The sequence below is a fragment of the Pleurodeles waltl genome, chromosome 5 (assembly GCF_031143425.1).
Source record: "Pleurodeles waltl isolate 20211129_DDA chromosome 5, aPleWal1.hap1.20221129, whole genome shotgun sequence".
Classification (NCBI taxonomy): Eukaryota; Metazoa; Chordata; class Amphibia; order Caudata; family Salamandridae; genus Pleurodeles; species Pleurodeles waltl.
The window spans coordinates 1,602,474,371-1,602,546,459 of record NC_090444.1 but is presented as its reverse complement, the minus strand read 5'-3'; positions in this window follow the sequence as shown (position 1 = coordinate 1,602,546,459).

Genomic DNA, 72,089 nt, shown 5'->3' with positions numbered 1-72,089 from the left:
GGTGGGCCTCACCACAGGGTGGCCCAACATTGCCCACAACAGCCACCACCACCACATCCACCAGTTCTCCCCAAGTGGCCCCAGCAACGGCGGGGACAGTTGACCCTGCCTCTGCAGCACGACCTGGACCCAGCAATTTCAGAGCTGCAGGACAGTCCAGTGGGCTAACAACAACTCCCACACCGAGCACCTCTGCCAGCACACAGACAGCAGCAGCCCCTCCTATTGACCCTGCGGCATTCCTGGCTTTAGACAGGAAAATGGACAAGTTTATTCGTAAGGTGGACAAGCTAAGCCAGGATGTGGCCTACATTAAGAAAAGGGTTCGGTCCATCAGGCGGACCCTACGGAGGGCTGACCTCTAGGACTTTATTGATTGTTCTAAATTTATCCCTCCCCTCTCTCCTCTTTCCTATTTGTCATGATAGTTGGGTTTTGGGGATTAGTGTTAGGTTAGCGTAGGTTGTTAGCTTAGTTAGTGTTAGGGAGGAGGGTGGGGGGTCCTTATTCTTTCTATTTTTCATTTTTGTGTGGGTGGGTGGGGGTTAATGTTGGGATTCCTGTCTGTTTAGAAAAATAAAATAAAAATATTCAAAAAATTTATTTAAAAAAAAAAAAAAAAAAATGTATGATTGTTTAGGATAGTATAGTATGTGTGTAGGTTAGTATGTGTTGTCCTGCATGTGTCCTGCCTCATAATGGTGGGTGGGGAGTTGATGTTTAGATCGATTTGTTATATATGTAGAGTAAGTTTAGCTTAGGTTAGTTAGGGACAGTTGTGGGTTAGGAGTAGTCAGGTTAGATTAGTGTAGGTATGACTTTTCCCTTAGTTGCCTCTGGTGTGAATACATAGGAATAAACATATAGTTAACCCTTTGCATTATGCGTTAACTGCTACTTGATCATGGCCTTGACATCAGTGTAGGTGATTGTTTTTCTATGACATTTGTGTCCTATGCTACACACCACAGAAAATGGAGGTTTAACATGGCAGCTACCCCTGTGCTAACTTGGTAAGTATCCACCATTTGGTAGACCCACCATTAGTAGTTTACATGGATCACCAAGGATTTGTGTTGATGAGTAGGTATTCTACATCACAAAGTGTGCTTCCAGACTTGGTATTGTGGGTAATTTATTAGGTCGGACTGCATTGTGATGTTCAGGGACATCTTTGTAGATGAGGTGTTGTTAACACTCTTGTCTTGTTGTCTTCATTGCTGACATAGATCATGTGTGTAAGAATTCAGCATGACTTCCCTTCATGGAAGTATACTCAGAAAGGGTGATTGATGCAGTGTTTAGTTGTGTTTGCTTAGATTATGCTGCATCATTTCATTTTTTAGTATTGCATGGTGCCTACATTTATCAGCCACCATTAGTTGACTTGGATTGCTATAGATGGAGCATTATTCTGTCCAACACAGAATAATTGTGTGTGGTTTGTCCCTTCATCAGTTATTCTCCTCAGGATGGTCAGGCTATGATGCAATCCTGGCCACTGCACAGATGTATCAGACTACATGATGTCAGGACACTTGTATTGACAAGCTACATGGTTGTCACACAGGCACTTTAGAGTTATCTACTGCACAGTTGATGTGTCAAATAACACAGAGACATATTACGTGTGCAAGTGCTATTTATTGATAGGTGCTGTAGTGCAAAATGTACATTGTCCATGTTTGCTGAGTCCGTTCTGGTGCATTCTTACATGGTGATCCTACAGTAGGGGTGTGGATGATGCTCCTGACATGCTGGGGTGATGTAACAGACAGTGCAGAGGGACAGGATTTGCCGAATAGTAGGAGAGAGACATTCACTGGCAATGCTGACAAGTCATACAGTGGTTAGCAGAACAGTCATTGAGTATAATTGTAGTGAGACTGGCATTTGACAAAACGTAGGACCTTGGTCAAAGTAGGCCATGGTGCAGGGACTAGTGCTTCCGGGTACTCTTTCATGAGAATGTGATCTGTTCCATGTCTTCTTCTTCTGATGTGTGTGTTGCCTGGTTTGTCCTTGTTGTTGTTGGTTGTGAAGGGGCAACCCACACCTCAGTGTTAGAAGACGTGGAGTCAGACATCCCGGGGGCTGCTCCCTGTGAAGTTCTTAAGGGCAGTACTGCAGCATGGAGGGCCTGCTGTTTTTTGAGAATAGCAGCCACATCACGATGGTAGGCAGCCAGGTCGGCCCTGAGGGAGTCATGATTGCATTTGTGCATGCAGTGGAAAGTTTGGTGTGCGAGGTGTTGTGGCAACTCTCTTACTGCAGTGGTGAATTCCTTTATAGTTTCTTGTAGTCCTTGCAGTATGGATGTTAGGGCTTGCATAGCTGCTGCCTGATCTGCAGATGACAACATGCACGAGCGCACCCCCTCAAGGCTGGCTGCCATATTTTGCATTCCCACCCGCACCTCCTTGGCCAGCTCCCGCTGTACACCAACTACAGTTCTTTCAAAGCTGGTGCCAGTGTCGTCAGAGTCCTCAGCTGTGTAGGAGCTGGCAGGTCTTGCAATTGGGGTGGTGTGCGGTTCTTCTGTGATGGCTGCTTGTTCTGTGCTCCTCCTTGTGACTGAAGGTGGGGTCTGGAGAGTTTCAAGGACCTTTTGGATGGTCTCCTGGGGAATGTTTATGGGCTCGTCATCCATGTCATCAGGGAAATCAGGGACAGGCATATCGGCAGGAGATCCATGTTCCTCTGCAATGAAACAGGGTACAATTAGTGTGTCTGTGTTGTGACAATTTTGACGTAACATGCAAGCCTTTGGATGACTTTACTTTGTGATCTTGTTTGGTATTGGTATCTGCTGTCCTTCATATGGGCATTGTTATAGGCCTATGGCCCACCTGTGTGTCACATGTATGATATAGAGTTATCAGACTTGTCTGCCTAATCGCCTCTAGGTGTTGCTTTGTACCAATTAGGGAATAGCCATATTTTTATCCTACTTGACCCTCCGTGTGTATCTATTCGTATGGTGAGACCTTTCACTGGCTGTGGGTGTTGTGATTGCCCTGGCAGCACACTTGCCTCTCAGGACCTGCCCCAAAATCTGATTGTTCACATTGACCTAATTGTAATTGACATGTGGCATATCCTATGCATGGCAATGTTACGTTGTGATATGGATGTAGACATTGTTAATGTTTCCAGCTGATGTTGGGTAATGTGTGTTTAATTGGATTGCCCTGTTTATAGTATCAATGTCCTATTTGGTCCTCTGACTGTGCAGGTGTATTTCAGTGACCAGTTGCATGTGTCCCCTCCTCAATGTTGTTGTCTGAGCAGTATGACATTTGTGATGTTGCCTTGTTAGCCAGGCACGTGAGGAACCCTGACGTATGCAGCATGTGTGTGTCCTTAGTGCTGTGTGGCTCTTATTGCTGTTTACTTTGGCTGATGTATGTGACAACTATGGGCATTGACATTTGAGTGTACTGGTGCCTTTGTCTTATTTCTGGAGATTGTTGCAGATGTCATCCTCACCCCCTAATTTAGGTATGTATGTTCCATGGGGAGGTTACTGCCATTGGCTACTATAGCTGCACAGAGATCAGAGGTGTTAGTGTCAACTCTTGTCGCAGTTACATTGCAGTTGTTGTTTTGGCTACTGGATTACTGATAGGACCTAGTTGATGTAGGATATATTTTGACTGACGAGTGCCAGGATGTAAGTTTGACATAGTGGCCTTCCCACCTGTCGAGGCTTTCCCTTAGCTCCATTGTTGTCATGACAGGATGCCCCCATGGGACTGTTGTTGGTGTTGTGTTATGTCGTGCCCCAGCTTCTGTCTGTGCAGGGCATGCCCCCCTGCCATGCCCCTTTACCCATGCCACTCCATATATATGCTGACTTACATGCATTGTGTAGTAGAGATTCTCCACCCTGGTTGCAGTAACATTATTGCATTATAATTCCCCATGCGACTTACCCTGTATGTGCATTGTCTCGTGATAGTCTGCGCTGTCCTGTCCTTGAATCCCTGTGACGATCTCCTCAGGGATGACGGCTGCGACCATCTCCTCCATGTGGTCCAGGGCCTCCTGGTGTGCTGGACTCCCACCTCCAGTCTGCAGTGCTGCCTTCCTGTTCCTGGCCATTTTTTCCTTTGTCCTACGTTTGCAGTCATGCCAGCGTTTCTTACACTCGGTGACTGTCCTGCGTACTTCAGCCACACTGTTGATCTTGTCAACAATTTATTGCCATATGGCCTCTCTCCTGCTGATTGGCAACTTAAGGGTGATGAACAGTTGGTGCTGGTGTTCCGTCACCTCTTTAACCAGGATTTCCAGCTCCTCTGCACTGAAGCGACACTTTCATTTTTTTCTATATATGTCCTGGTTCCTGTATGGATCCTCCTGGCTGGTTCCTGGTCTGCTGTCATCTTCCTGGGGTCTGTAGTGGCATCTGGGATCCATTTTGGCTCTCCTCTGCTGAAAGGGCAGTGTTCGCGGGTATTTTTGACGCTATTGCGTAAAAAAAACCGGCGCTTTCCGGGTTGCGCTGTCGTAAATCGACCCACAGTCATTTACGTCACGTTAACGTTGTTTTCCTTTACGACTTGACGCCGCGGTGTGCGTAAAAAAAAATTACTCCCACCTGTTGGTTGCGACGCCGTGCATCAAAGTATAAATTTGACGCCCGAACGGCGCATCGAAATAGCGTTAGCTGGCGGTAAATTTTTTGATGCAAAACTGTGCCGGCGCAGCTTTGAGTCAAAAAGTATAAATATGGCCCATAGTAGGCTACCGCCAGTGATGTCAAAGCAGCGGAACCTTGACTTTAGGATCCCAAAGGTGCGCTCGACAATGCTGCGTGTCCTCTTATGGGCGTCGTTGTATGCCCGCTTTGCAGCAGTACTCGGGTTCCCAAATGGTGTCATTAGCCATGGCTGGATGCCATACCCCTGATCAGCTGAAAGAAAAACACAGAATGGGATCATGTAGATGTAGCTGGCACTATTGAAAAGACCTTTAATGGCAGTAGTTGTCTTGTGTTGTCTGTGACTCTTTTGTGTACTGATGTGACATACTATACTTGTAGGCTATACCATCTGCATTGTGTTGTTTCCTTGGCTGAGCAAGTGTTTGTCTGCTAACCGTTTGTCATCAATATGTTTTGGGATTTGCAGTACAGTGTGCCATCCCTAGCATTGTGACTTGTGATACAGGTGTCCGTGTGTCTTCACTAAGGGTGAGATGATAGTTCCATGCACATTTAAATTTGGAAGTGTTGTTAACACGTTCATATCAAAGTACCCTGTACATCCCATACCTTGAAACTTATGCAATGTATTAATGTAAAGGTCATTGTGACACCTACAATTTGCAAGGTGTCATTTAGGCAACCGCACTCATTAATGTCTTCACATTAGGCTGTACAGTAAATTCCAATGTGTGAGAGGTTCAATGGTGACTTACGAAACATGGCTAGTGATGTCAGGACCTCAGTATGTTCCTGTCTAGATGTTGCTGTTGTGGTGTATGTGTTGTGTGTCCTAGAGGGTTGCTGTGCAGTGTGTATATAAGTAGGTTTTTGTACTTACCAACAAGTAGTCCATTGCCATACCGTCCATCCTGGAAGTGTTGGTTGATGGTGCAGTGACGGAAGATGAATGAGTCATGTACACTCCCAGGATATTTAGCCACGATGTTGCTGATCAATCCCTGGTGATCGACTATGGCCTGCACGTTGATTGAATGTGTGTGCTTCCTGTTGCGGTAGAGGTGTTCTGTTGCAGCAGGTGGCACAAGGCGTACGTGTGTGCAGTCGATTGCACCAAGGACGTGTGGGAAGCCACAGATGGTGTAGAACCCCTGTTTTGTTTCCTGCTGCTTCTGCAGTGTGTTAGGGAAGCAGATGTGGAGGGGTGTCAGGCGAATGATGGCATCCAGTACTTTTTGCAGAAATGCGGAGAATGATGGTTGTGATATTCCGCCAACCAGGGCACCAGTTTTTTTAAACGAGCCACTTGCCAGCAGGTGAAGTACGGCAAGCAGCTTTGTTTCTGTTGGGATGGTGCGGGTGTCACTAAAGTGGGGGCCAACTGCAGTTCAATGTTTCGCAGCAGCTGCTGAATGGCCTGCCAGTTCAACCAGTACCTCTGTATGATGTCGTGATCCCTGAGGCCATGCAGGGTTGTTCTTGGGCGGAATATCCTCTCCTGCCTTCTGCGCTGCCTTTGGGGTTCCTGCTGGTGTTGTTGTAGCTGCTGTTGTTGCTGCAGGGCTCTGCGTCTACGTGCACGCTAGATAAAAATCACCTCCATGTCTCCCTGTTGCTGCTCTGCTGCTCTGTTGCTCTGCTGTTTGTTCTGTGTGTTCTGATTAAATACAGGTGTGTTTGCCCTATTTTAACGCCTGCCCTGACCCAGGCGTTAACATTTGACGCAAATCGGGCTGTGCGTCATTTTTTTGCTCCGCCTCCCGGCCGAGAGTAATTTTTGCCCGGAAGCATAAATACGACGCACAGCCGTTTGCGTCGTTTTTTGGACGGGAACGCCTACCCTGCATATCATTAACGCAGAGCGGGTTGCCGCATCCAAAAAATGACGCACACAGCGGATTTTTGTCGTCCGCGGGCTCTGGAGTCAGAGTTTAAATATGGGGCAAGGTTTGCGCTGATTGTGCGTCAAATTTTTTGACGCACAATCGGCGCAAACAGAGTGTAAATATGCCCCTATAAGTCTAAATCCCATCCTGCACCAGGCAAAAAGCAAGAGTAATTGACCCAAATAGGGACGCTTTCCTATACAGAACTTCTAGGGGTATAGCGTGCCTACAGTCTCTGGTGGCAGAAGATGCAATGACAGACACGGGGTGGTTACAGAGACTATTTTTCTACCTAGAGTTTATTTTTGCATGTATCCCCAAGCATTCATATTTTGCATTATTTGCCTTAATTTGCATTATTTGCTGAGTCTTGGACCACCAGACATCAGTGCTGTTCACAGACAAAAGAATTGTGGGATTCCTGCGCTTGAGTGTGTTTTGTGTGCTAGTGATGCATTGTGGGATTTGTAGTTGAGAGTGTTGATTTGTGATGGGTCATGAATTATTACACTCCATGTTGGTGGTTTAATTACTGTGATAATTATATATTTGTCATATTTGTGAAGTGTGTTGAAGAAGCTGTTGGTTTTCCTGCACAAAATAAACTTGTAATGCAATATCCTCTTGCTATTCACACACATAGAAAGAGGAAGTAATAAGGAGAAATAAAAACATTTCACCTCATTATGCCACACTGGCAAAGACACAGCATTTTCATGCATTTGAGGTTCACTAGCTTTAGTAAGTATGGGAAGGTGCCAAAATCTATGGTGTAATGTATGGGAATGACCAGGATCCACCCACTGAAGGCCTCCCAGATGCAGTGTAACATAGTTCAAGGGGCAGTGTTGTGTTACATTTTCTTTACCAAGCCATTCAAAGTGACTTAAGTCATCACTTGTGTGGCTTAGTAAATACCAACTAACATTTTGGAGCATATTTACTAATGTTTTAATCAACACAAGGCAGCAACCAATGTTGCTGCACTGCGTCAAAGGGAGAGAGCAGAAATTTTCCACATTTACAAAGATATGGAGCATTCTGTGCACTCTATGGAGCGTATTTAACAAACTTTCATGCAGCGCAACAAGCCAACTTGCTGCAATGCGTTGTGTGAAAGTGAGAGACTAGGAATGCACTGTATATAACATTATACAGTGCATTCCTGCTCACTGCCTGCCCTGGCGTGCAATGTGCAGCCTATCGCCAACGCAGGCACCCTTGCACCATTGTGCAGGGGTGCCTGCATTGTAGACAGGATTGCTTTTGTGCAGTAAGGAGGACCTTCCTTCACAAAAAGAATCCTCAAAGGCATGTTCTTCTTTAAAAAGTCCTCATTTACAAATACATTTAGTAGAATACTGTACACCCCTGTGTTTTTCCTAGCGCTGGAGCTATAATTAGCTGCCTAGCACCAATGCAGACATCCTTAGAAAGAGTAAACAGTGAGAATAAATAAAGATATTTCTCCTTGTTGCACATCTTGGGGGAAGACATACAATTCTGATGCATTTCCAGGTGTATTATTCTGGTAATTCACCAGAATACATAGGTGGATGCATAGGAACCTTACCATGCATTGTAACACAAGGCAGCCACAGGGCTGACGCTAATATGAAACAATGACGCTAATGTGACGCAAGGTGGTGCAAGGGGCTTGTTAAGGTACCCCATTGTATGTTCACGCATACCCAGGTCTACTGCCTTTTGTAAATTTAGGAATGCTCCAAAATCCATTGGTGGATGCATTGGATCGTCTATGCTCCACCGATGGAACAATCCAAGCTTGAAATGTAACGTGCCCTGCATTGCATTTCTTTGCAAAGCAAAGCAAATCGCCCCTTGCATGGCTTTGTAAATATTACTGATGACTTTGGGAGGACAATGCCAAGGCTTGATAAATCTGACCCTATGAGTTGTGGTTGTACTAAAAAGTGGCGGAACCATGACATGTTAGTAAATCTGTGCGATTCTGCTTTGGAGCCGTATTGATAAGGCCTGACACATCCATGCGGGAAAGATGCGTCAAAAATTTCTTGTGCTGCGTCACTGCAAGTTAGGACGCCATGGATGCATCGTATTTACAATATGAGGCACTATGGCATAAGGAGCCAAGGATGTGTCAGAAATTCTGAGCATCAGTGGAAACTCTGCTGCAACACAGCAGCCTCAAAAGTAGTGCATTGCTGACGTTGGCCTTACAACTGACACAACTTCAGCAATGTGTACAAAATCAGAGGTGATGCCTCACAAGTAGCCTATGTGTAGGAACCAATGTATAAGACTGTAAAATGGTGAAAACAGCACCTTGCACACTCTTACATTGGTCCTCGATGTAATGCATGCAGTGTGGCTATGTGTCACATTACAGTGGGCATAGTCTACTTATGATTATGTAGATACCTGAGTATGTATGACATAGTTAGTGACAGTGTAATGTGAGTGAATGCAAGTATATGTTGTAATGCTAAGTGGAAATACATGTATTACCTACCTTATGTGTGTACTTACCTGTTGTCCTCTTGACTATGCTGGCCTGGACTTGGGGACCCCTTCCTCCATGGAGAAGTGACAATCCTGGCCTGTCAAAGTCACATAAACTTGCTGCAGTGGATGATATCATAGGTGCCATGGTCCCAATTGGTCAGGATTGTCACATGTGTAGACCCACTACCAGTAGAGGAGCTGTGAAATACAGATATATTCCAGTGTGGTAAGTGACTTCAAATGGTCAGATTCCTATTACAAAGCCACTGGGTCATTTCCTATATCTGGGTTATAGAGACATAGGAATTTTGAAACATTCCAGGCTTAGTGTGATTCATCTAAATAATGTGTCACACATTGAAATACTTGTAACTATCACTGTGTCAGTTATAAATGGGTTTTTACGAGGGAACGCCTACCCTGCATACATTATAAACTGCATTGCGCATCTGGTTCCAGTGCAGGCATTTTTTGCCACAGGCCATAAGAAACGGATGGATTGGGCCTAATACGTCATTTTGTAAATATGGTTCAAAATAGAGCAGAGAATGCACCGCAGATGTGTGAAACAAAATGAGGCAACAGCGGCACAAGGTCCTTGTAAATAAGCCCCTATATGAATATGGTTTTTTACTTCCCTACACAGAAAATGATGCATCAACTCTTGAGCAATACCTGGTGTTTGTTGTGGGTTTACACATATTTTGTAAAGAAGCAATCGAAGACAGGTTGCCTTTTTAAACACCTTCAAAATATCAATTACTTTTAAATGTCTTACTAGAGATGTAGTACCACACGTCGTCCTGAGATGTCCCTATAAAGCTCTCCATGCACATCTAGGAGCATATTTATACTCTGTTTGCACCGGATTTGCATAATTTATTTTGACACAAATTCGTTGCAAACTTAACTCCATATTTATACTTTGGCACTAGACCCGTCTAGCACCAAATTTATGGAGTGAGAGTAGTTTTTTACACTGGAAACCAACCTTGCGTTAATGACATGCAAGGTATGCATTCCCGGGCAAAAAATGACTCAAAGGCATTTGCCCCTTATTTAAACTCCTGTGCAAAAATGACGCACGGGAGGAGGAGGGCCTTAAAAAATGACTCTAAACCGGTTTAGAGTCATTTTTTAACGCCTGGGTCAGGGCAGGCTCTGACCATGGAAGCAGTCCACAGGTGCCCTTCCCTGCCCCCAGGTACACCCTCTGCCACTCTCGCCCACCCCTGAAGGACACCCATGGATGAAGGGACCCATCTAGGTAAGTAGAGGTAAGTATTATTTTGTTTACGTAGAAGTGGCATAGAGGGGGCCTAACTTGGGCCCCCCTACATGCCACTGTGCCCAATGGCCATGCCCAGGGGACAGAAGTCCCCTGGGCATGGCCATTGGGCAGGGGGCCATGACTCCTGTCTTTGCTAAGACAGGAGTCATTTCCATGGGGGTTGTGCGTCAAACAATGATGCTAGTCAGGTTAGAGTCAATATTCTGGACTCTATGAGGGAACGCCTACCCTGCATACATTATAAACTGCATTTTGCAGCCGGTCCCAGTGTAGCCATTTTTTGCCACAGGCCATAAAAAACTGACAGATTCGGCCCAATACGTCATTTTGTAAATATGGTGTAAAACAGAGCAGACAATGCACCGCCGATGTGTGAAACAAAATGACGCAACAGAGGCAGAGGCTCCCTGTAAATAAGCCCCTATATGAACATGCTTTTTTACTTGCCTACCCAGAAAAGTGAAGCATCAACTCTTGAGCTTAAGCTGGTGTTTGTTGTAGTTTTACACATATTTTGTAAATAAGCAATTGAAGACAGTTTGCCTTTCTAACACTTTCAAAATATTATGAATGACTTTTAAATGTCTGCCTAGGGATGTAGTACTACACGTCATCCCTAGATGTCCCTACAAAGCTCTGCAGGCACATCTATTATCCCCCAGTGGTACTGCATCAACTATGTCCAACTGAGCGTTTAGGACCAGAGTTATACTCTGTTTGCGCCGAATTTGGGTCTTTTTTTAACGTAAATTCAGAGCAAACCTAACTTCATATTTATACTTTGGCGGTAGACCCATCTAGCACCAAAGTGTTGGAGTTAGCGTCATTTTTTGCTTGCAATAAACTACCTTGTGTCAATGATATGCAAGGTAGGGGTTTCTGAGCAAAAAATGACGATATGGCCTATGTGCCATATTTATCCCCCTGTGATAAAATCACGCACGGAGGGGAAAGGGGGCTTTAAATAATGGCGCTAAGCTTGCTTAGTGCCATTTTTGAACGCCTGGGTCAGGGCAGGCGTTAGGGGACCTGTGGGCCTATTTCCATGATCAGAGACTATGGAATGGGCCCACAGGTGCCATTCCCTAGCCACAGGGACACCCCCACCCACACCAGAGGATGGGGGGACCCCATCCAGGGTAATTAAGGTAAGCAAAGGTAAGTATTTTCATTTTTTTTTAAAGTGCCATAGGGCGGCCTAGCTTGGGCCCCCCTACATGGCACTGGGCCCAATGGCCATGCGCAGGGGACATTGTCCCCTTTTCCCCTACGCCTTCCCCACCCGGCCAGCGTCTTTTATTACGATGCTAGCCAGTCCTTACCGCCAGCTACTGTCATTCTATGAATATGATGCCCAGCCAACATCTTGGAATGGTGCTAGCCAGCGATATGCATGGCCGTTGGATGAAGTCTAGTGTGTCCTCGTGGCTTGTCAAGGTTGCTAGGTGACTTTATTTTTTTTAACTTATTTTTATAGATTTTTTTAAAGGTATGAGTAACAATAAACAATACATCCCCAATACTGAAGAAAAAACGTTAAGCAGTGCAGTAATGTCGAATTAATATAGCAGGATCAGCGTAAAAACAATGCCGTCTAAATAGCCCTAGATCATAAACCCTGCAAATGTGATAGCAGGGTATAGTACTATGATTTGAATAGTACTATAATGTATCATTCATTTATATATCTGTGTTTCTATCTATACAAGGTCAGAATCAGATAATTAAACTGCTAAGAGGAGAGACATCCCTCTGCTATAAACATCCAGACAATTTGTGAAAAACCTTCAAAAATTAAAGTGCATATAAAAGGACAGAGGAGCATATTTATAAGAAAGTGGAGCATCATAGACAATGTTCCACTTTTCTGGCGTCTTCCCCTACCGGCACCTAACAACACCATGGTTGCACCATATTTACAATACAAGCGCACCATGACTGTTGTAAGCATAATATCGTCTGTGGCGCTTTGCTACACTAGCGTCAAAGCATTTTACGCTAATGCAGCAAAGCACAGGGAGTCCTATTGAAAATAATGGGTGCGTCATTTTTACAGCTGCTCTGAGCAGGTGTTAAAAATGGCACAAAAAATGGTGTAGTGAGATGTAAATTTCACTGTGCCATTTTTTTGGGCCTCCAGGCGCCGAACACCCCGCTTTGCACATATTATGCATATTATATGTTGAAATGCTAAGTGGAAATACATGTATTACCTACCTTATGTGTGTACTTACCTGTTGTCCTTTCGACTATGCTGGCCTGGACTTGGGGACCCCTTCCTCCATGGAGAAGTGACAATCCTGGCCTTATACTCTGTTTGCACCAGATTTGCGTAATTTATTTTGACGCAAATTCGGTGCAAACTTTAACTCCATATTTATACTTTGGCGCTAGACCCGTCTAGCGCCAAATTTATGGATTGAGAGTTATTTTTTACAGTGAAAACCTACCTTGCGTTAATGACATGCAAGGTAGGCGTTCCCGCGCAAAAAATGACTCAAAGGCATTTGTGCCTTATTTATACTCCCGTGCAAAAATGATGCACGGGAGGGGGAGGGCCTTAGAAAATGACTCTAAACCAGTTTAGAGTCATTTCATAACGCCTGGGTCAGGGCAGGCGTTAAGGGATCTGTGGGCTCATTTCCATGGTCTCTGACCATGGAAGCAGTTCACAGGTGCCCTTCCCTGCCCCCAGGGACATCCTCTGCCACCCATCTACGGTAAGTAGCAGTAAGTATTTTTTTTTACGAAGAAGTGACATAGAGGGGGCCTAACTTGGGCCTCCCTACACGCCACTGTTCCCAATGGCCATGACCAGAGGACAGAAGTCCCCTGGGCATGGCCATTGGGCAGGGGAGGCATGACTCCTGTCTTTGCTAAGACAGGAGTCATTTCCATGGGGGTTGTGCGTCAAAAAATGACGCTAGTCAGGTTAGAGTCAATATTCTGGACTTTATGAGGGAACGCCTAACCTGCATACATTATCAACTGCATTTTGCAGCCGGTACCAGTGTAGGCATTTTTTGCCACAGGCCATAAAAAACTGACAGATTCTCCCAATGCGTCATTTTGTAAATATGTTGTAAAACAGAGCAGAGAATGCACCACCGATGTATGAAACAAAATGACTCAACAGTGGCACAGGCTCATTGTAAATAAACCCCTATATGAATATGCTTTTTTACTTGCCTACCCAGAAAAATGAAGCATCAACTCTTGAGCAATAGCTGGTGTTTGTTGTGGTTTTACACATATTTTGTAAATAAGCAATTGAAGACAGTTTGCCTTTCTAACACTTTCAAAATATTATGAATGACTTTTAAATGTCTGCCTAGGGATGTAGTACTACACTTCGTCCCTAGATGTCCCTACAAAGCTCTGCAGGCACATCTATTATCCCCCAGTGGTACTGCATCAACTATGTCCAACTGAGCATTTAGGACCAGATTTATACTCTGTTTGCGGCAAATTTGGGTCTTTTTTTTAACGTAAATTCAGACCAAACCTAACTTCAAATATATACTTTGGCGCTAGACCCGTCTAGCACCAAAGTGTTGGAGTTAGCGTCATTTTTTGTTTCCGGGAAACTACCTTGCATCAATGAGATGCAAGGTAGGTGTTTCTGAGCAAACAATTACGATATGGCCTAAGTGCCATATTTATCCCCTGTGATAAAATCATGCACGGAGGGGGGAGGGGGCTTTAAATAATGGTGCTAAGCTTGCTTAGCGCCATTATTCAACGTCTGGGTCAGGGCAGGCGTTAGGGGACCTGTGGGCCTATTTCCATGGTCAGAGACTATGGAATGGGCCCACATGTGCCCTTCCCTAGCCACAGGTACACCCCCACCCACACCAGAGGATGGGGAGACCCCATCCAGGGTAATTAAGGTAAGCACAGGTAAGTATTTTCAATTTTATTTAAAGTGCCATAGGGGGGCCTAACTTGGGCCTCCCTATTTGGCACTGGGCCCAATGGCCATGCCCAGGGGACATATGTCCCCTTTTCCCCCTACGCCTTCCCCACCCGGCTAGCATCTTTTGTTACGACGCTAGGCAGTCCTTACATGCCAGCTACTGTCATTCCATAAATATGACGTCCAGCCAGCATCTTGGAATGGTGCTAGCCGGCATAAACTTTTTCCCGAAAAACTGCGTTAGTGCAGTTTTGCACGGAAAAGTATAAATATGGGCCTAGGCCCAGATTTATTTATTTTTGTGCCGCATTTGCGTCATCCTTTGACGCAAAAGCGGCACAAACACAAAATATAATTGTATTTTTGTCGGTTTGCGCCGCTTTTGCATTAAAAAAAAAATGACACAAATGTGGCACAAAAAAACATAAATATGGGCCTTAGATCGCTCTGGGAGTTTCTTCTGTTTTATTTTTTACTGTTTTGTTTACCAGGCTGTTCCCCGTTTGGTAATGGCTTGACAAAATCTCTGTCGTCGTAGTCTGGGGAAGAGTTGTTCCTGTTGAGTCATATAGCCTGTGTTTCTATCTAACACACCCCGACAGCATTTCCGCTGCTCCCAAAACACGCACAGACTGCTGAGGCCTCATGACTGCGCGCCTTAGCATAACACTCTCACTGATAGTGGTGTGGTTTGCCTATACTTTTTTAGGGTCGAGCCTGCGTTGCATGCGCTCGCGCATGCATATCGCAGTGAGATTTTTTTGTATTTAGAAAAGGGCTCGGAGCCCTGTCTTCACGTCAATGTTTTTTATTGGTTAGTGGGCTTCCCTAATAAAATCTGCTTGCTTTCATTAGTGAAGGCAAGCATACCTCCTGCCTTTTCCGGTGGCTAGCCCTCCTCCAGCGCAGGGATCAAGTACAGAAAACATGCGATGCTCCCTGTTTTCCATCGGGCTCGTGGACTTTTTTTTCTCTAATTTACGAGCGCGATCTCGCTTGGTAGAAGTCGAGCGCTTTACATACTTGGGCCCATATTTATACTTTTTGACGCTAAACTGCGCTAACGCAGTTTAGCGTCAAAATATTTTGCGCCGTCTAACGCCATTCTGAAGCGCCATGCGGGCGCCGTATTTATGGAATGGCGTTAGACGGCGCAATCAGACCGGCGCTGCCTGGTGTGCGTGGAAAAAAACCACGTACACCAGGCAGCGCCGGCGTTGGGAAAAAATGACGTTAGGGCGTCTTAAAATGGCGCAAGTCCGGTTGACGCTAAAAAATCGTCGTAACCCGACTTGCGCCATTTTTTTTCGACGCCCATCCCCCATCAACATGACTCCTATCATTGTAAAGATAGGAGTCATGCCCCCTTGCCCAATGGCCATGCCCAGGGGACTTATGTCCCCTGGGCATGGTCATTGGGCATAGTGGCATGTAGGGGGGCACAAATCAGGCCCCCCTATGCCACAAAAAATAAAATAAAAAAAACTTACCTGAACTTACCTTAATGTCCATGGGATGGGTCCCTCCGTCCTTGGGTGTCCTCCTGGGGTGGGCAAGGGTGGCAGGGGGGGTCCCTGGGGGCAGGGGAGGGCACTCTGGGCTCATTTTGAGCCCACTTGTCCCTTAACGCCATCCCTGACCCAGGCGTTAAAAAGCGGCGCAAATGCGCCGTTTTTGGCCACGCCCACTCCCGGGCGTCTCTTTTGCCCGGGAGTATAAATACCACGTAAAGGCCTGGGAGTCATTTTTTAAGACAGGAAAGCCTCCCTTGCATATCATTAACGCAAGGAAGGGGTTCACGCTAAAAAATGACGCACACTCCGGGCACTTTGGCGCCCGAAGCGTCTAACGCCAGAGTATAAATATGGCGTTAGTTGGCGTTAGTTCTGCGTCGAATTTGCGTCGAAAAAAACGACGCAAATTCGGCGCAACCAGAGTATAAATATGGCCCTTGATTTCACTTTTTCGGGTTATGTACATAAATGCACTTTTGCCCGATAGGTGAAAAGTCGGGTTAGGACTTTACAACGCGATCAGCTCTATCATGAGCAAACGCGAGACCCGTTGCATTGTAAATGCTTGTCTTGATTGCTCTCAGGCGGAGTCTTGCAAGGTCCTTGATAAGGCAGACCGTAGTCTTGGAAGATATAATAACCTGAAATACCGGCCAACGAGTGACTAGCAAACACTTCCGGGAATGTGGAAAGTTGTCGTTCTGGTGTGTGTTGAGCCTTTTCCTGAGAGGCATCAGCGTTTATGTTTTTCTGCGATTGGCGGGACACTCCTTCCACGGGAAAACCAAAAAGCTCTGTGGCCAAAAGGCTGCAGTACCACGCGTGGTTACTAGATGTCCCTGGGGAGTTCTGCAGGGACCTCTAGTAACGGATTGTGGAACTGCACCCTTGCGCCTGCTACATTATAATGATCATACTGTTGTTGCCAGTACCTTCTTAGTTTACAGAATTTCGTGTGCATAGCGTTTACTAAGAGAACTGGAGGAGCATGGCCGTTGGATGAAGTCTAGTATGCCCTCGTTGCTTGTCAAGGTTGCTAGGGGTCTTTCTTTTTTCAACTTAATTTTATAGATTTTTTTTTAAAGGTATGAGTAACAATACATCCCCAATACTGAAGAAAAACCGTTAAGCAGTGCAGTAATGTCAAATTAATATAGCAGGATCAGCGTAAAAACAATGCCGAGTCTAAAAGCCCTAGATCATAAACCCTGCAAATGTGATAGCAGGGTATAGTACTATGCTTTGAATAGTGCTATAATTTATCATTCATTTATATAACTGTGTTTCAATCTATACAAGGTCAGAATCAGATAATGAAACTGCTAAGAGGAGAGACATCCCTCTGTTATAAACATCCAGACAATTTGGGAAAAACCTTCAAAAATTAAAGTGCATATAAAAGGACAGAGGACTATGGGCCGTATTTATACTCTGGTTGCGCCGAATTTGCGTCGTTTTTTTCGACGCAAATTCGACGCTAAACTAACGCCAACTAACGCCATATTTATACTATGGCGTTAGACGCTTCGGGCGCCAAAGTGCCCGGAGTGAGCGTCATTTTTTAGCGTGAACCCCTTCCTTGCGTTAATGAGATGCAAGGGAGGCGTTCCCGTCTAAAAAAATGACTCCCAGGCCTTTACGTGGTATTTATACTCCCGGGCAAAAATGACGCCCGGGAGTGGGCGTGGCCAAAAACGGCGCATTTGCGCCGCTTTTTAACGCCTGGGTCAGGGATGGCGTTAAGGGACAAGTGGGCTCAAAATGAGCCCACAGTGCCCTCCCCTGCCCCCAGGGACCCCCCCTGCCACCCCTGCCCACCCCAGGAGGACACCCAAGGATGGAGGGACCCATCCCAGTGAAGTACAGGTAAGTTCAGGTAAGTATAATTTTTGTTATTTTTCAATTTTTTTTTGTGGCATAGGGGGGCCTTATTTGTGCCCCCTACATGCCACTATGCCCAATGACCATGCCCAGGGGACATAAGTCCCCTGGGCATGGCCATTGGGCAAGGGGGCATGACTCCTATCTTTACAATGATAGGAGTCATGTTGATGGGGGATGGGCGTCGAAAAAAAATGGCGCAAGTCGAGTTACGACGATTTTTTCGACGTAACCTGACTTGCCCCATTTTAAGACGCCCATGCGCCATTTTCCCCCTACGCCGGCGCTGCCTGGTGTACGTGGTTTTTCTCGCGCACACCAGGCAGCGCCGGTCTGCTTGCGCCGGCTAACGCCATTCAATAAATACGGCGCCCGCATGGCGCTTCAGAATGGCGTTAGCCGGCGCAAAACTTTTTGACGCTAAACTGCGTTAGCGCAGTTTAGCGTCAAAAAGTATAAATATGGGCCTATATTTTTAAGAAAGTGGAGCATCATAGACGATGTGCCACTTTCCTGGCGTCCTCCCCTACTGGCACCTAACGACACCATGGTTGCGCCATATTTACAATATGGAGCACCATGGTTGTTGTAAGCACAATGGCGCTTTGCTACACTAGCGTCAAAACTTTTGACGCTAATGCAGCAAAGCATAGGGAGGCCTACTGAATATAATGGGTGTGTCATTTTTACAGCTGCTCTGAGCAGGTGTTAAAAAAGACACAAAAAATGGTGTAGTGAGATGTAAATTTCACGGTGGCATTTTTTTGGGTCTCCAGGCACCGAACACCCCCCTTCTTGCACACACTATGCCTGGTGCAGGCATAATGTGGCACAAGGGGTTGCAAAGTGGCACAATACTTGCATTCAGAAATGCCTATGGAATGCCAGATTAGCGTTAAAAAATGACGCTAATGTGGTGCCAGGAGGGGTAAGGGGCTTGTAAATATGTCCCAGAATGCTCTAATAAAATGGTCGTCAGGAATTGAGTCCCTTCTCATTTGTTTCACTTAAATAAGGGATTCCTGAAGACCATCCCATACCAGCTAGTAGCGGAGGAAATTGCAATGATAACATAACAGCACCAAAAATCTACATAATCAGGCTGTGATTCAAAAAAGTGCATCAGAATTATTAAAATACATGCAATTGCTGGTGCTTTTTGATTGGGTATTCAACAAATCACATTATTTGTTCAATTTTGGTTATCCATAGATAGTTGGTACTGCAAATACAGTGACAGCATAGAGTGTGATGATTTTGTAGCAGCATAATTCCCATTTGAGTAAGCATGAAATTACTAATGTGTTTAGATACATATTAACTAAATTATGTGACTCATTTACTCTAAATAAAATAAGAGATTCATGGGTAGCCATCCCGTTTCGCTATATGGTAACATACAGTGCATTGGTGACATAACAGCATAATAACCATACAGAATAAAGCTACCTCAAGATAAAGTGCAGCGATAACACTAGAGTGCATACAATTACTGAAACCTATCAATTAGATGCTCATAAAATCACATATTTCATTTGATTCTGCTTATCAATGGATAACCAAAGCTACACAATATTCAATCATAGATACAATATCTGTAGCACCTTACATGTAAAGTTAAAACATCCACATTACAGCCCGATAATGTAGATCTAAGCAGCAACGGATGAAGTCCTATGGATTAATAAAGTGCACAAGTCCAGTGATGATAAGATCCTTTATCAGTACTGGGTTAACTATCATTCCCTGCATAATGACAAAAGAATACGGCAATATCCCACAAGATGACAAAGAGACATGCCCATATCTCTTAAGCTGTAAGAACATAAGGGGACCTTGTTAGACTATGTAATGCCTTCATATTCCCAGGTCATAACCACCATGGATACACCCTAGCCCCCTCACCTCTCACCTCCTGAACCACGGCTGATTGCATCAGCCCTGTTAGCAATCTCCATCCATTCTTCTACAGGAGCCCAGATAAAAAATGTGATCTCCACTCTTTGAACGTAAGGGGTGTCTGGACTAATCCATTGAGATGCTATGCACATTCGGGCCATTGCCAAAGGAATCAGATACATTCCTGCTTTAGAGAGGTCCTGATCCTCATTTATTCCTAAAAGAATTACTTGGGATGTAATATTAACACAACATTTGAGAATCAATCTGATAAAACCTCTAATTTCTTTAAAATAATTGATTAGCCGGGGACAGGAGCTAAACATATACATTATGTCGGCTTCTTCGGCACCACATCTGTGGCACTTTGAATCCAGCCTCTTGTCCCCCTTGAATAGTTTATTGGGTATATGGTAGAAATCAAAAGCTGTCTTAAAGTGTTGACTTTTGAGGCCAGCATTCAAGAGTGTCTTGTTACACATCACAAGACAGCTCCCAAGTATTGGCCCTGTTACCCCCAATCTTGATTCCCACCTTATATTCTGGAATTCCTTACCCTCTGGAAGGGCTTCTATTAAAGCATCATAAATCCACCTGATTCCGCTTCCTTGATCCACTATATCTAAAACCTGGCATTTATCAACAGATATTTGATTCTTGTTCTGTTTACTGAGATAATCCAGAAACTGAAGATACTTATAGAATATTTCCTTAGTCAACCCAAACTTATCCTGTAACTCCAAAAAGGAGCACTGTTGGCCATTCTCATAGAGATCCCCCATCTTCCAGATCCCACAGGCCGCATACCCATTACACATGCCATCTTGGAATATACCTGGGAAGACAGGGGAGTCCCACAGAGGGCTATAACAGTTCAGTTAGCTAATCTTGATCTTTCTTCTGATCTGATGCCACACCTTATATGCCCCATCCACTGTTTCACACTTTGGGCCTGATTCTGATTGAGGCGGGCGGCGGTAGCCGCCCGCCTCGCGGGAACCACCATATGGCCGCTCCGCGGTCGAAAGACCGCGGAGGCCATTCAGGCTTTCCCACTGGGCTGGCGGGCAACCGCCAGAAGGCCGCCCGCCAGCCCAGCGGGAAACCCCTCCCCACGAGGAAGCCGGCTCCGAATGCAGCCGGCGGAGTGGGTATGTGCGACGGGTGCAGTGGCACCCGTCGCGTATTTCAGTGTCTGCATAGCAGACACTGAAATACATAGTGGGGCCCTCTTACGGGGGCCCCTGCAGTGCCCATGCCATTGGCATGGGCACTGCAGGGGCCCCCAGGGGCCCCACGGCACCCCCTACCGCCATCCTGTTCCTGGCGGGAGACCCGCCAGGAACAGGATGGCGGTAGGGGGTGTCAGAATCCCCATGGCGGTGGAGCGCGCTCCGCCGCCATGGAGGATTCACACGGGCAGCGGAAAACCGGCGGGAGACCGCCGGTTTTCCGCATCTGACCGTGGCCGAACCGCCGCGGTCAGAATGCCCTGCGGGGCACCGCCGGCCTGTCGGCGGTGCTCCCGTCAACCCTGGCCCCGGCGGTCTCTGACCGCCGGGGTCAGAATGACCCCCTTTGTCTTTTTATAATAGCTTCTCTCTAAATTCCTTAAAACCATCTCTTAGCATCAGAGCCCAGTGTGAGTTGATAGAAGTTGACACAGCAGGATTAATGTTATAGGTATTGCCAGTAATCAAAACATAAACGTGCTGTAGCATACAAGACAAATAATTAAGTACAAAACTAGGTACTACCCGTCCTCCTTGACATCTAGGGAGGATTATACATTTTGACACTTTCCTTTGCTTCCTAAACTGCCAAATAAAGCTGTAACATAAACTTTCCAGCTTGGTAAGCCATCTCCTATGAATCTCCAGTGGAATAGTTCTAAATAGATACAATACTTTTGGGAAAACAATCATTTTTAACATGTTGTATCCCCCCATCAGTGTCAGATGCAGGTTGTTAATTCTATATAGATGTTGTTTAGTTTTATTGAGTAGTGGGGCTAAGTAATTTCCACTATCTTCCCTAGATTAGGTGTAACAACCACTCCAAAGTAGGTTGCCTCTTCCATCCAACACTGATCCCCAAATCTGGAGCCTTCAGTACTTATCACTTGGGTCTTACCCTCATTAAGATGATATCCTGCAATATCGCCAAATGCGCTAGATTTCTCTTTGATAACCCCTAGAGCATTACGGAGGTAGGCAATATAGTCGGCATATGCTAACACATTATACTGTGCTTGACTCAGAGAGACTGATTGGATCCTGTTTTTGCTTTCCAATCAGGCGATAAACAGATCAATGTATAAGGTAAATAGAAGTGGCGAACAAGGACACCCCTGCCTTGTTCCTCTAGTAATAAAGATCCTGCCCAACCCCTTGCCCAGGATCTGCACTCTGGCCTTAAGCGCTTGATACAGAGCCCTGATGGATTTAGTAAAAAAGCCCGGACCGAGTCCGAAGGCTTGCTCTGCATCAAGCAGCACCTGTCCCATAGGTGATTTAGTTACCTCAGCTATGTCCAGAAGAATACTTACTCTGCAGACATGATTGACAGTGCCCCGTCCCAGAATAAACCTGTGCTGGTGAGGAGAGACAAGATTGGCATTGACCGTCCCTAGTCTGCAGGCTAAGATTTTTGCAAAGACTTTAGCGTCTGTATATATCAGATAGATGGTGTATATGACCCCGGATTTAGGAAGTATTTTCCCTTTTTCATAAACAGCACAATCTTGGTGTCTTCCCATGAGGGCGGTATCACCCCTCTGTCTGGGCAGCAAGAAAAGAGAGCGACAAGGCCTCTAAGAGCTCAGGGAGAAATATCCAGTAAAATTCCAAAGGAATTTTATTTGGCCCAGCAGCCGATGCTATGGGTCTCAATGGAACAAAAAATGAAAGAATGGCTGTAGGAAAGTCAGTCTTTTTGGCATGACAACCCCCACTTTTTGCCTTTTTATCAGTGTGTTTACACTGTTTTCACTGGGATCCTGCTAATCAGGACCCCAATGACTGTGCTCTCTCCTCTAAAGTTGGTTGCTTTCATACCCTTTACACCCCACATTTGGCATACTGGTGTACCCCTGTAAGTCCTTAGTATATGGTACTCAGTTACCCAGGGCATTGGTACACCAGGGGTCCCCCATGGGCTGCAACATGTATTGTGCTACCCATGGGAGCTCATGTAAACTGTGTCTGCAGGCATACCATTGTGGTCTGCGTGAAAAAAGGTGCATGTACCCCTTCACTGCTGGTCACTGCACCAGGTCACTGTAAGTCACCCTTATGGTAAGCCCTCCTAGCCAACAAGGCAGGGTACAAGTTCCTGTGTATGAGTGCCCTTAAAAACTCCAGTTCCAATGCACTGGACTTCGTAAGTGCAGGAAGCCATTTTACCCATATACTGGCCACAGATCACTATCTCTGTCCAGCTACATAATGGTAACTTTGAACCTAGGCATGTTTGGTGTCAAACATGTCGGAATCATATCCCAATACTAATGCCAGGATTGGAGGCATGATTTAATGCACTCTGGGGGCTCCTTAGAGGACACCCCAGCATTGCTTCTACGAGTCTTTCAGGGTTTGCGGGCAGCCAGCGCTGCTGCAGGCCCTTAGGTTTCTGCCATTCCGCTGCTTGACCTCCTCAAGCAGGGAAGGCAGAAAAAAGGGTTCCATGTGGGAGAGGACACCAACACCCTCTCCCTTGGAAATAGGTGTTAAAAGGCTTGGGAGGGGTAGCCTTCCCACGTCACCGGCTTGCTTTGAAGGGCACATTTGGTGCCCTTCTTGCTTAATCCAGTGTGCACCAGTCTGCACGACTCCAAGGAACTCTCTGCAGTTCCTGGGCTCCACAGCTGATGTTCTCCTTCACTCGTCAACCTGGATTGTCATTCACAGAAGGGTGGGTAGTGGCTCCTGCCCCTCCTGTGTAGAATGTACTCTGGCCCCATCTTTTTTAGGTCCTCCTCGTCCAGAATTCACTGTTGAATTCCACCAATCTGGTCCTCGTCTTGTAATCTTCCTCTTTCCAAATGCCCTTGTTAGCCTTGGGAAGATCAGGTACTTACCTCTGCTCTCTTGGTTGCTGGGGGTCACTTAGGAACTCACCTCTTGGGGTCCCAAGTTCTCCCAGCTCTCCTCTAACTACTCCATATCCTTGGATGGGGGACTTCACTTCTTATTCCACTATTTAGTATATGGTTCCCCAACCCCATATGGCCCTAACTATTTTCACTAAGTTTTACAAATGCTATTTGTTCCTATATGCTAATTCCTAATAATTACTGTGTATATATGTAAAAAATGGGGTCTTTGGTTGGCAGCCAGGTCACTCCCTGTTCAAGCAAGGACCCTCACTCTAGTCAGGGTAAGTCACACACAATCCAAATTATCCTGTGCCCACCCTCTGGTAGCTTGGCACTGAGCAGTCAGGCTTAACTTAGAAGGCAATGTGTAAAGTATTTGTGCAATACAATATGCAATAACACAGTATAAACACCACAAAAATACACCACACAGGTTTAGAAAAATATAGGCTATTTATCTGGATAAAATAAGGTCAAAACGATCAAGATTTGATAAGTACACGTTGAAATACCACTTTAAAGAATGATAAAAAGAGTCTTAAGTTCTTAAAGGAAATAAGTGTCTCTTGCAAGCACAAAGTACCTGGTTTGCATCTAAATTATCCCCAAAGGACCGCAGAGGAGGAGAAGCGTGGAAAACGGGGAGGAGTGCGCCGGTTTCTCCGGGCGCACACAGACGATGCGTTGATATCTTTCATGCAGTCAGGGCCTTGCGTCGATTGCTGGCGCTGTGTCGATCTCCTCTCTAGAACCCGGGCTGTGTCGTTCCAGTTCGGCGTGCAGTGATTTTCTCACCGAGATGCAGACTGTGCGTCATTTCTGGCAGGCCGTGCATCGAAATTTCGCCGCACAAGGAGTTCTTTGCAGATATGAAGTATTTTTGGCCTGAGACTTCAAAAACAGGAGGCAAGCTCAATACAAGCCCTTGGAGAGCACTCTGCAAAAGAGCCAGAGGGCAGCAAAGCAGTAGTCCATTTCAGCAAGCAGTCAGATGAGCCCTTTGGGCAGCCTGGCAGCTTCTCTTGGCAGATTGCAGGTTCTGGTACAGAGTTTCTACCCCAGTGGTATCTTGTCCAAAAGTGTCTGAGTTGGTAGGGTCAGAGGCCCTGTTTAAATGCCCAAATGTGCCTTTGAAGTGGGGGAGATTTCAAAGAGTTGCTTAGAAGTGCACAAGGCCCTCTTTCAGGTCAATCCTGTCTGCCAGGGTCCCAGTAGGGGGTTTGGCAGGCCATTGTGTGAGGGCAGGCCACTGTCTTTTGACATGTAAGTGTCAGGCCCTCTATCCTCCCAGCCCAGGAAGACCCATTCAGTATGCAGATGTGTGCAGGTGTGACTGAGCATCATGCGTTTGGGGTTGTCTGAGTGAAATGCACAATGGGGCTGTCAACTAACCCAGCCAGATGTGGATTTTAAGGCACAAAAGGATTTAAGTGCCGAGAAATGCTCACTTTCTAAAAGTGGCATTTCTAAAATAGTAATATTAAATCCACCTTCATCAGCCAGCAGAATTTTGTGATACCATTCTGCCCATACTAAATATGACCTTGTTACTTCTTTCAGATCAGACTCTACCACTCAAACAGTATATGAGGATAGCCCTAATGTTAGTCTATGAAAGGAGCAGGCCTCATAGCAGTGTAACATGAATTTAGGAGTTTTACACTACCATGACATATAAACTACACAGGTACATGTCATGCCTTTTCCCTACATAGGACCCTGCCCTATGGGTTACCTAGGGCTTATCTTAGGGGTGACTTTTATGTAGAAAAAGGGGAGTTTAAGGCTTGGCAAGTACTTTTAAATGCCAAGTCCATCTGGCAGTGAAAGTGCACACACAGGCCTTGCAAGGGCACGCCTGAGACATGGTTAGGGGCTACCTATGTGAATGGCACAATCAGTGCTGCAGGCCCACTAATAGGATTTAATCTACGGGCCCTGGACACACGTAGTGCAATTTTTACTAGGGACTTTTAAGTAAATTAAATAAGCCAATTGGGTATGAGCCAATGTCACCATGTTTTAGGTAAGAGCATATGCACTTTAGCACTGATTAGCAGTGGTAAAGTGTGCAGAGTCCTAAAGCCAGCAAAAATGAGGTCAGAAAAAGAGAAGGAGGAAGGCAAAACGTTTGGGGGTGACCCTGCAGAAAGGCCATTTCCAACAATATACATAGTGTGTGTACTTACCTCCAACTGGGGGACTGCCTATCAGTAATCTAGTTCAGTGTTGCTATAATAAAGTACCTTTATTTTTGCAACACTGTGTGGTTTCTTTCCATTGTGATAAGTTACTGTGTGACTGCTGTGGTATTGCAGGTGCTTTACACTCCTAGATAACTCTTGGCTGCTCACCACAGCTACCACTAAATAGCCCTGGCTTCCTACACACTCTCTTCATTCACTAATAGGGGTTGCCTCTACCTGGTATAAGATGCAAACACCATAGGTGTCCACCACACGGCAGGTCAGCTTCCTACATTGGTGGTGCAGCGGTGGGATAAGACACTTGCAATTGCCTTACCACTCTGTCGCTGTTAACTTTCCACAAGAAAGTCCACCACTAGTTCATAGAGTACACTACACTTAGTAATTAGCATCACTAGACTTCTAGTTTAGGTAAGTTGGGGGTCTGGCATAGCCCTCTCTACTTAGAAAGTCTAGTTACTTAGAGTAGATAGGTGCACCCACACTACTCTAGGGAAATGTCTTCAGTGGAGAACGCAGCTCATGCCCTAGACTCTCAGTATGAGGGTTTTAGCTTTCAAGGATTGAGGGAGATGTGTGTTTCCAGAAAGCTAAAGACAAGAATTCCCTTCAAGTATCTCCTCATAGGATTGCTCGTCCAGGCTGATAACCAGAACACTGCAGACCAGGAAGGACAGTAGGAAGAGATTGACCCCGCAGCCTTAGTAGGGTAGACCTAGACTACACTGCGGGGGTGAAGGAGAAACTAGGGAGCATACCAGTCCTGTAGGGAACACTCGTGACAGTGTAAAGGGGGGACACACCAATAGGTTTACTTTCACTCTCATGGGGTTGGTGCAAAGGGTCTCCAGGAGGAGGGATAGGTACTCCTTATCTGTCCAAACCCATGTCTCTAGGACCCCCTATGACATAGCCTACTTTAACTCAGGGGGGAGTCCCTAGGTAGGGAGTTCCACAGGCTGAAGTTAGACCAAGCTAAACGGAGTCTGCAGCAGCTAGCCTAGAGAGGGAGGTGCTGCCAGTGGAGAAGGAGAGACAGAGTCTAGGGCTAACACCCTATGGTGGCAGCAACAACTTTAGGGACACCATGGTCAGGGAGGACTCCTATGCCTCCAGGAACCTAAGCAAAAGTGTCCCACCTTACAAGGTTGGTGATGATATCCACAAGTGGTTCACTGCCTTGGAGAGGGCCAGTAAAGTTTACAGGGACCCTCAAAGACAGTGGGCAACCATCTTGTGGCTTTACTTTTCTGATAAAGGCAGGGATAAACTCTTCACTGTCAGATAAAAGGATGCAGGTAACTACGAGGCACTTACAACAAAGGAGTACATCATCAAATTCAGGGAGACTAGGAAGGAGTCCTGCAAGGATTGGGTAGATTTTGTAGACTGCTCTGTCAATTATCTGGAAAGCTAGTTATATGGCAGCAATGTGTATGATTTTCATGGCTTGCATAATCTTGTGAGAGAGCAAATTCTTTATAATTACATATCTAATACACTGTATCAGTTCCTGGTGGACTCAGATCTGACCTCTCCCCAAGAATTTGGTAAGAAGGCAGACAAGTGGGTTCGCACCAGGGTGGGCAGGAAAACTTGCACAGGGGATGACCCCAAAAAGAAGGATTCTTCCAAGAATCAGAAGGGTTGGGACAAATCTAAACAAAAGAAAAAGTCTTCATCAGGCCCACTAAACTCTTCTGAAATGGTGTGTCATTGTTGCTTCTTGGTGCAGGGCGTCTGGTACCCTGGGGGTTGGTGTTGCATGGCTCTGGTTGGTCCTGGTGTCTTCACACTTGGAGGAGAGACAGATCTGGTCTAGAGCCTGAATACCTTCTCCTGGTTGTCTGCGACATCAGTCGGGCCGCAAAGCTGCAAGGCGGTGGAACAGACACTGCTTGTCAGTGCTTGCAGTCTGCAGGGAAGTAGCTCCTCTACTCCAAAGGAGACTGGCTGCAATTTTCGAGATTCTGGAAGGCTATCTGAGGCTTTAGTAGTTCTCTCGCTTGCAGGACGAGTCACTCTGTAATGACTGTTGAGAGAGTTGCAAGCAGGCAGGGTTATGCGCTAAATGCCCTCAGCACTTCTGCTGTTCTCACAAGGCAGTGACTCTTCTTCTCAACCTTCTTCTCTTGATCTGTCTAATCTGAGTTCTTAGGTTCAGGGGTGCCAACTAAATACTTAATTTAGGGGCATTAAGGAGAGTGACCGGTAGCACCAAGACACACAGTCTGCGTTGGCAGCACTGTGTGTGATACGGGAGAGATCCTTTAGGGGTCTTACTTTAGTACCCCAGGGCCTAGGTAGCAGGGGTACCATTTACTATTGGATTACAAGGGGTGCTAAAGGTTGTGCCAATTCGGGTAAACAACAATACAATTTTGGAAAAGAGATCTGGCACTGGGGACCTGGTTATCAGAAACACAGCGCACTTTAAGTTTAAACCCCATCCTGCTCCAAGCAAAAAGTAAGAGTAATTGACCCAAATAGGGACGTTTTCCTATACAGAACTTCTAGGGGTATAGCGTGTCTACAGTCTCTGGTAGCAGAAGATGGAAGAACAGACACGGGGTGGTTACAGAGACTATTTTTCTACCTAGAGTTTATTTTTGCATGTATCCCCAAGCATTCATATTTTGCATTATTTGCCTTAATTTGCATTATTTGCTGAGCCTTGGACCACCAAACATCAGTGCTGTTCACAGACAAAAGAATTGTGGGATTCCTGCGCTTGAGTGTGTTTTTTGTGCATTGTGGGATTTGTAGTTGAGAGTGTTGATTTGTGATGGGTCATGAATTATTACACTCCATGTTGGATCTTTGGTTTTGTGGTGTTGGTTCTTCATTCAGTTGGTGGTTTAATTACTGTGATAATTATATATTTGTCATATTTGTGAAGTGTGTTGAAGAAGCCGTTGGTTTTCCTGCACAAAATAAACTTGTAATGCAATATCCTCTTGCTATGCACACACATAGAAAGAGGAAGTAATAAGGCGAAATAAAAACATTTCGGCCCGTATTTATACTTCATTTGCGCCGAATTTGCGTCGTTTTTTTCGACGCAAATTCGGCGCAAAACTAACGCCATATTTATACTTTGGCGTTAGACGCGTCTAGCGCCAAAGTATGGGCAAATAGCGTCATTTTTTGGCGTGAACGCCTTCCTTGCGTTAATGAGATGCAAGGAAGGCGTTCCCGTCTAGAAACAGACGCACATAGCGGTGCGTGGTATTTATGCTCCAGGGCAAAAATCACTCCCGCGCGGCAGGCGGCGCAAAAAAATGGCGCAAAGCACGAATAGCGTGAAATTTTAACGCCTGGGTCAGGGCAGGCGTTAAAATGGGGCAAACACACCTGTACTTAATCAGAACACACAGAACAAACAACAGAGCAGCAGAGCAGCAGAGCAGCAACAGGGAGACATGGAGGTGCTTTTTCTTCAACGTGCACGTAGACGCAGAGCCGTGCAGCAACAACAGCAGCCACAACAACAACAGCAGGGACCCCAAAGACAGCGCAGAAGGCAGGAGAGGATATTCCGCCCAAGAACAACCCTGCATGGCCTCAGGGAACGAGACATCATCCAGAGGTACCGGTTGAACTGGCAGCTGCTGACAAATATTGAACAGCAATTGGCCCCCACTTTAGTGACTCCACGCACTATCCCAACAGAAACAAAGCTGCTTGCCGTACTTCACCTGCTGGCAAGTGGCTCCTTTCAGACAACTGGTGCCCTGGTTGGTGGAATCTCACAACCATCTTTCTCCGCATTCCTGCCTAAAGTACTGGATGCCATCATTGGACTGACACCCCGCCACATCTGCTTCCCTAACACACTGCAAAAGCAGCAGGAAACAAAACAGGGGTTCTACGCCATCAGTGGCTTTCCGCACGTCCTTGGTGCAATTGACTGCACACACGTACGCCTTGTGCCACCTGCTGCGAGTGAACACCTCTACCGCAACAGGAAGCACACACATTCCATCAACGTGCAGGCCATAGTCGATCACCAAGGACTGATCAGCAACATTGTGGCTAAATATCCTGGGAGTGTACATGACGCATTCATCTTCCGTCACTGCACCATCAACCAACACTTCCAGGATCGACGGTATGGCAATGGACTACTTGTTGGTAAGGACAAAAATCTACTTATATACTCACTGCACAGAAACCCTCTAGGATAAACAACACATACACCACAATAGCAACACCTAGACAGGAACACACTGAGGTACTCACATCACTAGCCATGTGTCACAAGTCACCATTGAACCTCTCACACATTTGAATTTACTCCACAGCTTAGTGTGAAGACATTCATGACTGTGGTTGCCTAAATGTCACCTTGCAAATTGGAAGTCTCACAATAACCTGTACACTAATACAATGCATAACTTTTAAGGGATGGGATGGCCTGGCTATGTTCATATGAACGTTTATAATACACTTTCATGTTTCAACTCTGCATGGAACTATCATCACACCCCCAGTGAGGACACACGGACACCTGTTTCACAAGTCACAATGCAAGGGAGGGCACACTGTACTTGAGAAACCAATACATCCTGCTGACAAACAGTTAGACAACAAACACTTGCTCAGCCAAGGAAAAAAAACAATGCCAAAGTTTCCACCAACAACCATAGGTTGTCACATTAGTACACAAAATAGTCACAGACAACACAACACAACTACTGCCATCAAAGATACGTACAACAGTGCCTCCTACATCTAATTGATACCATTCTGTGTTTCTCTTTCAGCTGATCAGGGGTATGGCATCCAGCCTTGGATAATGACACCATATGGGAACCCAAATACTGCTGCTGAGCGGGCATACAATGACGCCCACAAGAGGACCCGCAGCATTGTGGAGAGGACCTTTGGGATCCTAAAGTCAAGGTTCCGCTGCCTTGACATCACTGGCGGAAGCCTACTATACTCCCCAGAGATGGTATGCAAAATCATACTCACTTGTGCCATATTACACAATATTTGTGTACAAAGGAACATTCCCCTCCTTGAACCGGACCCAGACATGCCTGAGGATGATGATGAGGAGGATGCTGGCCTGCAACAGGAGGGGGAACAACCTAACACCGCAGCAGGGGTGCGTAGGCGCCAACAGCTTGTGAACAATTTTTTTACTTAAGTCATTATAATCACTTGTATTCCACACTTGTAAATAAACACAGATCACAAACACCACATCATGCTTTGGCCTATTCATTTCTGACCACCTTTAGTTTGAAATAGCTGAAGATGAATGTCGTCTCATTGATCAAGAATGCCATTAAAATTCATCACACCAAAAATAAACATCACAACTGTATGCACAGAGGGTAGGATGTGACATGTTACATTACCATACACAGAGCCCAACAAGAGTACAAATGTGACAATTACACATGCCGGATCCAAACAACTGAAACAGTCTCTCATCCATCCCAAAATTGGAGATCATTTGAAAGTCACATCACATGTGTTCAGAGACAGGGTGGGACCATCCATGTGTACGTGAACATGTCATCAATGGCTTCTCTCAAGTGTATGATGTGAGCAATACACAATTGCAACAACATCAGCTGCCACTAACTCAGGAGGAGACCTTGAAGTTACAGTGACAACATACACACAGACAGGTCATACTGGATCCACATTCCCACACACATGTACACATATGTCATACAACCAACCTAATATTTGAAAGTAGACCATCACAGTTGTGTCCCAGTTTGAACCTAGCAGGAAGATTGTAACATGACACTAAACCAGTTTATGCAGAAAGGGACACAGACAAGCAAAACAATCTTCGCATTATCACATCGTGAACGCTGAGAGTCTTGCAAACTTAGGGGGTCATTCTGACCCTGGCGGGAATTACCGCCATGGCGGAGGTCGGCGGTAGCACCGCCAACAGGCTGGCGGTGCACCGATGGGCATTCTGACCGCGGCGGTTCAGCCGCGGCCAGAAACGGACTTCCCGCTGCCCTTGAGAATCCGCCATGGCGGCGGAGCGCGCTCCGCCGCCATGGGGATTCTGACACCCCCTACCGCCATCCTGTTCCTGGCGGGTCTTCCGCCAGGAACAGGATGGCGGTAGGGGGTGCCGCGGGGCCCCTGGGGGCCCCTGCAGTGCCCATGCCAATGGCATGGGCACTGCAGGGGCCCCCGTAAGAGGGCCCCACAAAGAATTTCAGTGTCTGCTTTGCAGACACAGAAATTCGCGACGGGTGCAACTGCACCCGTCGCACCTTCCCACTCCGCCGGCTCCATTCTGAGCCGGCGTCCTCGTGGGAAGGGTGTTTCCCGCTGGGCTGGCGGGCGGACTGTTGGCGGTCGCCCGCCAGCCCAGTGGGAAAGCCAGAATGACCGCCGCGGTCTTTCGGTGGGAACCGCTTGGCGGGCGGCGACCGCCGCCCGCCGCGGTCAGAATGACCCCCTTAGTCATATGAAAATGGTATGCAACTTAGCTCCAAATCATCAATACTGCAAACGTCAAATGGGCTAATGAGATGAATGAATGGTCAACAGTCATACATACCATATGGCCTTACATTCGCTCGCTGCTGCAGGTTTGCCAGGATATGATAAAAATACTCCATGGATACAGTAGCTATTCTGGATGGTCAAATCTTAGGGTGCTGGGGGCCTAACTCCACCTCTACCACCCCCAAAACATACAGGAATCATGTACTTGTGAACTAAACACATGCATAAGGCACATGTGTGGCCTCCATGTCACAAGTCCTACACAAATATGAAACACAAAATCATAATGGGACATGGTCAGCCCCATAAAAACTGAAAGTGACTCTCCCACTCCCTGTTAGGACTACAGATAAAAGCATCCCCATCATAAAGGTGGGGACATATTGGAGACGGAATACATAATGGTATCAAAAACCTCATTTCAAAATAGCCATCAGCAATTACACCAAATATGTTGTCAAATATGGTCAATACATTAGTTAACGTATCCCAAACATCACAGTGTGAAGGCCGTCTATACATAAAAGTACGGACATTTGTCATATACAAACACAAATGTGTCTCACATCGCACCGTTTTACCATGACAAATCACCTTTCCAAAGCTAAACACATGAAGACATTTGGATAAATTTGCTCCATATTCTACGCATACAGCATGGCCGTCATAATTTGTTCATGTACATGAGTGCACACAATGCAGAGTCAGATACAAATGTATCCAAAAGTGTCTTGATATTTCACCTTCAAATTATTATTTACATCCACAATATTTTTTACTCTGCATCATGTGCACTACTGTACGTGTAATAAAAACCACGCCCATGATGTATGCGTCGTGAAATTGACGCTATATGCACAATAAATTGCTCTTTTCATGTACAGTATTAATTATTAATATTCATACCATTTTTTTTCACTCCGCATCATGTGCACCACTGTACGTGTAAAAAAAATGACGCCCATGATGTATGCGTGGTCAAAATGACGCTACATGGACAATATGTTGGTCATTTCATGTACAGTATTAATTATTAATATTCATATCATATTTTTTGACTCCGCATCATGTGCACCACTGTACGTGTAATAAAAACCACGCCCATGATGTATGCGTCGTGAAATTGACGCTATATGCACAATAAATTGCTCATTTCATGTACAGTATTAATTATTAATATTCATACCATTTTTTTTCACTCCACATCATGTGCACCACTGTACGTGTAAAAAAAATGACGCCCATGATGTATGCGTGGTCAAAATGACGCTACATGGTCAATATGTTGGTCATTTCATGTACGGTATTAATTATTAATATTCATATCATATTTTTTGACTCCGCATCATGTGCACCACTGTACGTGTAAAAAAAATGACGCCCATGATGTATGCGTGGTAAAAATGACGCTACATGGACAATATGTTGGTCATTTCATGTACAGTATTAATTATTAATATTCATATCATATTTTTTGACTCCGCATCATGTGCACCACTGGCCGTGTAAAAAAAATGACGCCCATGATGTATGCGTGGTAAAAATGACGCTACATGGACAATATGTTGGTCATCTCATGTACAGTATTAATTATTAATATTCATATCATATTTTTTGACTCCGCATCATGTGCACCACTGTACGTGTAAAAAAAACGACGCCCATGATGTATGCGTGGTGAAATTGACGCTACATGCACAATATGTTGGTCATCTCATGTATAATTTGAAATATTAATATTCATAGCATATTTTTACACTCCGCATCATGTGCACTGTAATGCGTCAAAAAAATATGACGCACATCTGTGTATGCGTGAAAATATGACGCATTACGCGAAAATAAAAACGGCGGCCATTTTATGCAGGAAGTGATGTAATAGGATATCCTGTTTACCAAATCTGTACTGGGAGTTGACTTTCACTTTCACTTTGCAGTCTCAGAGTTTTCTAGACTGTGTGGTTGTGTGAAAGGTGTTGTCCTGTGTTTTACTGCTTTAGTGTCCTGTGTGCCTTGTATTTTGTCTTTGTGTCAATCTTTTATTGTTGTCAAACATTGTCTCAGTCTGTTTAGTGTTGTTTTGTCTATACCTGTGATAGTTTGTATTGTCTGTGGGAGTCTGTTGTGGGTAGCATAGTTTGGGGGGTTAGTTGGGCTATTTTTCTCCTCCTTCTTTTTCTTTCACACCTCTACCTTTCCCCATTTCCCACTTTTTCTTTCATTTTTCTTTTGTACTTTTTTACACCTCTCATCATGTCAGGTAGGCCTTGCCTGTCCAGGATGGGTGAGGACGAATTGGGGGGCTTTATATGGCTCGTAAGCCATTTCCTCCCACTGATGCTGGAGGCCGTGTGATACAGGGGTATCACACGGAGGCGAGGAAAATCCGTTGGGAGAAGGTGCGCCATCACCTGGTCCGGGTCTACGGGAGTCTGAGGAATATCCATCAACTCAAGCACCGCTGGGCAGATCTGATCTGCAGGGAACAGGACCTGCTGGACCACCTGGGACTCCGGATTGGTGGCTATGTTGGTGAGTAATAATCAATTACATGGGAATAATAGGAATGTGTGCGTGAACATGTGATGATTGGTAGCCAATCTGCAAAATAAGTAGCTGACTGCGTGTTATACTAGGGAAACCTAGGCCCATGGGCATACACATAAATCCCCATTTTTGCTACACATGTACACCCAATAACAGCAGTAAAATGCAACATCTATTTGTATTTTGCTAAGTAGCCCCCTCTCTGCGTCACAAAATGATGCAAATGCTGCGCTACAAAGGTATACATATGTGTCCAAATGTGTATTTGTTGCCGGGTGTGTATGAAGACCTATGCTACCAGGCCGATGCCTCATTTTTGCAACACATACCAGATTGCTGTAGCTGCATGGAATGTACTGTTGCATTTGTGTCTGAAAAGCAACACGTGAACTGCTCTATTTGTACTCTACTGGTCATAATGGCCAGTGAGTACGTCATGTAGAAACAACATACCTACATATGTAGACGCCATAGCTAGACCGAAAATTGCAAACACATGATGATGCAACACCTGTGTGTTGCCTTCACGTCACATGAAGTTAGTCATGTTGTCCACACATATGTCACATGTGTGTCTGGTTGCTGTGTGTTGAACCTGTCCACATAGCCTGTTTGATTGTGAGTGGTCATGCAGTCCTCATGGAACCAGTTGTGGAATGTTTCTCTCTGGGATGCACATGCTGAGATGTATGGATCACAGGATTGTTCGGGCCTACTAATGGAGGATTAACTTGGACGACACATGACTGTCCTGGCCACTGCATGAGTGTAGTAGGGTGTGTCACTGGAGCAGGAGACTCATCCAATGATAATCTAGAATACAAAGTCAGCCAGGCAGGATGAGCATGTGTGAAAGTGTATCATTACCATGTAATATTCACACACTGTCATTGTAACAGAAATTATTTGTCTGTTCACCCAGTCTGAGTATAATCTTCGTTTCATGCTTTACAGGTGGACCAGCCCCGTACACCGTTGGTGAGGTAGCCCATTTTGACGACCCCGATACCTACAGTGAGTGTTGCCTAAGTGCTATTTACATTGTTTGGAAATGAAGCATGATGGATTACTGTGTGTTCAGGATAATTCATGATTTGATGTGCTGGCCGTTCATTGGCTTTGTTGTTTTGGTGTGATATCAAATTGGAATAATGTTTCGGTAAAGCAATACCTAGTCATCTCTCAGATTGAGGGGCAGTAGGTCATTCAATTAGTGCGACAATTGGGAATAGCATGACTCATTTTGAATACACTGGTCAATGTTAGACTTGGTCAGGAACTTGCCATTAACTGAGTCAGCATATCAGACTGACAGTCTCCCAGATAGCTTAGGCACATGGCTTCGATGACAAGTGCTTCTTCCTAGTTGAGGATGGACTGTGTACACTGTAGGTCGGATCTTCCGGGGGCATGTACTTCCACAAGGTGACCTCGAAGTGTGTGTGACTTGAGTGCAATGGCCTAGGTGTTCTGTTGAATCATGTGAATGGGTGTTCTACCTCCTCTGTGTGTGTTGTAAAACATGCCTCACTAATAGTATGTTATGTTTGGCTAAGTCATATCATTTTAACATGTGTGGACCTGGGATGTGACAAGGTTGGGCTGACTCCAACGTGTTGCTAGCCCTTCATAGGTGTTGTGTGTGAAGGCACATGCTTGTTGAACTTTCTGTACACTCCTGGTTGTGCATTGATCATGGGATTGTTGTTTGTTCTTCCCACACCACCCACAAAGACTGGGATGTTACTGTGAAACAGGGTACCTAGGACTGTAGCAACCAGTATGTTACACGTACTTAACACCTTTTGTGACTTGAGTTTGTACCTAGGTCCAGATGTAGCAAAATGTCTCCACATTGCAAATAGCATAATTTGATGTTAGTGAGTTGCAAACGTCTGTTTCCTAATCCGAAATGTTTTTGGTGGTCATGTACATATTCGCAAAATGCTTTTCGAAATGAAAAAAATAAAGGAGTTTACCAGCCCTACTTGCAAATCACAGTGTTAGGCAATCCCATTTGCTAACGAGTACGTGGTTGCAAAGTGAGTAGCTGTTATCATCCACTTGAAGTGGATGCTAACCAACTTGCTGACTGGAAGGGGTCCTCATTGTGAACCTTCACCTTTGTGAGTGGACCAAAATACTCCTGCACAAAACAGCCAGTGGTCTAGGGGAGCAATAATTATTGTGTAAATTACGAACAATCAATTGTTGTGAATTTAAACAAATCGCAGCTCATTTTCCTTTCAGATAAAGGGCCTTAACTTGCTTCATTTAAAAGCAGTCACGTCTATGGAGTTCTGCTGTTCCCAGCAGGCCTCCATCCCCGTGAGTGCCCATAGTTGCTAAGGTGGTGCAAGTTGGAACCCACATCATTGATGTTCATGAGGTGGGATTTAGGGACCCCATAGTGACTCGCAGACGGTGTCAGAGACACCGTTCAGCTTTGCAATTTGCTAGTTGATTTCCCATCAATTCCTACATCTGGCCCATAGTGTCGACATATGATTCATGGCCAGGGGTTCAATCTTAGCACACAACTATTTCGAAATGCCATTGAGTGAGGAGTGTGATTCTTATCACATAGAATGACATATGTAATGAAGTCAGTATGCGGACGAGCTGGTGCCATAATGTATAATGGCTTAGGTATGAATTGTATGAGACATCCACCAGGTCTGGCCAAGTGGACCCAGCAACGGACCAGGCATCCTCATCCAGACCTGGACCCAGCCGTGTGGTGGGAGCAGGGCAGTCCCGTGCCCACACCACTCCACCAACACAATCCACCTCCACCGGCACCCAGACCTGCACTGACCCTCCGATCAACCCAGCGGACTTCCACGCATTGTCAAGGAAATTGGACAGGTTGATTGCAAAAGTTGACACCCTGACGGAGGACATGGCTGAGGTGAAGAAGAAGGTGCGCTCCATCCGGCAAACAGTACGGAGGGCAAATCCTTAGACATTTTGCCCTCCAGAACTTTTACCCCTCCCCTCTCACCTCTTTCCTATTTCATACTGTTAGTTGGGTTTGGGGGGTTAGTTATAGGATAAGTGTAGGAAATTAGCTTAGTTAGTGTTAGGTAAGAGGGTGGGGGGTCCTTCTTCTTTATATCTTATCTTTTTGTGTGGGTGGGTGGGTGGGGGGCAATGTTGGGATTCCTGTTTAAAAAAAAAAAAATATATATATAAAAAAAAAAGAAAAAAATACAAAAAAATATATGTTTGTTTAGGATAGTGTAGTATGTGTGTAGGTTAGTAAGTGTTGTCCTGCATGTGTCTTGTCTCATAATGGTGGGTGGGGGGTTGATGTTTAGATCGTTTCGTTATATGTGTAGAGTAAGTTTAGCTTAGGTTAGTTAGGGACAGTTGTGGGTTAGTAGTAGTCAGGTTAGATTAGTGTAGGTTTATCTTTCCCTTAGTTGCCTCTTTTATTACTTATTGGAAATAAAAAATTTGTTAACCCTTTACCTGATGCGTTAGGTGCTACCTTTTCATGGCCTTGACATCAGTGTAGCAGAAAGTTTTAGTATGACATTTGTGTCCTATGCTCGCTATCCCCAGGCTATTGAGGTTTAACATGCCAGCTACCCGTGTGCTAACTTGGTAAGTATCCACCATGTGGGAGAGCCACCATTGGTAGTGTGCATAGATCATCAAGATTTGGGGTTGGTATGTATCCTACTTCACAAAGAGTGCTTCCAGAGTTGATTTTGTAGGTAAATAGATAGGTCGGACAGCATTGTGAAGTTCAGGGAGAGCTTTGTAGATGAGTATTTGTTCACACTCTTGTCTTGTTGCTGTCATTGCTGACCTACATCATGTGTGTACTGCTTGAGCATGACTTTCCTTCATGGTAGTATACGCTGTAAGGGTGATTGATGCAGTCTAATTTGGTTATCATTCCTTTCATTTTACAGCATAATGTATTGTTTTAGTATTGCAAGGTGCCTACATTTCTCAGCCACCATTAGTTGTCTAGAATAGCTATGGATGGGGCCTCATTCTGTCCAACACAGCATGATTGTGTGTGCTTAGTCCCTACATCAGTTATTTTCCTCAGTCTAGTAAAGCTATGATGCAATCCTGGCCACTGCACAGATGTTTCAGTATACATGAAATCAGGACAGCAGTATAGAGAATCGACATGGTTGCCACACAGCCACTTTGGAGTTATGTACTGCACAGTTGAAGTGTGAAATGATACAGAGACACAATAGGTGTGCAAGTGATATTTATTTTTAGGTGGAGTAGTGCAAAAAGTCCATTAACAATGTTAGGTGAGTCCGTTCTGGTGCATTCTTAAATGGTGATCCTATTTATAGGGTGTGGATGATGCTCCTGACATGCTGGGGTGATGTCACAGACGGTGCAGAGGAACAGGAATTGCCAAATGGTAGGAGAGAAACATTTACAGCCAATGTGGACAAGTTAAACAGTAGATTGCCGAACAGTCATTGAGGGTAGTTGGAGTGAGGCTGGCATGTGTCAAAACGTAGGACCTTGGTCAGAGTAGGGCATGGTGCAGGGACTAGGGCTTCCGGGTACTCTTGCGAGTGAATGTTATCTGTTCCATGTCTTCTTCTTCTGATGTGTGTGTTGCCTGGTGTGTCCTTGTTGTTGTTGGTTTTGAAAGGGCAACACACACCTCAGTGTCAGAAGACATGGAGGCAGACATCCCGGGGGCTGATCCCTGTCCAGTTATGAAGGGCAGTACTGCAGCAAGGAGAGCGTGCTGTTTTTTCAGAATGGCAGCCACATCCCGATGGTAGGCAGCCAGGTCTGCCCTGAGGGGTTCGATGTTGCATTCGTGCACACGCTGACTGGCTTGCTGTTGGAGTTGTTTGGTCAACTGGATGACAGCTGTGCAGATTGCCTTCTGTGTTACTAAAAGTTCCTCCAACAGCGATGTTCTGGCTTGCATTGCAGCTGCCTGATCAGCAGTTGACAGCATGCACGAACGCACCCCCTCAAGGCTGGCTGCCATAGTTTGCATCCCCACCCGCACCTCCTTGGCCAGCTCCCGCTGGACCCCAACGACTGTTCTTTCGAAGCTGGTGCCAGTGTTGTCAGAGTCCTCAACTGTGTTGGAGCTGGCAGGTCTTACAATTGGGGTGGCGGGTGGTTCTACTGTGGTGGCTGCTTCTTCTTGGCTCCTCCTTGTTACTGAAGGGGGGGTTTGGAGGCTTTCGAGGACCATGTCAATGGTCTCTTGTGTGAGGTTGATGGTCTCGTCATCCATGTCATCAGGGAACTCATGGACAGGCATATCGGCAGGAGATCCGTGTTCCTCTGCAAAGAAACAGGGTACAATTAGTGTGTCTGTGTTGAGATCATTTAGCACTAAGATACAAGCCTTTGGATGCCTTAACTTTGTACTCTGATTTTGTCTTGGTATCTGCTGTCCGTCATAGGGCATTGTTGTAGGCCTATGGCCCACCTGTGTGTCACATATATGATATGGAGCTATCAGACATGCCTGCCAGGTCATCTCTAGGTGTTGATTTGTAATTATTTCGGAATATGCATTTTTTTGTCCTACTCCTCCCTCGGTGTTTCACTATTGTTATGGAGGGACATTTGTTTGGGTGGGCTCTCATTATCCTACATGTGATTCTTGGCTTTCTAGGCAGCAGGATAGCTAATGGTGTGGGGGACTAAGTTTGACCCACTTGTAAATAACTCGGTCACCCAGATATTCTATTTAGCTCAGACAGACTAGCAGTGCCTCTGGTCTCCCACAACAGAGGAATGTTTAGAAGTCCAAGCCCATGACATCTTTGGGACTTCTCAGGGAAGTGGTGGTCACTCAGGTCCTACACATTTCTATCTTTTCCGGTATGTTCCCATACACAAATGACACAGACAGGATTTGTTTGATATGAAGTTTCATTGTACAACTGACTTGTAGGAATTTAGGTGTGAGCCCCAAAACCAAAACAATACACACAGTTAGAACTGAAATAGTCCGCAGGAGAGTAATACATTGGTACACAGCTATCATGGTGCCTAACAGTTTCTACTCTCCCTCTGCTTGTTCTATATATAGCACTGCATGTTAAGTTTGGAGCTTGGCTGTCTGAATCACAGGGGAGACATCATCCCTCATATCAGAGGAATGGGCTGGGATCTGGTTGTGCATCAGCAGCAAGGCAGGCAGCATCTAGATGTGATTTTCTGTTTGTAAACTCCCCCATGCGTGTCTTGGGACGAGGAAGTGAATTTAAAAGACATATGTCATTGTGATGACAAAGTTTCCCTACGCAGGAATGGCAAATCTTAACCCCTACCACATCTATCATCAACGAACCAGACGGTATCCTTGACTGGGGCACAGAGTGAATATGTTCTGGCAAACTCCAGTGCAGAAGTAGGCAAAACAGGGTGATTTGACTAATTGCCAACACCTTAGGACTGACTATTTGCTACATTAACTGATAGGAAGGGCAATGAGATTCATTTAGTGCAAAGTGCTCTGAGGCACTTAGATGTGAGCAAATGAGTATAAGTACATTCAGGGTAAGATGCACAAAGGCCTCCAGCCTTTTGCGATAGCGCAGTTTTGCGTCAAAAAGTATAAATATGGGCCTTCACCTCATTATGCCACACTGGCGAAGACACAGCATTTTCATATGGGAAGGTGCCAAAATCTATGGCGCAATGTATGGGAATGACCAGGATCCACCCACTGAAGGCCTCCCAGATGCAGTGTAACATAGTTCAAGGGGCAGTGTTGTGTTACATTTTCTTTACCAAGCCATTCAAAGTGACTTAAGTCATCACTTGTGTGGCTTAGTAAATACCAACTAACATTTTGGAGCATATTTACTAATGTTTTAATCAACACAAGGCAGCAAACAAAGTTGCTGCACTGCGTCAAAGGGAGAGAGCAGAAATGTTCCACATTTTCAAAGATATAGAGCATTCTGTGCACTCTATGGAGCGTATTTAACAAACTTTCATGCAGCGCAACAAGCCAACTTGCTGCAATGCACTGTGTGAAAGTGAGAGACTGGGAATGCACCGTATATAACATTATACAGCGCATTCCTGCTCACTGCCTGCCCTGGCGTGCCATGTGCAGCCTAGCGCCAATGCAGGCACCCTTGCACCATTGTGCAGGGGTGCCTGCATTGTAGACAGGATTGCTTTTGTGCAGGAAGGAGGACCTTCCTTCAGAAAAAGAATCCTCAAAGGCATTTTCTTCTTTAAAAAGTCCTCATTTACAAATACATTTAATACAATACTGTACACCCCTGTGTTTTTCCTAGCGCTGGAGCTATAATTAGCTGCCTAGCACCAATGCAGACACCCTTAGAAAGAGTAAACAGCGAGAATAAATAAAGATATTTCTCCTTGTTGCACATCTTGGGGGAAGACGTACAATTCTGATGCATTTCCAGGTGTATTATTCTTAGAAAATCTGGTAATTCGCCAGAATACATAGGTGGATGCATGGGAACACTCACGTTCCACCCTCGTAACGCCCTTACCATGCATTGTAACACAAGGCAGCCACAGGGCTGACGCTAATATGAAACAATGACGCTAATGTGACGCAAGGGGCTTGTTAAGGTACCCCATTGTATTTCCACGCATACCCAGGTCTACTGCCTTTTGTAAATCTAGGAATGCTCCAAAATCCATTGGTGGATGCATTGGATCGCCTATGCTCCACCGATGGAACAATCCAAGCTTGAAATGTAACGTGCGCTGCATTGCATTTCTTTGCAAAGCCATGCAAAGCAAATCGCCCCTTGCATGGCTTTGTAAATATTACTGATGACTTTGGGAGGACCATGCCAAGGCTTGATAAATCTGACCCTCTGAGTTGTGGTTGTACTAAAAAGTGGCGGAACCATGACATGTTAGTTAATCTGTGCGATTCTGCGTTGGTGCCGTATTGATAGGGCCTGACACATCCATGCGGGAGCGATGCGTCAAAAATTTCTTGTGCTGCGTCACTGCAAGTTAGGACGCCATGGATGCATCGTATTTAAAATACGAGGCACTATGGCATAAGGAGCCAAGGATGTGTCAGAAATTCTGAGCATCAGTGGAAACTCCGCTGCAACACAGCAGCCTCAAAAGTAGTGCATTGCTGACGTTGGCCTTACAACTGACACAACTTCAGCAATGTGTACAAAATCAGAGGTGATGCCTCACAAGTAGCCTATGTGTAGGAACCAATATATAAGACTGTAAAATGGTGAAACACCACATTGCACACTCTTACATTGGTCCTCCATGTAATGCATGCAGTGTGGCAATGTGTCACATTACAGTAGGCATAGTCTACTTATGATTATGTAGATACCTGAGTATGTATGACATAGTGAGTGACAGTGTAATGTGAGTGAATGCAAGTATATGTTGTAATGCTAAGTGGAAATACATGTATTACCTACCTTATGTGTGTACTTACCTGTTGTCCTTTCGACTATGCTGGCCTGGACTTGGGGACCCCTTCCTCCATGGAGAAGTGACAATCCTGGCCTGTCCCTTACAGGGAGTACACAAAGTCAGATAAACTTGCTGCGGGGATGATATCATAGGTGCCATGGTCCCAATTGCTGTGAAATACAGATATATTCTAGTGAGGTAAGTGACTTCAAATGGTCAGATCCCTGTTACAAAGCCACTGGGTCAGTTCCTATATCTGGGTTATAGAGACATAGGAATTTTGAAACATTCCAGGCTTAGTGCGATTCATCTAAATAATGTGTCACACATTGCAATAGTTGTAACTATCACTGTGTCAGTTATAAATGGGTTTTTACGAGGGAACGCCTACCCTGCATACATTATAAACTGCATTGCACATCCGGTTCCAGTGCAGGCATTTTTTGCCACAGGCCATAAAAAACTGACGGATTGGGCCTAATGCGTCATTTTGTAAATATGGTGCAAAATAGAGCAGAGAATGCACTGCAGATGTGTGAAACAAAATGAGGCAACAGCGGCACAAGCTCCTTGTAAATAAGCCACTATATGAATATGCTTTTTTACTTCCCTACCCAGAAAATGATGCATCAACTCTTGAGCAATACCTGGTGTTTGTTGTGGTTTTACACATACTTTGTAAAGAAGCAATTGAAGACAGTTTGCCTTTTTAAACACCTTCAAAATATCAATTACTTTTAAATGTCTTACTAGAGATGTAGTACCACACGTCATCCTTAGATGTCCCTATAAAGCTCTTCATGCACATCTAGGGGCATATTTATACTCTGTTTGCACTGGATTTGCATAATTTACTTTGACACAAATTTGTTGCAAACTTAACTCCATATTTATACTTTGGCACTAGACCCGTCTAGCACCAAATTTATGGAGTGAGAGTCATTTTTTTACACTGGAAACCAACCTTGCGTTAATGACGTGCAAGGTATACATTCTCGGGCAAAAAATGACTCAAAGGCATTTGCTCCTTATTTATACTCCTGTGCAAAAATGACGCACGGGAGGAGGAGGGCCTTAAAAAATTACTCTAAACCGGTTTAGAGTCCTTTTTTAACGCCTGGGTCAGGGCAGGCTCTGACCATGGAAGCAGTCCACAGGTGCCCTTCCGTGCCCCCAAGGACACCCTCTGCCACTCTCGCCCACCCCTGAAGGACACCCATGGATGGAGGGACCCATCTAGGTAAGTAGAGGTAAGTATTATTTTTTTACGTAGAAGTGGCATAGAGGGGCCTAATTTGGGCCCCCCTACATGCCACTGTGCCCAATGGCCATGCCCAGGGGACAGAAGTACCCTGGGCATGGCCATTGGGCAGAGGGCCATGACTCCTGTCTTTGCTAAGACAGGAGTCATTTCCATGGGGGTTGTGCGTCAAAAAATGATGCTAGTCAGGTTAGAGTCAATATTCTGGACTCTATGAGGGAACGCCTACCCTGCATACATTATAAACTGCATTTTGCAGCTGGTCCCTGTTTTGGCCATTTTTTGCCACAGGCCATAAAAAACGTACAGATTCGGCCCAATACGTCATTTTGTAAATATGGTGTAAAACAGAGCAGACAATGCACCGCCGATGTGTGAAACAAAATGACGCAACAGCGGCAGAGGCTCCTTGTAAATAAGCCCCTATATGAACATGCTTTTTTACTTGCCTACCCAGAAAAGTGAAGCATCAACTCTTGAGCAATAGCTGGTGTTTATTGTGGTTTTACACATATTTTGTAAATAAGCAATTGAAGACAGTTTGCCTTTCTAACACTTTCAAAAGATTATGAATGTCTTTTAAATGTCTGCCTAGGGATGTAGTACTACACGTCATCCCTAGATGTCCCTACAAAGCTCTGCAGGCACATCTATTATACCCCAGTGGTACTGCATCAACTATGTCCAACTGAGCGTTTAGGACCAGATTTATACTCTATTTGCGCCAAATTTGGGTCTTTTTTTAACGTAAATTCAGAGCAAACCTAACTTCATATTTATACTTTGGCGGTAGACCCGTCTAGCACCAAAGTGTTGGAGTTAGCGTCATTTTTTGCTCGCAGGAAACTACCTTACGTCAATGAGATGCAAGGTAGGGGTTTCTGAGCAAAAAATGACGATATGGTCTAAGTGCCATATTTATCCCCCTGTGATAAAATCACGTACGGAGGGGAAAGGGGGCTTTAAATAATGGCGCTCAGCTTGCTTAGTGCCATTTTGGAACGCCTGGGTCAGGGCAGGCGTTAGGGGACCTGTGGGCCTATTTCCATGATCAGAGACTATGGAATGGGCCCACAGGTGCCCTTCCCTAGCCACAGGGACACCCCCACCCACACCAGAGGATTGGGGGACCCCATCCAGGGTAATTAAGGTAAGCACAGGTAAGTATTTCCAATTTTTTTTAAAGTGCCATGGGGGCCTAACTTGGGCCCCCCTACATGGAACTGGGCCCAATGGCCATGCGCAGGGGACATATGTCCCCTTTTCCCCTACGCCTTCCCCACCCGGCAAGCGTCTTTTATTACGATGCTAGCCAGTCCTTATCGCCAGCTACTGTCATTCTATGAATATGATGCCCAGCCAACATCTTGGAATGGTGCTAGCCAGCGATATGCATGGCCGTTGGATGAAGTCTAGTGTGTCCTCGTGGCTTGTCAAGGTTGCTAGGTGACTTTTTTTTTTTTTACTTATTTTTATAGATTTTTTTAAAGGTATGAGTAACAATAAACAATACATCCCCAATACTGAAGAAAAAACGTTAAGCAGTGCAGTAATGTCGAATTAATATAGCAGGATCAGCGTAAAAACAATGCCAAATCTAAATAGCCCTAGATCATAAACCCTGCAAATGTGATAGCAGGGTATAGTACTATGATTTGAATAGTACTATAATGTATCATTCATTTATATATCTGTGTTTCTATCTATACAAGGTCAGAATCAGATAATTAAACTGCTAAGAGGAGAGACATCCTTCTGCTATAAACATCCAGACAATTTGGGAAAAACCTTCAAAAATTAAAGTGCATATAAAAGAACAGAGGAGCATATTTATAAGAAAGTGGAGCATCATAGACAATGTTCCACTTTTCTGGCGTCTTCCCCTACCGGCACCTAACAACACCATGGTTGCACCATATTTACAATACGGCGCACCATGACTGTTGTAAGCACAATAGCGTCAAGATTTTTGACGCTATAATGGCGCTTTGCTACACTAGCGTCAAAACTTTTGACACTAATGCAGCAAAGCATAGGGAGGCCAACTGAATATAATGGGTGCATCATTTTTACAGCTGCTCTGAGCAGGTGTTAAAAATGACACAAAAAATGGTGTAGTGAGATGTAAATTTCACTGTGGCATTTTTTTGAGTCTCCAGGTGCCGAACACCCCCCTTCTTGCACAAATTATGCCTGGTGCAGGCATAATGTGGCACAAGGGGTTGCAAAGTGGCACAATACTTGCATTCAGAAATGCCTATGGAATGCCAGATTAGCGTTAAAAAATGACGCTAATGTGGTGCCAGGAGGGGTAAGGGGCTTGTAAATATGCCCCAGAATGCTCTAATAAAATGGTCGGCAGGAATTGAGTCCCTTCTCATTTTTTTCAGTTAAATAAGGGATTCCTGAAGACCATCCCATACCAGCTAGTAGCGGAGGAAATTGCAATGATAACATAACAGCACCAAAAATCTACATAATCAGGCTGTGATTCAAAAAAGTGCATCAGAATTATTAAAATACATGCAATTGCTGGTGCTTTTTGATTGGGTATTCAACAAATCACATTATTTGTTCAATTTTGGTTATCCCTAGATAGTTGGTACTGCAAATACAGTGACAGCATAGAGTGCGATGATTTTGTAGCAGCATAATTCCCATTTGAGTAGGCATGAAATTACTAATGTGCTTAGATATATATTAACTAAATCATGTGACTCATTTACTCGAGATAAAATAAGAGATTCATGGGTAGTCATCCCGTTTCGCTATATGGTAACATACAGTGCATTGGTGACATAACAGCATAATAACCATACAGAATAAAGCTACCTCAAATTAAAGTGCACCGATAACACTAGAGTGCATACAATTACTGAAACCTATCAATTAGATGCTCATAAAATCACATATTTCATTTGATTCTGCTTATCAATGGATAACCAAAGCTACACAATATTCAATCATAGATACAATATCTGTAGCACCTTACATGTAAAGTTAAAACATCCACATTACAGCCTGATAATGTAGATCTAAGCAGCAACGGATGAAGTCCTATGGATTAATAAAGTGCACAAGTCCAGTGATGATAAGATCCTTTATCAGTACTGGGTTAACTATCATTCCCTGCATAATGAGAAAAGAATACGGCAATATCCCACAAGATGACAAAGAGACATGCCCATATCTCTTAAGCTGTAAGAACAAAAGGGGACCTTGTTAGAGTATGTAATGCCTTCATATTCCCAGGTCATAACCACCATGGATACACCCTAGCCCCCTCACCTCTCCTCCTGAACCACGGCTGATTGCATCAGCCCTGTTAGCAATCTCCATCCATTCTTCTCCAGGAGCCCAGATAAAAAATGTGATCTCCACTCTGTGAACGTAAGGGGTGTCTGGACTAATCCATTGAGATGCTATGCACATTCGGGCCATTGCCAAAGGAATCAGATAAATTTCTGCTTTAGAGAGGTCCTGTTCCTCATTAATTCCTAAAATAATTACAACATTTGAGAATCAATCTGATAAAACCTCTAATTTCTTTAAAATAATTGATTAGCCGGGGACAGGAGCTAAACATATACATTATGTCGGCTTCTTTGGCACCACATCTGTGGCACTTTGAATCCAGCCTCTTGTCCCCTTTGAATAGTTTATTGGGTATATGGTAGAAATCAAAAGCTGTCTTAAAGTGTTGACTTTTGAGGCCAGCATTCAAGAGTGTCTTGTTACACATCACAAGACAGCTTCCCACCTTATATTCTGGAATTCCTTACTCTCTGGAAGGGCTTCTATTAAAGCATCATAATTCCACCTGATTCCGCTGCCTTGATCCACTATATCTAAAACCTGGCATTTATCAACAGATATTTGATTCTTGTTCTGTTTACTGAGATAATCCAGAAACTGAAGATACTTATAGAATATTTCCTTAGTCAACCCAAACCTATCCTGTAACTCCAAAAAGGAGCACCGTTGGCCATTCTCATAGAGATCCCCCAACTTCCAGATCCCACAGGCTGCATACCACTTACACATGCCATCTTGGAATATACCTGGGAAGACAGGGGAGTCCCACAGAGGGCTATAACAGTTCAGTTTGCTAATCTTGATCTTTCTTCTGATCTGATGTCACACCTTATATGCCCCATCCACTGTTTCACACTTTTATAATAGCTTCTCTCTAAATTCCTTAAAACCATCTCTTAGCATCAGAGCCCAGTGTGAGTTGATAGAAGGTGACACAGCAGGATTAATGTTATAGGTATTGCCAGTAATCAAAACATCAATGTGCTGTAGCATACAAGACCAATAATTAAGTACAAAACTAGGTGCTGCCCGTCCTCCTCGACATCTAGGGAGGATTATACATTTTGACACTTTCCTTTGCTTCCTAAACTGCCACATAAAGCTGTAACATAAACTTTCCAGCTTGGAAAGACATCTCCTATGAATCTCCAGTGGATTAGTTCTAAATAGATACAATACTTTTGGGAGAACAATCATTTCTAACATGTTGTATCCCCCCATCAGTGTCAGATACAGGTTGTTAATTCTATATAGATGTTGCTTAGTTTTATTGAGTAGTGGGGCTAAGTAATTTCCACTATCTTCCCTAGATTAGGTGTAACAACCACTCCAAAGTAGGTCGCCTCTTCCATCCAACACTGATCCCCAAACCTGGAGCCTTCAGTACTTATCACTTGCGTCTTACCCTCATTAAGATTATATCCTGCAATATCGCCAAATGCGCTAGATTTCTCTTTGATAACCCCTAAAGCATTACAGAGGTAGGCAATATAATCGGCATATGCTAACACATTATACTGTGCTTGACTCACAGAGACTGATTGGATCCTGTTTTTGCTTTCCAATCAGGCGATAAACAGATCAATGTATAAGGTAAATAGCAGGGGCGAACAAGGACATCCCTGCCTTGTTCCTCTAGTAATAAAGATCCTTTCCAACCCCTTGCCCAGGATCTGCACTCTGGCCTTAAGCGCTTGATACAAAGCCCTGATGGATTTAGTAAAAAAGCCCGGACCGAGTCCGAAGGCTTGCTCTGCATCAAGCAGCACCTGTCCCATAGGTGATTTAGTTACCTCAGCTATGTCCAGAAGAATAATTACTCTGCAGACATGATTGACAGTGCCCCGTCCCAGAATAAACCTGTGCTGGTGAGGAGAGACAAGATTGGCATTGACCGTCTCTAGTCTGCAGGCTAAGATTTTTGCAAAGACTTTAGCGTCTGCATATATCAGATAGATGGGTGTATATGACCCCGGATTTAGGAAGTATTTACCCTTTTTCATAAATAGCACAATCTTGGTGTCTTCCCATGAGGGCGGTATCGCCCCTCTGTCTGGGCAGCAAGAAAAGCGAGCGAGAAGGCCTCTAAGAGCTCAGGGAGAAATATCCAGTAAAATTCCAAAGGAATTTTATTTGGCCCAGCTGCCGATGCTATGGGTCTCAATGGAACAAAAAATGAAAGAATGGCTGTAGGAAAGTCAGTCTTTTTGGCTTGACAACCCCCACTTTTTGCCTTTTTATCAGTGTGTTTACACTGTTTTCACTGGGATCCTGCTAATCAGGACCCCAATGACTGTGCTCTCTCCTCTAAAGTTGGTTGCTTTACACCCCACAATTGGTATACTGGTGTACCCCTGTAAGTCCTTAGTATATGGTACTCTGTTACCCAGGGCATTGGTACACCAGGGGTCCCCCATGGGCTGCAACATGTATTGTGCAACCCATAGGAGCTCATGTAAACTGTGTCTGCAGGCATACCATTGTAGTCTGCATGAAAAAAGGTGCATGTACCCCTTCACTGCTGGTCACTGCACCAGGTCACTGTAAGTCACCCTTATGGTAAGCCCTCCTAGCCAACAAGGCAGGGTACAAGTTCCTGTGTATGAGTGCCCCTAAAAACTCCAGTTCCAATGCACTGTACTTCGTAAGCGCAGGAAGCCATATTACCCATATACTGGCCACAGATCACTATCTCTGTCCAGCTACATAATGGTAATTTCGAACCTAGGCATGTTTGGTGTCAAACATGTCGGAATCATATCCCAATACTAATGCCAGGATTGGAGGCATGATTTAATGCACTCTGGGGGCTCCTTAGAGGACACCCCAGCATTGCTTCTACCAGTCTTTCAAGTACACGTTGAAATACCACTTTAAAGAATGATAAAAAGAGTCTTAAGTCCTTAAAAGAAATAAGTGTCTCTTGCAAGCACAAAGTACCTGGTTTGCATCTAAATTATCCCCAAGGGACCGCAGAGGAGGAGAAGCGTGGAAAACGGGGAGGAGTGCGCCGGTTTCTCCAGGCGCACACAGACGATGCGTTGATATCTTTCATGCAGTTAGGGCCTTGCGTCGATTGCTGGCGCTGTGTCGATCTCCTCTCTAGAACCCGGGCTGTGTCGTTCCAGTTTGGCGTGCAGTGATTTTCTCACCGAGATGCAGGCTGTGCGTCATTTCTGGCAGGCCGTGCATCGAAATTTCGCCGCACAAGGAGTTCTTTGCAGATATGAAGTATTTTTGGCCTGAGACTTCAAAAACAGGAGGCAAGCTCAATACAAGCCCTTGGAGAGCACTCCGCAAAAGAGCCAGAGGGCAGCAAAGCAACAGTCCATTTCAGCAAGCAGTCAGTTGAGCCCTTTGGGCAGCCAGGCAGCTTCTCTTGGCAGATTGCAGGTTCTGGTACAGAGTTTCTACCCCAGTGGTATCTTGTCCAAAAGTGCCTGAGTTGGTAGGGTCAGAGGCCCTGTTTAAATGCCCAAATGTGCCTTTGAAGTGGGGGAGATTTCAAAGAGTTGCTTAGAAGTGCACAAGGCCCTCTTTCAGGTCAATCCTGTCTGTCAGGGTCCCAGTAGGGGGTTTGGCAGGCCATTGTGTGAGGGCAGGCCACTGTCTTTTGACATGTAAGTGTCAGGCCCTCTATCCTCCCAGCCCAGGAAGACTCATTCAGTATGCAGTTGTGTGCAGGTGTGACTGAGCATCATGCGTTTGGGGTTGTCTGAGTGAAATGGACAATGGGGCTGTCAACTAACCCAGCCAGATGTGGATTTTAAGGCACAAAAGGATTTAAGTGCCGAGAAATGCTCACTTTCTAAAAGTGGCATTTCTAAAATAGTAATATTAAATCCACCTTCATCAGCCAGCAGAATTTTGTGTTACCATTCTGCCCATACTTAATATGACCTTGTTACTTCTTTCAGATCAGACCCTACCACTCAAACAGTATATGAGGATAGCCCTAATGTTAGTCTATGAAAGGAACAGGCCTCATAGCAGTGTAAAATGAATTTAGGAGTTTTACACTACCATGACATATTAACTACACAGGTACATGTCCTGCCTTTTCCCTACATAGGACCCTGCCCTATGGGTTACCTAGGGCCTATCTTAGGGGTGACCTTTATGTAGAAAAAGGGGAGTTTAAGGCTTGGCAAGTACTTTTAATTGCCAAGTCCATCTGGCAGTGAAAGTGCACACACAGGCCTTGCAAGGGCAGGCCTGAGACTTGGTTAGGGGCTACCTATGTGAATGGCACAATCAGTGCTGCAGGCCCACTAGTAGGATTTAATCTACGGGCCCTGGGCACACGTAGTGCACTTTTTACTAGGGACTTTTAAGTAAATTAAATAAGCCAATTGGGTATGAGCCAATGTCACCATGTTTTAGGTGAGAGCATATGTACTTTAGCACTGATTAGCAGTGGTAACGTGTGCAGAGTCCTAAAGCCAGCAAAAATGAGGTCAGAAAAAGAGAAGGAGGAAGGCAAAATGTTTGGGGGTGACCCTGCAGAAAGGCCATTTCCAACAATATACATAGTGTGTGTACTTACCTCCAACTGGGGGACTGCCTATCAGTAATCTAGTTCAGTGTTGCTATAATAAAGTACCTTTATTTTTGCAACACTGTGTGGTTTCTTTCAATTGTGATAAGTTACTGTGTGACTGCTGTGGTATTGCAGGTGCTTTACACTCCTAGATAACTCTTGGCTGCTCACCACAGCTACCACTAAATAGCCCTGGCTTCCTACACACTCTCTTCATTCACTAATAGGGGTTGCCTCTACCTGGTATAAGATGCAAACACCATAGGTGTCCACCACACGGCAGGTCAGCTTCCTACATTGGTGGTGCAGCGGTGGGATAAGACACTTGCAATTGCCTTACCACTCTGTCGCTGGTAACTTTCCACAAGAAAGTCCACCACTAGTTCATAGAGTACACTACACTTAGTAATTAGCATCACTAGACTTATAGTTTAGGTAAGTTGGGGGTCTGGCATAGCCCTCTCTACTTAGAAAGTCTAGTTACTTAGAGTAGATAGGTGCACCCACACTACTCTAGGGAAATGTCTTCAGTGGAGAACGCAGCTCATGCCCTATACTCTCAGTATGAGGGTTTTAGCTTTCAAGGATTGAGGGAGATGTGTGTTTCCAGAAAGCTAAAGACAAGAAGAATTCCCTTCAAGTATCTCCTCATAGGATTGCTCGTCCAGGCTGATAACCAGAACACTGCAGACCAGGAAGTACAGTAGGAAGAGATTGACCCCGCAGCCTTAGCAGGGTAGACCTAGACTACACTGCGGGGGTGAAGGAGAAACTAGGGAGCATACCAGTCCTGTAGGGAACACTCGTGACAGTGTAAAGGGGGGACACACCAATAGGTTTACTTTCACTCTCATGGGGTTGGTGCAAAGGGTCTCCAGGAGGAGGGATAGGTACTCCTTATCTGTCCAAACCCATGTCTCTAGGACCCCCTATGACATAGCCTACTCTAACTCAGGGGGGAGTCCCTAGGTAGGGAGTTCCACAGGCTGAAGTTAGACCAAGCTAAACGGAGTCTGCAGCAGCTAGCCTAGAGAGGGAGATGCTGCCAGTGGAGAAGGAGAGACAGAATCTAGGGCTAACACCCTATGGTGGCAGCAACAACTTTAGGGACACCATGGTCAGGGAGGACTCCTATGCCTCCAGGAACCTAAGCAAAAGTGTCCCACCTTACAAGGTTGGTGATGATATCCACAAGTGGTTCACTGCCTTGGAGAGGGCCAGTAAAGTTTACAGGGACCCTCAAAGACAGTGGGCAACCATCTTGTGGCTTTTCTTTTCTGATAAAGGCAGGGATAAACTCCTCACTGTCAGATAAAAGGATGCAGGTAACTACGAGGCACTTACAACAAAGGAGTACATCATCAAATTCAGGGAGACTAGGAAGGAGTCCTGCAAGGATTGGGTAGATTTTGTAGACTGCTCTGTCAATTATCTGGAAAGCTAGTTATATGGCAGCAATGTGTATGATTTTCATGGCTTGCATAATCTTGTGAGAGAGCACATTCTTTATAATTACATATCTAATAGACTGTATCAGTTCCTGGTGGACTCAGATCTGACCTCTCCCCAAGAATTTGGTAAGAAGGCAGACAAATGGGTTCGCACCAGGGTGGGCAGGAAAACTTACTCAGGGGATGACCCCAAAAAGAAGGATTCTTCCAAGAATCAGGAGAAGGGTGGGGACAAATCTAAACAAAAGAAAGAGTCTTCATCAGGCCCACTAAACTCTTCTGAAATGGTGTGTCATTGTTGCTTCTTGGTGCAGGGCGTCTGGTACCCTGGGGGTTGGTGTTGTATGGCTCCGGTTGGTTCTGGTGTCTTCACACTTGGAGGAGAGACAGATCTGGTCTAGAGCCTGAGTACCTTCTCCTGGTTGTCTGCGACATCAGTCGGGCCGCAAAGCTGCAAGGCGGTGGAACAGACACTGCTTGTCAGTGCTTTCAGTCTACAGGGAAGTAGCTCCTCTACTCCAAAGGAGACTGACTGCAATTTTCGAGATTCTGGAAGGCTATCTGAGGCTTTAGTAGTTCTCTCACTTGCAGGACGAGTCACTCTGTAATGATTGTTGGGAGAGTTGCAAGCAGGCAGGGTTATGCGCTAAATGCCCTCAGCACTTCTGCTGTTCTCACAAGGCAGTGACTCTTCTTCTCAACCTTCTTCTCTTGATCTGTCTAATCTGAGTTCTCAGGTTCAGGGGTGCCAACTAAATACTTAATTTAGGGGCATTAAGGAGAGTGACCGGTAGCACCAAGACACACAGTCTGCGTTGGCAGCACTGTGTGTGATACAAGAGTGATCCTTTAGGGGTCTTACTTTAGTACCCCAGGGCCTAGGTAGCAGGGGTACCATTTACTATGGGATTACAAGGAGTGCTAAAGGTTGTGCCAATTCGGGTAAACAACAATACAATTTTGGAAAAGAGATCTGGCACTGGGGACCTGGTTATCAGAAACACAGAGCACTTTAAGTCTAAATCCCATCCTGCATCAAGCAAAAAGCAAGAGTAATTGACCCAAATAGGGACGTTTTCCTATACAGAACTTCTAGGGGTATAGCGTGCCTACAGTCTCTGGTAGCAGGAGATGGAAGAACAGACACGGGGTGGTTACAGAGACTATATTTCTACCTAGAGTTTATTTTTGCATGTATCCCCAAGCATTCATATTTTGCATTATTTGCCTTAATTTGCATTATTTGCTGAGTCTTGGACCACCAAACATCAGTGCTGTTCACAGACAAAAGAATTGTGGGATTCCTGCGCTTGAATGTGTTTTGTGTGCTAGTGATGCATTGTGGGATTTGTAGTTGAGAGTGTTGATTTGTGATGGGTCATGAATTATTACACTCCACGTTGGATCTTTGGTTTTGCGGTGTTGATTCTTCATTCAGTTGGTGGTTTAATTACTGTGATACTTATATATTTGTTATATTTGTGAAGTGTGTTGAGGAAGCTGTTGGTTTTCCTGCGCAAAATAAACTTGTAATGCAATATCCTCTTGCTATGCACACACATAGAAAGAGGAAGTAATAAGGAGAAATAAAAACATTTCAGCTCATTATGCCACACTGGCGAAGACACAACATTTTCATATGGGAAGGTGCCAAAATCTATGGTGCAATGTATGGGAATGACCAGGATCCACCCACTGAAGGCCTCCCAGATGCAGTGTAACATAGTTCAAGGGGCAGTGTTGTGTTACATTTTCTTTACCAATCCATTCAAAGTGACTTAAGTCATCACTTGTGTGGCTTAGTAAATACCAACTAACATTTTGGAGCATATTTACTAATGTTTTAATCAACACAATGCAGCAAACAAAGTTGCTGCACTGCGTCAAAGGGAGAGAGCAGAAATGTTCCACATTTTCAAAGATATGGAGCATTCTGTGCACTCTATGGAGCGTATTTAACAAGCTTTCATGCAGCGCAACAAGCCAACTTGCTGCAATGCACTGTGTGAAAGTGAGAGACTAGGAATGCACCGTATATAACATTATACAGCGCATTCCTGCTCGCTGCCTGCCCTGGAGTGCAATGTGCAGTCTATCGCCAATGCAGGCACCCTTGCACCATTGTGCAGGGGTGCCTGCATTGTAGACAGGATTGCTTTTGTGCAGGAAGGAGGACCTTCCTTCACAAAAAGAATCCTCAAAGGCGTTTTCTTCTTTAAAAAGTCCTCATTAACAAATACATTTAATACAATACTGTACACCCCTGTGTTTTTCCTAGCGCTGTAGCTATAATTAGCTGCCTAGCACCAATGCAGACACCCTTAGAAAGAGTAAACAGCGAAAATAAATAAAGATATTTCTCCTTGTTGCACATCTTGGGGGAAGACGTACAATTCCGATGCATTTCCAGGTGTATTATTCTTAGAAAATCTGGTAATTCGCCAGAATACATAAGTGGATGCATGGGAACACTCACGTTCCACCCTCGTAATGCCCTTACCATGCATTGTAACACAAGGCAGCCACAGGGCTGACGCTAATATGAAACAATGACGCTAATGTGACGCAAGGTGGTGCAAGGGGCTTGTTAAGGTACCCCATTGTATTTTCACGCATACCCAGGTCTACTGCCTTTTGTAAATCTAGGAAGGCTCCAAAATCCATTGGTAGATGCATTGGAACGCCTATGCACCACCGATGGAACAATCCAAGCTTGAAATGTAACGTGCCCTGCATTTCTTTGCAAAGCCATGCAAAGCAAAGCAAATCGCCCCTTGCATGGCTGTGTAAATATTACTGATGACTTTGGGAGGACAATGCCAAGGCTTGATAAATCTGACCCTATGAGTTGTGGTTGTACTAAAAAGTGGCGGAACCATGACATGTTAGTAAATCTGTGCGATTCTGCTTTGGAGCCGTATTGATAAGGCCTGACACATCCATGCGGGAGCGATGCATAAAAAATTTCTTGTGCTGCGTCACTGCAAGTTAGGACGCCATGGATGCATCGTATTTACAATATGAGGCACTATGGCATAAGGAGCCAAGGATGTGTCAGAAATTCCGCTGCAACACAGCAGCCTCAAAAGTAGTGCATTGCTGACGTTGGCCTTACAACTGGCACAACTTCAGCAATGTGTACAAAATCAGAGGTGATGCCTCACAAGTAGCCTATGTGTAGGAACCAATGTATAAGACTGTAAAATGGTGAAACACCACCTTGCACACTCTTACATTGGCCCTCCATGTAATGCATGCAGTGTGGCTATGTGTCACATTACAGTGGGCATAGTCTACTTATGATTATGTAGATACCTGAGTATGTATGACATAGTGAGTGACAGTGTAATGTGAGTGAATGCAAGTATATGTTGTAATGCTAAGTGGAAATACATGTATTACCTACCTTATGTGTGTACTTACCTGTTGTCCTTTCGACTACGCTGGCCTGGACTTGGGGACCCCTTCCTCCATGGAGAAGTGACAATCCTGGCCTGTCCCTTACAGGGAGTACACAAAGTCACATAAACTTGCTGCAGTGGATGATATCATAGGTGCCATGGTCCCAATTGGTCAAGATTGTCACATGTGTAGACCCACTACTAGTAGAGGAGCTGTGAAATACAGATATATTCCAGTGTGGTAAGTGACTTCAAATGGTCAGATTCCTGTTACAAAGCCACTGGGTCAGTTCCTATATCTGGGTTATAGAGACATAGGAATTTTGAAACATTCCAGGCTTAGTGCGATTCATCTAAATAATGTGTCACACATTGAAATACTTGTAACTATCACTGTGTCAGTTATAAATGGGTTTTTACGAGGGAACGCCTACCCTGCATACATTATAAACTGCATTGCGCATCCGGTTCCAGTGCAGGCATTTTTTGCCACAGGCCATAAAAAACTGATGGATTGGGCCTAATGCGTCATTTTGTAAAAATGTTGCTTCACATTTCCACGCATACAGCATGGGCGTCATAATTATTTCACGTACAGGAGTGCACAGAATGCAGAGTCAAATATAAATTTTCATAAATGTTTCTCATATTTTGCCATGAAATTATAATTTTCATATCATATTTTTTGACTCTGCATCCTGTGCACTCCTGTACGTGGAAAAATTATGACGCCCATGCTGTATGCGTGGAAATGTGAAGCAACATGGACAATATGGTGGACATGTCATGTACCTTATTAATTTATTAATTTTCATATCAGATTTTTTGACTCTGCATTCTGTGCACTCCTGTACGTGAAAAAATTATGACGCCCATGCTGTATGCGTGGAAATTTGACGCAACATGGACAATATGGTGGACATGTCATGTACCTTATTAATTTATTAATTTTCATATCATATTTTTTGACTCTGCATTCTGTGCATTCCTGTACGTGAAAAAATTATGACGCCCATGCTGTATGCGTGGAAATTTGATGCAACATGGACAATATGGTGGACATGTCATGTACCTTATTAATTTATTAATTCTACACTAGAACTGGAAACTCAGCCTCACAATAATGTAAGGGAACAATGAAGAAATTAATTTTGACTCTGCATTATGTGCAATGTTATGCGTCAAAAAATATGACGCACAATGTGTATGCGTGAAAATATGACGCATAACGGGAAATTAAAAACGGCGGCCATTTTATGCAGGAAGTGATGTAATAGGATATCCTTTTACAAAATCTGTACTGTGAGTTAACTTTCACTTTCACTTTGCAGTCTCAGATTTATCTAGACTGTGTGGTTGTGTGAAAAGTGTAGTCCTGTGTTTAACTGCTTTTGTGTCCTGTGTACCTTGTATTTTGTCTTTTTGTGATCCTAGTCTTGTTGTCTAATATTGTCTTAGTCTCTTTAGTGTACTTTTGTCCAATCCTGTTTTTGTTTGTATTGTCTGTGGGAGTCTGTTCTGGGTAGTTTAACTTTGGGGTTAGTTGGGCTATTTTTCTTAAGTTTTCTTTTTCCTTCACTACTCTACCTTTCCCCATTTCCCACTTTTACTTGTTTATCTCATTTTTCTCCTTTAAATTAGTTAATATGTCAGGTAGGCCTCGGCTTGTCAGGATGGGTGAGGAGGAATTGGGGGGATTCATTTGGCTCGTTTGCCATTTCCTCCCACTCATGCTGGAGGCTGGGGGCCGTGTGATACAGGGGTATCACACGGAGGCACGTAAAGTCCGGTGGGGGAAGGTGCGCCATCACCTGGTCCGGGTGTACGGGAGCATGAGGAATGAGCATCAACTAAAGCACCGCTGGGCTGATCTCATATCCAGGGAGCAGGACCTGCTGGACCACCTGGGAATCAGGATTGGTGGCCATGTTGGTGAGTACAAATCAATTACATGTGAATAAAAGAAATCTGTGTGGGGACATGTGATGATTGTTACCCAATCTGCTAGATAAGTAGCTGACTGTGTGTAATGCTAGGGAAACCTAATGTGTATTTGTTGCACAATGTGTAGGAAGACCAATGCTAGCAGTCAGATGGCTCATGTTTTCAACACATACCGGATGCCTGTAGCTGTATGTAATGTAGTGTTGCCTTTGTGTCAGACAAGCAACACGTTAATGCCTCTATTTGAACTCTACAGGTCATATTGGCCAGTGAGAAAGTCATGTAGAAACAACGGGGCATATTTATACTCCGTTTGCGCCGAATTTGCGTCGTTTTTTTCGACGCAATTTCGACGCAAAACTAACTCCATATTTATACTTTGGCGCTAGACGCATCTAACGCCAAAGTTCATGGAGTTAGCATCATTTTTTGGCGTGAACACCTTCCTTGCGTTAATGAGATGCAAGGTAGGCGTTCCCGTCTTAAAAAATTACTCCCAGGCATGTGCGTGGTATTTATACTCCCGGGCAAAAATGACGCCCGGGAGTGGGCGGGGCAAAAAACCCCGCATTTGCGCCTCTTTTTAACGCCTGGGTCAGGGCAGGCGTTAAGGGACCTGTGGGCTCAGAATGAGCCCAGAGGTGCCCTCCCCTGCCCCCAGGGACACCCCCTGCCACCCTTGCCCACCCCAGGAGGACACCCAAGGATGGAGGGACCCATCCCAGGGAAGAAAAGGTAAGTTGTGGTAAGTATTTTTTTTAATTTTTTTTGTGGCATAGGGGGGCCTGATTTGTGCCCCCCTACATGCCACTATGCCCAATGACCATGCCCAGGGGACATAAGTCACCTGGGCATGGCCATTGGGCAAGGGGGCATGACTCCTGTCTTTGCTAAGACAGGAGTCATGTTAATGGCATCTGGGTGCCCAAAAAAAATGGCGCAAATCGTGTTAAGACGATTTTTTTGCCTCAGCCTGACTTGCCCCATTTTGGGACGCCCAAACGCCATTTTTCCCTACGCCGGCGCTGCCTGGTGTACGTCGTTTTTTTTCACGCACACCTGGCAGCGCCGGTCGGCTAACGCCATTCAATAAATACGGCGCCCGCATGGCGCTTCAGAATGGCGTTAGCCGGCGCTAATTTTTTTGGCGCAAAACTGCGTTAGCGCAGTTTTGCGTCAAAAAGTATAAATATGGGCCAACATACCTACATATGTTGACGCCATAGCTAGACAGAAAATTGTAAACCCATGATGATGCTATAAATGTGTGGTGCCTTCATGTCACATGAAGTTAGCTATGTTGTCCACACATATGTCACATGTGTGTCTGGTTGCTGTGTGTTGAAAATGTCCACCTAGCCTGTTTGATTGTGAGGGGTCATGCAGTCCTCAAGTAACCAGCTTTTGGATGTCTCTCTGGGATGCACATGATGAGATGTATGCAAGCCATTATTGTTGGGGCATACTAATGGAGGGGAATCTTTGACAACACCTGACTGTCCTGGCCACTGCATGTGTGTAGTAGGGTGTGTAACTGTAGCAGGAGACTCATCCAATGTTAATGTTGAATAAAAATTCATCCATGCAGTATGAGCTTGTGGGAAAGTGTATCATTACCATGTCATATTCACACAGTGTCATAGTAACTGCAATTATTTGTCAGTGCACTGAGGCCCATATTTATACTTTTTGACGCTAAACTGCGCTAACGCAGTTTAGCGTCAAAAAATTTAGCGCCGTCTAACGCCATTCTGAAGCGCCATGCGGGCGCCGTATTTATGGAATGGCGTTAGCCGGCGCTAGCAGACCGGCGCTGCCTGGTGTGCGTGGAAAAAAACCACGTAGACCAGGCAGCGCCGACGTAGGGGGAAAATGGCGTTAGGGCGTCTTAAAATGGGGCAAGTCAGGTTGAGGCAAAAAAATCGCCTCAACCCGATTTGCGCCATTATTTTCAACGCCCAGACGCCATTTAAATGACTCCTGTCTTAGTAAAGACAGGAGTCATGCCCCCTTGCCCAATGGCCATGCCCAGGGGACTTATGTCCCCTGGCCATGGTCATTGGGCATAGTGGCATGTAGGGGGGCACAAATAAGGCCCCCCTATGCCACCCAAATTTTTTTACAAAATATAAAAAATTATACTTACCTGAACTTACCTGAATGTCCCTGGGGTGGGTCCCTCCATCCTTGGGTGTCCTCCTGGGGTGGGCAGGGGTGGCAGGAGGGGTCCCTGGGGGCAGGGGAGGGCACCTGTGGGCTCATTTTGAGCCCACAGGCCCCTTAACGCCTACCCTGACCCAGGCGTTAAATAGTGGCGCAAATGCGGGGTTTTTTGACCCGCCACCTCCCGGGCGTGATTTTTGCCCGGGAGTATAAATACGACGCATTTGCGTCGCCGTCATTTTTTTAGACGGGAACGCCTTCCTTGCATCTCATTAACGCAAGGAAGGCGTTCACGCAAAAAAATGACGCTATTTGCCCATAATTTGGCGCTAGACGCGTCTAACGCCAAAGTATAAATATGGCGTTCGTTTTGCGCCGAATTTGCGTCGAAAAAAACGACGCTAATTCGGTGCAAACGGAGTATACATACGGGCCTGAGTCTGAGTATATTCTTCCTTTCATGCATTACAGGTGGACCAGCACCGTACACCGTGGGAGAGGTGGCACATTTTGAAGACCCCGATACCTACAGTGAGTGTGGCCTGAGTGCTATATTTATTGTTTGCTAGTGATGCATGATGGACTACTGTGTGTTCAACAGAATTCATGATTTGATGCGCTGGCCGTTCATTGGCATTGTTGCTTTAGTGGGATTTCAAATATCACTTCTGTTTCTGTAGACCAATACTTAGCCATCTCTCAGATTTAGGGGCTGTAGGTCATTCCAGTTGGGCCGCTATGGGGAATGGGATGAGTCATGTGGAATACACTGGTTAATGTAAGAGTTGCTCTGGGACTTGGCTTGAACTGAGTCTGCATATCAGACTGACATTCTCCCAGATAGCTTTGGCAAATGGCTTGTATGAAATGTGCAGCTTCCTAGTTGAGGATGCACTGTGTACACTGTAGGTTGGATCTTCCGGGGGCATGTACTTCCACTAGTTGAACTAGAAGTGTGTGTGACTAGAGTGCAATGGCCTAGGTGTTCAGTCGACTCATGATCATGGGTGTTCTTGCTCCCCTGTGTGTGTTGTAAAACATGCCTCAATGATAGTATGTGATGTTGGCCTGAGTCAGAGCATTTTGACATGTGTGGACCTTGGATATGACAATGTTTGGATAACTCCAACATGTTGCTAGCCCTTCATTGGTGTTGTGTGTGAAGGCACATACTTGTTGACCTTTCTATACACTCCTGGGTGTGCCTTGAACCTGGGATTGTTGGTTGTTCTTCCCACCCCACCCTCAAAGACTGCCATGTGATTGGGAATAGGGTACCTAGGACTGTAGCAACCAGTATGTTACACGTACTTGTGACCTTTTGCAACTTTGTTTAGAACCTAGGGCCAGATGTAGCAAACAGTTTTCAAGTTGCAAACGGCAAAAATCGCCCTTTGCGAGTTGCAAATGTCTGTTTGCTATGCAGAAATGCATTTTGTGAGTCGGAACCGACTCGCAAAATGCATTTCCAATTCGCAAATAGGAAGGGGTGTTCCCTTCCTAATTGCGACTCGCAGTGGTATGCAATTCCATTTGCGACCGAGTACGTGGTCGCAAAGGGAGTCGCAGTTACCATCCACTTGAAGTGGATGGTAACCCACTCGCAAACTGGAAGGGGTCCCCATAGGACCCCTTCCCCTTTGTGAGTGGACCCAAAAATATTTTTGCAGAGCAGGCAGTGGTCCAAGGGACCACTACCTGCCCTGAAAAAATCAGAAACTAAAGGTTTTGGTTTTTTTTCTAAGTGCAGCTCGTTTTCCTTTAAGGAAAACGGGCTACACTTGGGAAAATAAAACCTGCTTTATTTAAAAGCAGTAACGGACATGGAGGTATGCTGTTCCCAGCAGGCCTCCATCCCCGTGAGTGCCCATAGTCGCTAAGGAGGCGCAAATTGGGACCCACCTCGTTGATATTAATGAGGTGGGTCTTTGCGACCCCATAGCGACTCGCAGACGGTGTCGGAGACACCATTTTGCATAGCAAATTGCAAGCCGCAATTTTCCGTCTTCCTACATCTGGCCCCTAGTGTACACATTCGGTTATGGCCCATGGGTTCAATATTAGCAAACAACAAATTACAAATGGCATTGAGTGAGGGTTGTGATAGTTAGCACATAGAGTGACATATGTAGTGAAGTCAGTATGCGGAAGAGGTTCAGCCATAATGTCAGATGCATTAGGCATTATTTGGATGAGTATTTTAGGCTGATGTCATCCATCATGTAGAGACATGGATATGTTAGGTGTGAGATGCCCTTATGTATGCAGGCTTCACATGTACTTCCTCTGAGACTTTAAGTGAACTATGTTGTGACAATTGCTGCAACAAATACATTACAAGTAATGTACAAATAACCCATTGTGCTATTCCACCCAATGCAATTCCAAAGGTAAATATTTACCATTTCTCTTCACAGCTGCAAACATGAGTGCCGCAGATAGACACCAATTTGAGAGGCGTGCCATGCGATACAGGCACATCCTGCAGGTGCAGTCGGAGTACCGGAGGATGGCCCGAAAATATCAATCAGATCGGGCCTCCGGGGCATGATGGGCCTCACCACAGGGTGGGCTCCTCATCCAGACCTGGACCCAGCCATGTTCAACAACCAGGACAGTCCAGTGGGCATTCAACTGCTGGCACAAGGTCCACCTCGGCCGGCACACAGACAGCATCAGCCCCTCCTGTGGACCCAGCCGCATTCCTGGCATTGAGCCGTAAATTGGACAAGGTGTTTAATAAGGTGGACAAGCTGAGCCAGGATGTGGCGTATATAAAAAAAAGGGTTCGCTCCATCAGGCGGACCCTACGAAGGGCCAACCTCTAGGACATTTGCCTTGTTTAACTTTTACCCCTCCCCTCTCTCCTCTTTCCTATTTTGTACTGATAGTTGGGTTTTGGGGATTAGTATTAGGTTAGTATAGGTAATTAGCTTAGTTAGTGTTAGGGAAGAGGGTGGGGGGTCCTTATTCTTTCTATCTTTATTTTTTGGGTGGGTGGGTGGGTGGGGGTCAATGTTGGGATTCCTGTTTGTTTAAAAAAAAAAATACAAAAAAATATATGATTGTTTAGGATAGTATAGTATGTGTGTAGGTTAGTAAGTGTTGTCCAGCATGTGTCCTGTCTCATAATGGTGGGTGGGGGGTTGATGTTTAGATCATTTCGTTATATGTGTAGAGTAAGTTTAGCTTAGGTTAGTTAGGGACAGTTGTGGGTTAGTAGTAGTCAGGTTAGATTAGTGTAGGTATTACTTTTCCCTTAGTTGCCTCTTCTGTGAATAAATAGTAATAAATATATAGTTAACCCTTTACATGATGCGTTAGGTGCTACTTTATCATGGCCTTGACATCAGTGTAGGTGAATGTTTTTGTATGACATTAGTGTCCTATGCTAGCCATCCCCAGAAAATTTAGGTTTAACATGCCAGCTACCCGTGTGATAACTTGGTAAGTATCCACCATTTGGGAGACCCACCGTTGGTAGTTTGCATTGATCACCAAGGTTTTGTGTTGGTGAGTATGTATTATACTTCACAAAGTGTGCTTCCAGACTTGTTATTGTGGGTAATTTCATAGGTCGGACTGCAGTGTGATGTTCAGGGAGATCGTTGTAGATGAGGTGTTGTTAACACTCTTGTCTTGTTGCCTTCATTGCTGACCTACATCATGTGTGTGCTAATTCTGCATGACTTTCCTTCATGGAAGTATACTCAGAAAGGGTGCTTGATGCAGTGTTATTTGTTTATGTTTGCTTACATTTTGCAGCATAATTTCATGTTTTAGTATTGCATGGTGCCTACATATCTCAGCCACCATTAGTTGACTAAAATTGCTATAGATGGTGCATCATTCTGTCCAACACAGCATGATTGTGTGTGGTTAGTCCCTTCATCAGTTATTCTCCTCAGTATGGTAAGGCTATGATGCAATCCTGGCCACTGCACAGATGTATCAGACTACATGATGTCAGGACAGTTGTATTGACAAGCTACATGGTTGCCACACAGGCACGTTGGAGTTATGTACTGCACAGTTGAAGTTTGAAATAACACAGAGACATATTAGGTGTGCAAGTGCTATTTATTTATAGGTGCTGTAGTGCAAAATGTCCATTGTCCATGATTGCTGGGTCCGTTCTGGTGCATTCTTACATAGTGATCCTACAGAAGGGGTGTGGATGATGCTCCTGACATGCTGGGGTGATGTCACAGACAGTGCAGAGGGACAGGAATTGGGAAATAGTAGGAGAGAGACATTCACTGGCAATGCTGACAAGTCATACAGTGGATTGCAGAACAGTCATTGAGTGTAGTTGTAATGAGACTGGCATTTGTCAAAACGTAGGACCTTGGTCAAAGTAGGCCATTGTGCAGGGACTAGTGCTTCCGAGTACTCTTCCGTGAGAATGTGATCTGTTCCATGTCTTCTTCTTCTGATGTGTGTGTTGCCTGGTATGTCCTTGTTGTTGTTGGTTGTGAAGGGGCAACACACACCTCAGTGTTAGAAGACGTGGAGGCAGACATCCCGGGGGCTGCTCCCTGTGGAGTTATTAAGGGCAGTACTGCAGCAAGGAGGGCCTGCTGGTTTTTGAGAATGGCAGCCACATCACGATGGTAGGCAGCCAGGTCAGCCCTGAGGGGTTCAATGTTGCATTCGTGCACACGTTGACTGGATTGCAGTTGTAGGTGTTGTGTCAACTGGATGACAGCTGTGCTGATTTCCTTCAGTGTTTTGGCAAGTTCCTGCAAGACAGATGTTCGGGCTTGCATAGCAGCTGCCTGTTCTTCAGTTGACATAATGCACGAACGCACCCCCTCAAGGCTGGCTGCCATGTTTTGCATCCCCACCCGCACCTCCTTGGCCAGCTCCCGCTGTACCCCAACTACAGTTCTTTCAAAGCTGGTGCCAGTGTTGTCGGAGTCCTCAGCTGTGTTGGAGCTGGCAGGTCTCTCAATTGGGGTGGTGGGTGGTTCTTCTGTGATGGCTGCTTCTTCTGTGCTCCTCCTTGTGACTGAAGGTGGGGTCTGGAGGGTTTCAAGGACCTTTTGGATGGTCTCCTGGGAAATATTTATGGGCTCATCATCCATGTCATCATGGAAATAAGGGACAGGCATATCGGCAGGAGATCCATGTTCCTCTGCAATGCAACAGGGTACAATTAGTGTGTCTGTGTTGTCACAATTTTGCCATAAGATGCAAGCCTTTGGATGACTTAACTTTGTGCTCTGGTTTGGTATTGGTATCTGCTGTCCTTCATATGGGCATTGTTATAGGCCTATGGCCCACCAGTGTGTCACATGTATGATATTGAGTTATCAGACTTGTCTGCCTAATTGCCTCTAGGTGTTGCTTTGTCCAAATTTGGGAATAGCCATCTTTTTGTCCTACTCGTCCCTCCGTGTATATCTATTCTTATGGAGAGACATTTTGTCGCGTCGGCTCTCATTATCCTACATGAGATTACTGGATTTCTAGGCAGCAGGATAGCTAATGGTGTGGGGGACTGAGTCTGACCCACTTGTAAATAACTCTGTCACCCTAATTCTTTCTTTTTGCTCTGGCTAACTAGCAGTGCCTCATGTCTCCCACGGCAAAGAAATGATTAGACAGCCGAGCGCATGACATCTTTGGAACTTCTCCGGGAAGTCGTGGTCACTCAGATCCAAACCAATTCTCTCTTTTCCAGTATGATCTCATATACAAATGACAAAGACCATATTGGTTTTATATGATGATTTCATAAAACAACTGACTTTTAGATAATTAGGTGTGAGCCACAATAACCCAAACAATACAACATGGTAGAATTGAAATAGTCACCAGGAGTGTAAAACATTTGAACAAAGCTATCATGGTGCCTAACTGTTTCTACTCTCCCTCTGCTTGTTCTATTTAGAGCACAGCATGTTAAGCTTCGAGCTTGCCTGTCTGAATCACTGGGGAGACATCAGCCCTCATATCTGAGCAATGGCCTGTGATCTGGTTCAGCATCTGCAGCAAGGCAGGCAGCGTCTAGTTGTGGTTCTCTGTTTGGAAACTCCCTCTTGCGTGTATTGGGACAAGGAAGTGATTTTATAACTAACATGTCATCGTGATGACAAAGTGTCCCTACTCCTACCACGTCTATTGGCAATGTACCAGACTGTATCCTTGACTGGAGCACAGAGTGAATATGTTCTGGAGAACTGCAGTGCTGAAGTAGGCAAAACAGTGTGATATGACTAAAAAACAACACCGTAGAACTGGCTATTTACAAAATTACTGATACGAAGCCTAATAAATAGCATTTAGTGCAAAGTGCACAGAGGCTCTAAGCTGTTAGCAAATGAGTAAAAGTACATTCAGGGCAAGGTGCACAAAGGCATAAAGCCTGAAGCTAATGCACAAAGTATACGTAAAACTTACCACACTACACTTTGACTGGCTGTGGGTGTTGTGAATGCCCTGGCAGCACACTTGCCTCTCAGGACCTGCCCCAAACACTTTTTATTCACATTGACCTAAATGTACATGTTATGTGGCATATCCTATGCATGGCAATGTTAGGATGTGGTATGGATGTAAACATTGTTGATGTTTCGAGATGATGTTGGGTAATGTGTGTTTAATTGGATTGCCCTGTTTATCGTATCAAGGTCCTATTTGGTTCTCAGACTGTGCAGGTGTGTTTCAGTGACCAGCTGCATGTGTCCCCTCCTCAATGTTGTTGTCTGAGCAGTATGACATTAGTGATGTTGCCTTGTTAGCCAGGCACGTGAGGGACCCTGACGTATGCAGCATGTGTGTGTCCTTAGTGCTGTGTGGCTCCTATTGCTATTTAATTTGGCTGATGTATGTGTCAAGTATGGACATTGGCATTTGAGTATACTGGTGCCTTTGTCTTATTCCTATAAATAGTTGCAGATGTCATCCTCACCCACTAATTTAGGTACGTATGTTCCATGGGGAGGTTCCTGCCATTTGCTACTATAGCTGCACAGAGATCAGAGGTGTTATTGTCGCAGTTACATTGCAGTTGTTGTTTTGGCTACTGGATTACAGATGGGGACCTAGTTTATGTAGGATACATTTTGACTGACGAGTGCCTGGATCTAAGTTTGACGTAGTGGCCTTCCCACCTGTCGCTGCCTTCCCTTGGCTCCATTGTTGTAATTACAGGATGGCCCCATGGGACTGTTGTTGGTGCTGTATTTTGTCATACCCCAGCTTCAGTCTGTGCTGGCCATGCCCCCCTGCCGTGCCCCTTTACCCATGCCACTTCATATATATGCTGAGTTACATGCATTGTGTAGTAGGTATTCCCCCCCCCCGGTTGCAGTTATCATTATTGTATTATGATTCCCCATGCGACTTACCCTGCATGTGCATTGTGTCGTGGTAGTCTGCGCTGTCCTGTCCTTGAATCCCTGTGACAATCTCCTCAGGGATGACGGCTGCGACCATCTCCTCCATGTGGTCCAGGGCCTCCTGGTGTGCTGGATTCCCCCCTCCAGTCTGCAGTGCTGCCTTCCTGTTCCTGGCCATTTTTTCTTTTGTCCTACGTTTGCAGTCATGCCAGCGTTTCTTACACTCGGTGACTGTTCTGCGTTCTTCAGCCACACTGTTGATCTTGTCCACAATTTGTTTCCATATGGTCTCTCTCCTACTGATAGGCAATTTAGAGGTGATGAACAATTGGTGCTGGTGTTCCGTCACCTCTTTAACAAGGATTTCCTGCTCCTCTGCACTGAAGCGACACTTTCTTTTTTTTCTGAAAATGTCCTGGTTCCTGTATGGATCATCCTGGCTGGTTCCTGGTCTGCTGTCATCTTCCTGGGGTCTGTTGTGGCATCTGGGATCCATTTTGGCTCTCCTCTGCTGAAAGGGCAGTTTTCGCGGGTAAATTTGACGCTATTGCGTCAAAATAAACAGCGCTTTCCGGGTTGCGCTGTCGTAAATCGACCCACAGTCATTTGCGTTGCGTTAACGTTGGTTTCCTTTACGACTTGACGCCGCTGTGTGCGTCACGAAATAATGACTCCCACCTGTTGGTTGCGCCGCCGTGCGTCAAAGTATAAATTTGACGCCCGCACGGCGCATCGAAATGGCGTTAGCCGGCGCTAATTTTTTTGACGCAAAACTGCGTTAGCGCAGTTTTGCGTCAAAAAGTATAAATATGGCCCTTTGTCATCACAATGACATGTTAGTTATAAAATCACTTCCTTGTCCCAATACACGCAAGAGGGAGTTTCTGAACAGAGAAGCACAACTAGACGCTGCCTGCCTTGCTGCAGATGCTGAACCAGATCACAGGCCATTGCTCAGATATGAGGGCTGATGTCTCCCCAGTGATTCAGACAGGCAAGCTCGAAGCTTAACATGCTGTGCTCTAAATAGAACAAGCAGAGGGAGAGTAGAAATAGTTAGGCACCATGATAGCTTTGTTCAAATGTTTTACACTCCTGGTGACTATTTCAATTCTACCATGTATTGTTTGGGTTATTGTGGCTCACACCTAATTATCTAAAAGTCAGTTGTTTTATGAAATCATCATATAAAACAAATACTGTCTTTGTCATTTGTATATGAGATCATACTGGAAAAGAGAGAATTGGTTTGGATCTGAGTGACCACGACTTCCCTGAGAAGTTCCAAAGATGTCATGCGCTCGGATGTCTAATCATTTCTTTGCCGTGGGAGACATGAGGCACTGCTAGTTAGCCAGAGCAAAAAGAAAGAATTAGGGTGACAGAGTTATTTACAAGTGGGTCAGACTCAGTCCCCCACACCATTAGCTATCCTGCTGCCTAGAAATCCAGTAATCTCATGTAGGATAATGAGTGCCCACGCGACAAAATGTCTCTCCATAAGAATAGATATACACGGAGGAACGAGTAGGACAAAAAGATGGCTATTCCCAAATTTGGACAAAGCAACACCTAGAGGCAATTAGGCAATAACACAGAGACATATTAGGTGTGCAAGTGCTATTTATTTATAGGTGCTGTAGTGCAAAATGTCCATTGTCCATGATTGCTGGGTCCGTTCTGGTGCATTCTTACATAGTGATCCTACAGAAGGGGTGTGGATGATGCTCCTGACATGCTGCGGTGATGTCACAGACAGTGCAGAGGGACAGGAATTGGCAAATAGTAGGAGAGAGACATTCACTGGCAATGCTGACAAGTCATACAGTGGATTGCAGAACAGTCATTGAGTGTAGTTGTAATGAGACTGGCATTTGTCAAAACTTAGGACCTTGGTTATAGTAGGCCATTGTGCAGGGACTAGTGCTTCCGGGTACTCTTCCGTGAGAATGTGATCTGTTCCATGTCTTCTTCTTCTGATGTGTGTGTTGCCTGGTTTGTCCTTGTTGTTGTTGGTTGTGAAGGGGCAACACACACCTCAGTGTTAGAAGACGTGGAGGCAGACATCCCGGGGGCTGCTCCCTGTGGAGTTATTAAGGGCAGTACTGCAGCAAGGAGGGCCTGCTGGTTTTTGAGAATGGCAGCCACATCACGATGGTAGGCAGCCAGGTCGGCCCTGAGGGGTTCAATGTTGCACTCGTGCACACGTTGACTGGATTGCAGTTGTAGGTGTTGTGTCAACTGGATGACAGCTGTGCTGATTTCCTTCAGTGTTTTGGCAAGTTCCTGCAAGACAGATGTTCGGGCTTGCATAGCAGCTGCCTGTTCTTCAGTTGACATAATGCACGAACGCACCCCCTCAAGGCTGGCTGCCATGTTTTGCATCCCCACCCGCACCTCCTTGGCCAGCTCCCGCTGTACCCCAACTACAGTTCTTTCAAAGCTGGTGCCAGTGTTGTCGGAGTCCTCAGCTGTGTTGGAGCTGGCAGGTCTCTCAATTGGGGTGGTGGGTGGTTCTTCTGTGATGGCTGCTTCTTCTGTGCTCCTCCTTGTGACTGAAGGTGGGGTCTGGAGGGTTTCAAGGACCTTTTGGATGGTCTCCTGGGAAATATTTATGGGCTCATCATCCATGTCATCATGGAAATAAGGGACAGGCATATCGGCAGGAGATCCATGTTCCTCTGCAATGCAACAGGGTACAATTAGTGTGTCTGTGTTGTCACAATTTTGCCATAAGATGCAAGCCTTTGGATGACTTAACTTTGTGCTCTGGTTTGGTATTGGTATCTGCTGTCCTTCATATGGGCATTGTTATAGGCCTATGGCCCACCAGTGTGTCACATGTATGATATTGAGTTATCAGACTTGTCTGCCTAATTGCCTCTAGGTGTTGCTTTGTCCAAATTTGGGAATAGCCATCTTTTTGTCCTACTCGTCCCTCCGTGTATATCTATTCTTATGGAGAGACATTTTGTCGCGTCGGCTCTCATTATCCTACATGAGATTACTGGATTTCTAGGCAGCAGGATAGCTAATGGTGTGGGGGACTGAGTCTGACCCACTTGTAAATAACTCTGTCACCCTAATTCTTTCTTTTTGCTCTGGCTAACTAGCAGTGCCTCATGTCTCCCACGGCAAAGAAATGATTAGACAGCCGAGCGCATGACATCTTTGGAACTTCTCCGGGAAGTCGTGGTCACTCAGATCCAAACCAATTCTCTCTTTTCCAGTATGATCTCATATACAAATGACAAAGACCATATTGGTTTTATATGATGATTTCATAAAACAACTGACTTTTAGATAATTAGGTGTGAGCCACAATAACCCAAACAATACAACATGGTAGAATTGAAATAGTCACCAGGAGTGTA